This window comes from Suncus etruscus, chromosome 2, assembly GCF_024139225.1.
Source record: "Suncus etruscus isolate mSunEtr1 chromosome 2, mSunEtr1.pri.cur, whole genome shotgun sequence".
NCBI classification, from domain to species: domain Eukaryota; kingdom Metazoa; phylum Chordata; class Mammalia; order Eulipotyphla; family Soricidae; genus Suncus; species Suncus etruscus.
This window is the reverse complement of record NC_064849.1, coordinates 70389379-70461467: the sequence shown is the minus strand read 5'-3', so window position 1 is coordinate 70461467 and position 72089 is coordinate 70389379. Positions and strand designations below refer to the sequence as shown.

General features: G+C 34.2%; 5 protein-coding genes and 1 non-coding gene across 6 annotated transcripts; 1 reads left to right on the top strand and 5 right to left on the bottom strand.

The window, feature by feature from the left end:
* Positions 1-7302: 7302 nt before the first annotated feature.
* LOC126001779 (olfactory receptor 4F4) lies at positions 7303-12637 on the bottom strand. The gene is made up of 2 exons (XM_049769011.1): positions 12629-12637; positions 7303-8274 (listed from the first exon to the last, which is right to left on the bottom strand). The coding sequence occupies exons 1-2, from the start codon at positions 12635-12637 to the stop codon at positions 7303-7305; spliced, it is 981 nt and encodes a 326-aa protein (XP_049624968.1).
* A 2028-nt stretch (positions 12638-14665) lies between these two features.
* Positions 14666-15604, bottom strand: LOC126001399 (olfactory receptor 4F6-like). The gene has a single exon (XM_049768659.1). The coding sequence runs from the start codon at positions 15602-15604 to the stop codon at positions 14666-14668; it is 939 nt and encodes a 312-aa protein (XP_049624616.1).
* Positions 15605-24406: 8802 nt separating this feature from the next.
* On the bottom strand, positions 24407-25345 carry LOC126001398 (olfactory receptor 4F15-like). The gene has a single exon (XM_049768658.1). It carries the CDS (start codon positions 25343-25345, stop codon positions 24407-24409), a length of 939 nt encoding a protein of 312 aa, XP_049624615.1.
* Positions 25346-36095: 10750 nt separating this feature from the next.
* LOC126002719 (small nucleolar RNA SNORA51) lies at positions 36096-36222 on the bottom strand. Its single transcript, XR_007493385.1, has one exon. It is a non-coding gene; the product is annotated as a small nucleolar RNA SNORA51 (small nucleolar RNA).
* Positions 36223-55584: 19362 nt separating this feature from the next.
* On the top strand, positions 55585-56523 carry LOC126001392 (olfactory receptor 4F6-like). Its single transcript, XM_049768652.1, has one exon. The coding sequence runs from the start codon at positions 55585-55587 to the stop codon at positions 56521-56523; it is 939 nt and encodes a 312-aa protein (XP_049624609.1).
* A 14480-nt stretch (positions 56524-71003) lies between these two features.
* LOC126001410 (olfactory receptor 4K3-like) lies at positions 71004-71924 on the bottom strand. Its single transcript, XM_049768671.1, has one exon. The coding sequence runs from the start codon at positions 71922-71924 to the stop codon at positions 71004-71006; it is 921 nt and encodes a 306-aa protein (XP_049624628.1).
* Positions 71925-72089: the final 165 nt, after the last annotated feature.

Genomic DNA, 72089 nt, shown 5'->3' with positions numbered 1-72089 from the left:
TTTTCTTCTGGTTGTGTTTGGGTTTCTTTGTTGTTGTTTGTCCAGATCCTTAAGGTGTCTTTGTAAACTGTTGATTTTGTCATTTTCTTCTCTCCTGACATAGGCCTGTATTACTATGAGTTTCCCCTAATTAATGCTTTTGCTGTGTCCCACAGGTTTTGACAGTTTGTCTCTTCATTATCATTTACCTCAAAGAATTCTTTTATTTATTCCTTGATTTCCTCTTTGATCCAGCTATTGTTGAGTAGCATGTTATTTAATCTCTAGGTGTTCGGTTTTCTCCACATTTTCTTTTTACAATCTAGCTTGATCTTTGTTTCATAATGGTCTGATGGGAACTTCTAATAATCCTTATGTTTGTGACTTTGTGCAAGTTAATTTTATATTCTAAGACATGATCTATTCTAGAGAAGGTTCCATGAGCACTTGAGAAGAATGTATATTCTACTTTCTTGGGGTAGAGAGCCCTATATATGTCTGTTAGTCCTATTTCTAATTTCTCATTAAGGACTCTTATGTCTTTGCTAATTTTCTGCCTGGTGTATCTGTCTAGTGGTGATAGTGGAGAGTTGAAATTCCCTACTCCTATCACATTTCCTTCTATATGTTTCTCTAGGTTTGTGAGCAAATGCTTCACATATTTTTCTGGCTCTATAGTTGGCACATAAATATTGATCAGAGTTAGTAATTCTTGGTCTAATGTTTCCCTGATCATCAGATAGTGACCCTCTTGGTCTCTGAACACTTTCTTGAGGTTGAATGCAATTTGGTATGATATAAGAATGGCTGTCCCAGCTTTTTTCCCCCATTGGCTTGAATAATTTATTTCCATTCTTTAATTCTAAGCTGTGCCTGTCCTGTTCTTTTAGGTGTGTTTCTTGGAGGCAGCAGATATCTGGTTTTTGTTTTCTGATCCATCCCTCTACTCTGTGTCTTTTAATGGGGGAATTTAGCCCGTTGACATTTAAGGAGACTATTGCCAGAGAGGGTTGTTGTGCTAGTGTATTGAGTAGAGTGATTGTTGTTACAATCGGGGATTTGGATTGTGTAGGACATCTTTGAGGAGTTCATTTAGAGATGGTTTGGTTAGCGCAAATAATATGAGTTTTTTTTTTTTTGTCTAAGAATGTTTTTAGTTCTCCTTCCCATAAAAATGAAAGTTTTGCTGGGTAGTGTACTCTAGGTTGGAAGTTTCTTTTATTCAGCAGTTTAACTATATCACTCCACTGTCTTCTTGCTTGAATTGTTTTAAGTGAGAGGTCTGATTTTATTCTTATGTCCCTTCCCTTGTATTTGAGGGGTTTTCTTTCCCTTATTGCTTTAAATAATTCATCTTTTTTTTTTTTGCCAGTTGGATTATTATATGTCTTGGTGTTGATCTGTTTGGGTCTATTTATTAGGGACTCTTTTTGCCTCCTGGACTTGTACTGGTGTCTCTTTCCAGAGGGTGGGAAAATTCTCTGCTATTAATTCCATCACTACTTGTTCTTCTCCTTTCCCCTTTTCCTCCCCTTCTGGTATTTCTAGAATTTGTAGGTTATTTCTTTTACCTTTGTTCATTAGGTATCTAACTTTTTCTTCCAATGTTTTTGTCTCTTGCTTTCTTATTGACTTCTTTGTCATTGTTATTTTGTAGTTTTTCCTCAAGTTTCTCTATGTGTTCTTCTAACTGTGTAATTATGTGTTCTTCTAACTGTGTAATTGTTATTATGGCTTGTTGACATGTTTTTTATTTCTCCTAGTTTCAATTGTATGGATTCTTTTATCTGTTGTAAAAGTTCTTCTGTGAGTTGGTTGAATTGTTTACCTATGGATTTCTTAATCACGCAGGTTAGTGATTTGTGGATTTCCATTGCTAGGGCATTCATTGTTGCTTTTAGATTCTCATCTATTGGGCTTGTGCATTTTGGTGGACTTGGAAACTTAATAGGGTTTCTCTCCATTTCCCCCACTGCTACTGTCTTCCTTAGTTTATCTATATTTCTTTGCATCTGTTGAGTTTTCTTATTGTTTAATAAGATTGTCTGCTGTACTAATTTTATTAGAGGTACTTGAGGGTATATTCAATTTAGAGTTTATTTTTACTTAGCCAAGTGGTTTGTCTAAGTGTAATAGGTATATTACAGGCTGCTTCAGTGTTTTGGTATCCTCTTTTATGAGCTGTGGATTATCTGGGGAAATTGAGTGTTAGAGTTAGGCTGACTGGGCCTATGTGGTGTAAGTTCGACTATCTGGTGCTTTTCCTCGTGTTGTGGTCTGGAGAAGGGGGATAAGCTTTCTCTAGGCTACCCAAAGGTCCCAGGTGAAGGGGCGCACACTTGTGGTTGGGATGAGGGTAGCAGTCCCATGCTCACCAGTGGTCCACAGGTCCCAGGCGGTGGTTGAGGGGGTAAAGGGGGAGTCCCATGCTCACCTCCAGTCTACAGGTCCCAGGGGTACAGGGCAGGGGAGGAGGTTTTTTTTTTTAACGTCTCTTTCTTCTATTTCATTATTTTTATATAAAAAATCTTGTATTTTTGAGCATTAATTTTATACCCTGCCACTTTACTATAAAACCTATTGTTTCTATAAATATTTTAGAGTCTTTAGAATTTTCTAAATATAGTATCATGTCATCTCTAGTGAGAGCTTCACTTCTTTTTTCCTATCTGTATGCCCTTGACATCTTTTTTGTTGCCTAATCACTATGTCAAGAACTTCCAGCATTATGCTCAATGAAAATAGTAAGAGTGGGCAGCTTTGCCTTGTACCAAATTTTAGAAGAAAGGCTTTTAGTTTTGTTCTCATTGAGTATAATACTTGCTTTTGTTCTGATAAATGGCCTTGATCATATTGAGAAAAGTTCCTTCATTTCTGATTTTATTGTGAGATTTTATTATTAATGGGTGCTGCTGGACCTTGTCAAAGGCTTTCTGTGCATCTATTTCAATGATTATCTATTTTTGTTTTTCATTTTATTGATATGGTGTTTTATACTCATTGACTTGTGCTGTCATATACTTGCAAAGTCACTTTTTCCTTTCACCTTCTCTGAGTTAATTAACAGAAGTATCCATAATAATGTCAACCCTGACTCTGAGGTGATTTATGCTAAACTCTGGCTAATGAAAATGTCAAGGAAAGCAGCAGACAGTGAGAAGATTGGCTGGCTAAGTAATACTTAAAGGCTGCTCAATACAGCCTGAAAATGCACTTTCTCCTGTTACTATCTCTTTTTGATGCTGACCCATCAAATCCAGGAACAGCATGAACATGGCAAATACTGTATACTACAAGTGGCTGAAACAAGCTGCAGATAGCAGCCATCAACTCCTGAGAAACCAGCCAACCAGCAAACTCCAGAATTACCCCCACAGTTTTTACAAGTATATGACAACAGATTTGAAATTGTTAAGCCATCCTTGCATCTTTGAAATGAATACTACTTTTCATGGTGAAGTTCTTGATGAGCTGTTGGATTCTGCTACCTAGTATTTTGTTGAGGATCTTCTCATCTGTAACACCCATTTTTTGTATGGGTTCAAGACATTATTTAGGTATAAAGTGTTGTCTCATCATTATAAAATTTCCACAATAATAATAGGTGATGAATGCATTTTAATCTTAATTTATTTTTATATTTTATGTTTTTGGTTTCTAGGCCACACCTGGCAGTACTCAGGAGTTACTCTTTTTTATTTTTTATTTTTGGTTTTGGGCCACATCCGCTGATGCTCAGGGGTTACTCCTGGCTATGCACTCAGAAATATCTCCTGGCTTGAGGGACCATATGGGACGACAAGGGACCTAACCATGGTCCGACCTAGGCTAGCGCTGGCAAGGCAGATTCCTTAACCATTCCATGCCACTGCTTTCCTCTGGCCCCAGGAGTTACTCTTAACTCTGTGCTTAGGAATAGATACTGGCAGTGCTTGGCGGACCATATGGGATGCCATGAATCCAGTGTGGGTTGGCTACATGAATATCATGTGCCCTATCCTCTGTGCTGTCACTCCAGCACAATGAAAATATTTTTAGTATACCAATTGCATAATGACACCTATATGTGTTATGAGGGAAACTCTCTAATCAGCTCATCTGTTCATTTTTTTTATTTTGGTTGATTTTTGTCTTTTTTTTTTATTTACTGTAGCTGTTAGTGCTCAGAACTTCTACCTGTGTTCAGAGATCAGTCTTGGAAGTGCTTGAGGACATATGTGCGCCAAGAGTAACTGGAAATGGTTGCAGTTTAAGATGCAAGTATTAACTTTTGTATTGTTTCTCCAACCACAGCTAATTATTTTTTTAATTATAAGCCCAATATTCAGAAATTTATGAGGATCATCATAAAGACATCTTCCTGTGTTCTGAGAGTCATCTGATACCATGGATTAAAAGTAAATACTAGTTCTGTTCAAAACTGTGCTACTTATGTTCAGTACTACTCTAGTCATTTCCTGGTTTTTATTTGATTTTTTTCTTTGTTTTTAGATCACTTGGTAATTCTCAACTACTACTCCTAACTATGGGTCACTTCCAGTGGTTCTTGGAAGATTATGCAGTGTTGAGAAGGATGAGAGGCAGTCATGAATCAGACCTGGATCTCCAGCTTGCAAAATATGCACACTAACCATTAGAGATATATTCTTGGTTCATATTTATAATCTTTACTTTTTATAAATTGTTTATATATTTTGGATAATAACCCTCTGTCAGATGTATGATGTGCAATTATATTTTCTCATGTATATTATACATTATTATATAATTTTATTTTGATGCTAGATTATTTTTGCTATAAATGTTTGAAAGTTTTATATAGCCCCATTTGTATACTTTTGCATTGATTTCTTTGCCATTAGAGACATGTTCTTAAACTCATCTATAATGTTGTTGACAAGGCAAGTTATATAGTATCTGAATTCTTTTCTGTATTATGTAATTTCAACTCTATTTTTTTGTTGTTGTTGTTTTTGGGCCACACCCGGCAGTGCTCACGGGTTACTCCTGGTTGTCTGCTCAGAAATAGTTTCTGGCAGGCACAGTGGACCATATGGGACACCGGGATTCGAACCAACCACCTTTGGTCCTGGATTGGCTGCTTGCAAGGCAAACACTGCTGTGCTATCTCTCCGAGCCCGTAATTTCAACTCTTAATCTTTGATTAATTTTGAATTATTTTTGTCCTTGGTGTTAGGTAGTGGTAGAATTTTATTATTTTGCATGTGGCTGTATAATTTTATTAACACTATTATTATTGCTTTATTGTAATTAATTAGTGTACATATAGGTATGGTTGTATTTTTGGGATTCCAGTTTTTTTTATTTATTTGCATATTGTTAATTAAAATATCATACTGTTTTAGATATTATCAATGAGAAATTTTATTTTATATATTATTTTTATATTTACTTAAAATTAGTATTTGCATTTTTGTATTAACAGGGCATGTTATCATATCTAACAAACTGATGACAACATTCTGGGTTTTTTTCCAACCTATATTTCCTTCTACTTTTATCTTGAGTTTCTGGCATGTTTCCTAAGATTATTGAATTTATATTACATTAGTGTTTGCATATAAATATCACTACCTGTTTATAACTATGTTCCCCAAATGTGTCTTTAAGATTGAACTGTACATATCCCTCAAGTTCATTGGTATAAAAATTGAGAAATTTTGGTTTATTAATAATTAGGATTTATATAACAATCATATATATATTTATTAAGTTGAAATATATAAAAATCTTATTTGCTTCTAATTTATATATTGTATATTTTTATAATAAACACATATTTTATTTATTGCCCTTGTATGCAAGTGAAATCTGAAGCTTAGAAAATTAATGTGTTCAATTCATGATTACTTCTAGTGGTGAATTAATTTCTTGACTTCAAAGATTCTTCACAATCAATCATTGTAATCAGGGAGATAGTTCAGAACTTGAGTGCATGCTTTGCATGTAAGAGGCCTTGCTTCCTCCCTAGCTTCTTTCCCTACCTGGTTCAAAGCACCACAGGAATAATCCCAAGTACAGAGCCATAAATAGCCTCTCAGTACCAGTAGGTGTGGTTCCCAAAACTTAAACAAGCCCTGACAATAACAAAAATGAAAGAAAAAACAACAAAGTTCATATAATGAAAAATGATATGGATGAATCTAAAGTATATGCTTTATCTTAACATATTCAGAACTTTTGATATTTTAAACATACTTAAAAAACTGCTTATGATATGTTGTTTTATCCCATAGGATGTCAAAGGTGTAAAGTAGATTCATATGTAGAATCATTTGTTGTGGCATTCTTGATAATTCACTAACAGATTATAGGTAATTAACATGACAGAAAGACTAAATATAAACATTGCATTGGGAGGGCACCTTTTCATATCTCTTTAAAGTTTATATAGAAATTCTGTCACTAAAGATATCTTTTTATTTAGAAATGTGGCAGTTGATTCAATGATTTAGGGCCCAAATGGGGGCACTGGTGATGAGAATGTTGCATTGGTGAAGAGGTTATTCTTTCTATGTCTGAAACCCAACTACAATGATGTTTGTAAACATGGTGTTTAAACAGATAGTATTTATTTAAAAATAAAATATAAAATTGTTATAAATTGGTTTATAATTTTTTTTGTTTTGGGACACATCTGATGATACTCAGGGGTTAGGTACTCTTGGTGCTTCATTTGGGAATCACTTATTTTAGGATTCAGTGGACATTATGGTATGCCAGGGATTAAACCAGCATCAGCTGAATGCAAGGTATGTGCCTTACCTGCTGTCCTATTTCTCTGGAAGACAGTCTAGAATTTTTTTAGTTCTTGATCATATCCAGTTATGCTCAGGACTTAGTTTTGCTTATATACTCAGTTATCACTTTTGCTGGTATTATTCATAGGACCATATGTGATTTCAAGAATTAGTAGTACCTGGGTTAGTTATGGCCAAGGCAAGACCATCAATACTTTGTACTATTTATATGATCCATAAGCCATGCCAGTATTTATGCTTCCTTCTATTAACCTGATGACCAGTCAAAAAGTCAGAGAAATGAACAAATTCTACCATATTCATGTTTTTATTGCTTTGAGAATTAGTGAGATATCTTCAAATTGTGATATTAACTTGCATATGTGTCATGATTATAATGTACAAGATTGTCAAAGAATAAGTTAAGACAGAATTTGGGAAAGTTCTTTGAAAATTACAAATAGTATGAATAAGGAAATTACAGTTTCATGAAATTTACTAAGTAATCCATGAATTTTATAATAACATGTTATTGAATCAGATTAATATCACAATTAGGCATCTAAGTTTTTACCCTAGAATTTGCTTCCCTTTTTATGAGTCGTCTCATTGCAGTTTTCATGTCCTTGTTCCTGAGGGTGTATATAATAGGGTTCAAGAGAGGAGTGACCACGGAATAGAACACAGCAAGAAATTTATCTAATGACTTGATAGGGAATGGCCAGGCATAAATAAAGATACATGGTCCAAAGAATAGAAGAACTACTGTGATGTGAGCTGTTAAAGTAGACAAAGCTTTAGATGATCTGTCTGAAGGGCGATGTAGAATGGTCATTAGGATAATAGTGTAGGAGATAATGAGGAGAGCAAAAGAACATACAGTGAGTATGCCACTGTTAGCAATGACCATAATATCCAGCCTGTAAGTGTCTGTACAGGCAAGCTTGATGACCCTAGGAAGGTCACAGTAAAAGCTGTCAACTTCATTGGGACCGCAAAAGGGTAAATTCACTGCAAAGGCCAACTGGCTTACCGAGTGGAGAAAACCAGTTCCCCAAGCAGCAGTCACAATGCCAATACATACATTGCCTCGCATAATTGTAGTATAATGAAGAGGTTTACAGATGGCTACATATCTGTCAAAAGCCATGGCTATGAGGATTACTAACTCACTTCCACCAAAGAAGTGAAGGAGAAATATCTGAGAAAGGCAGCCCTTGAAAGATATGACTTTACGTTTATGAAAAAAGTCAGCAATCATCTTGGGAGCTGTGACTGAAGACAGACACAAATCGATGAGTGAGAGGTTGGCCAGAAAGAAGTACATGGGGGAATGAAGATGAGAATCAAAAGTCACAGTTATGACAATAAGTAGGTTACCAAGCACAATTCCTATATAGAATATAAAAAAGAATATAAATAGAAAGATCTGGATTTCTTGAGAATTGGAGAGTCCTAGAAAAATGAACTCTGTCACTATGGAGTGATTTGTCTCACTTATTGATTCATTCCAGGATATAGCCTTTGTTGTTACCTTGAAGAAGAAAAGGAGAAGAAAATAAAAATCAATATGTTCACATTCAAAGCATTAGTTTATCATATTTTACTCAAATAATGAATTTTACGATTTATTAAATAAAATATTTCCATTTTAAGGGACCAGAAAAATAGCATAGTGGTAGGGCATTTGCCTTGCACTTGACCTATCCAGGACAGACCTGGGTTTGATCCCCGACATCTCATATGATCCCAAGTCTGCCAGGAGCGATTTATGAGCAGAGCCAGCAGTACTTCCTGAGCATCATCAACTGAAGTCCCAAAATCAAAAACAGAAACAAACAAAAAATACCCCACTTTCAATTTTAAGTCATTTTATTCTGATATTAACTAATTTATTCCAATCTTAACTCATTTTATTCTATATCTCCCACCTGGTTATACTTATAGTTCAATTATCTAAGTCTTTTAAGGCTTTCCACTCAAGGTATTTTTTGTAAGAGTAGGGGTTTTGCACTCACTTGGCTGTAGTCAGGACTTTACTCTTTTCTTTCTGTATAGGGATCACTACTGGTGGTGCTTGAGGAGACCATATATGGTGACAGGGATCCAACTATAGCCAGTAATATATATGGGAAGAGCCTAAACTACTGTGTTTTCTTTCCAGTTTCATGATAGTTTTGTTGCTGATAAAATGCCCCTTTTCTTCCCTTTTAAAACATATTAAGTCTATAACACCATTTTTCTAACTGGTTTTCCCCTTTGCTGATGATCTTCAAAACAATTTATGTTCTGCAGCCCATGTGATTACTATTATTTTTCTTTAACTTTTGAGTGGTGCTTCGGACTAAATTCTGGTTATGTATCATGTATTAATCACCTCTGGTGGTATTTAGGAAACCAATGAGCTGCAGAATCAAACCAAGATTGACTGCATGGAAGAGAAGCACCATACCTGTCATATTATCTCTCTGTCCTAACTAACTTTCAAATATACACTCATTTTCACATTTTCAGAGGATTTTATGGTATACTTTAAAAAACATTCTTTGTTGTCTAGCATTCCATTATAGTACTTTTGTGTATAGTCCTTAGAAATCTTATAGAAAAAATAATTTAAAAGTATGCTATATAAATATTATATTACATTGATTTTATACAGTTTGGATCTTATGGACCTCTGTGACTTTATATTTTCACTTTTTTAAATGTGCTTTCTGGTTATATTTAGTTATAAAATTTAAATTAAGTAGTAAAAGTAAAGTGTTTTACAAATATTTTGTAGTTAGTTGGTGCTCACAAGAATTGTATGCTTATTTTAGTTTATTATAATCAACTTCTGATTCAAAGACAACTCTGGTTCCCAAACTATTGAATATTTAAACTATTTTTGGTCTGATTGTTGCCACATCTGGCTGTTGTCAGGGCTTGCTCCTGGTTCTGAGCTCAGGCATCATGTCTAGTGGGGCTTAAAGGACCGTATATTACTTTACTGTGTTGTGCTGTCATATCTCTCTGGCCCATTCACTTGTATAATAGATGTAAATCATGGAAAGATGATTGAATCCCAAGTTTCTTCCATCTGAACACAATTTCATAATAAAGTTCATAGTGTCTTATCTTGGTTAGAAACTTGTAAACTAAGAAGATACAAAGATACTGCCTTAAGGGAAGTTTAACTTCCTAAAATGAATTTTGAAGTTGTAGAGGCTAGAATATATAGTTAAAATATATTGCTAGCAAAAGGTTTAGAAGAGATTCAACTAAAATAAAATATAAAAATAGAAGGCAAAATTCAACAGAAAAACAAGTTGAAAAGAAAGAAAAATGAGATTAAGTACAGAAATTCAGAGGTAGAAAAATTGAGGAAATGTAAAAAATTTGTATGACAGAAAATGTGAGTTTAATAGGAGATAAATTGAGATAGGATACTGCCTGTCTGTCAAGAAATTAGCATTTCAATATAAAGATAATGACCTAATGAGAACCATAAAATTGCTTAATATATTTCTAACAAATAGTATTAATTCATAATAAGTTATTAGTAATAACTGATCAATAAGACTTGAGAGGAAAATATGAGAGAGTTTTGGGGAGGTTTGAATTGATAGAGATTTTTTAATGAGTAATTATCTTAAATCTGATAATAAGCACTAATATAATATAGAAATATATATACATATGTATGTGCATATATAACCTAAATATATACATGCATATATGTTTATACTATCTATTGTAAAACATATAACTTGTTTTTAGGAGTAGAAATGAATTCTGAATGAAATAGAGGATAATGATAGTTGGTCAAACATATAGAAATGCTGTCAGTTCTTCCTTATAAGATATCTTCTTATGATATCTTCTAAGAATCTAAATTGCCTAAAATTTTAGATATAAACTTAGAAAGTCTTGTTTTGTACAGTTATTATTTTATAAAGTTTTTAGAAAGACTTCACTTGTGTTTTGTGGAGCAAAGTAACTACTATTTTATAAAGTTTTACTTAGTAAAATAGAAAATAGAATGATAGCCCAAAGAAGAAAGTCATCAGATACATATAGGATTATTTATATAAATTAATGGGTATATAAAATGTACAAGTGAAAATTAGAAGCTAATCAATTGTAGAGAGAAATTAAGAAAAAGTTACTCTCATCAAGCTTTAGGGAGCAGTAGTAGTTTTAGCTTTTGCTATTTCCATAATCACAGGTATTCCCTAGTTCTTGGAAATTATATTGATTATCTATATCCCTTAAAAATTTTAACTGAAACTCCGTGGTTTACAGTGAATCCCATTTTTATCCCTATTACTAAAGTTACACATTATTATTTTTAAAGTTATTAATAATTTAGCATTTTTATTTTCCCAAATACACAGACAAATTTAATAGAAAAAGTGATAAACATAATTTTTTGTTCCTTCCGATTTATATAATATCATACTGATTATTGACAAAAATGAGACAATTTCTCATATAATTCAATGATTAAAAGATTAATTTAAAATTTTGAAATTATTTAGAATTAACCTTAGAAATTTGCCAGTATTAATTTTTTTCATTATACCAGGAGTACAAACTTGGCAGTTTATATCTTTTATATATAGAAAAAAAATATACTAGGTATAATAGTTGACTAGCATGTTTTTATTTGCAACAAGAAATATTTTTACCATGATAGCAAGATTTATTTTATTTAGCTAAAGTAGCTTTTGTTTAGGGAGTAGTAACTAACAAGTTTCAATTGTTTGATCTTTGTTTTCTTCCTTCCTTCCTTCCTTCCTTCCTTCCTTCCTTCCTTCCTTCCTTCCTTCCTTCCTTCCTTCCTTCCCTGCTTCCCTTTTTCCTTCCTTCCTTCCTTCCTTCCTTCCTTCCTTCCTTCCTTCCTCTTCCTTCCTTCCTTCCTTCCTTCCTTCCTTCCTTCCTTCCTTCCTTCCTTCCTTCCTTCCTTTCTTCCTTTCTCTTTCTTTTCTTTCTTTCTTTCTTTCTTTCTTTCTTTCTTTCTTTCTTTCTTTCTTTCTTTCTTTCTTTCTTTCTTTCTTTCTTTCTTTCTTTCTTTCTTTCTTCTTTCTTTCTTTCTTTCTTTCTTTCTTTCTTTTTTCTTTCTTTCTTTCTTTCTTTTTCTTTCTTTCTTTCTTTCTTTCTTTCTTTCTTTCTTTCTTTCTTTCTCTCTCTGTCTCTTTCTTTCTCTCTTTCTTTCTCTCTTTCTTTCTTTCTCTCTTTCTTTCTTTCTTTCTGTTTCTTTCTTTCTTTCTTTCTTTCTTTCTCTCTCTCTCTCTCTCTTTCTTTCTTTCTTTCTTTCTTTCTTTCTTTCTTTCTTTCTTTCTTTCTTTCTTTCTTTCTTTCTTTCTTTCTTTCTTTCTTTCTTTCCTTCCTTTTCTTTCTCCATTCATTTCTTTCTTATTAATATCTTTCTTTCTAAAAAAAATATCTCCACATGTCTTAGAATGTGATTTGTATTTTTATATAAAGTAGTGTCCCAATTCAAGAAAAACTGGGCTGAAAGAAGGGATAAAAGTAAGAGAAACTGGATTTGGAGTAAATGGGATAAAAGACACTTAAATAAAGAAAAAAGTGATAATACCCTGGAAGATATTAGAAGAATTCAACAGTTGTTGTCAGTATAAGATAGTAGGCACTATACTTGATAATAGTATTCAAAAACATTCAAAATATTTTTTCTAAATAGTTAATCTAACTTAACGGAATGCTTTTGTTAATTTAAACATGAATTCTGCAAAATGGCTTATTTTAATAGAAGGGTTTTATTTATAAAATGTGACAGTTTATTGAGTTCTGTTAATATGTTTCACATTGTTGTACCACCTCATCATAATGAAGAGTCTCAGCAATTTAGTTCTGCTTATATATTTCCCATGTATTGTACCTACCTTATTCATAATGAAGAGTCTCAGGAATTTTGCAGAGTAAAGAAAAATGCAATTTTTTCATTAGCACTTTGTCTTGAAACATTTACTTTATAAGAAAAATATTTGTATCAATATTATCCTTTAATGCACCATTTGATTAATTAAGAGCCATTTATAAAAGTGTCCAGATGTAGCTGAAGAGGCCTAGAAATAATCAGCCTGAAGCTTGACTAACTTTTAAAGTCTCACAAGTTTTCTCTTGAGAGACAAATTCTTGTTGAAGGAAGGATGTAATTACAACTTCTTGGCTTAGGTATTTTTACTACTTCACTGAATAGAGAGGTTATTTATTTTAAAAAGGATCATAATAAGCCAAGTAAGATAATGTGAATTTAAAATATCAATGATCTAAAAAGATAAAAAATTATAGTGCTTTTGATTTTGCAAAGAAGGATTACTTAGAGTATTGATGACCAGTTTGTAGAAAAGTATAGGAAAAATATATGACTGATAATAAGAAAGTCTTTAAAAGAGACTAGTGCCAGGAGGACAAGTTCATGGTAGGAAGGTTTCCACAAATAGTCTGGCAGTGCATTTAGGGCACAAAAGGGACCACTATGACAATTATAGTTGAAAATGATCACTCTGGACACTAATTGATACTGAAAGGAGATAAATTGATAGGTATAGTACCTGCAAACCAGTGTCTAAAGAAAAAAAAGAGAAAGTGAGAGAGAAAACAAAAGAGATAGTGAGTGAGTGAAAGAGAGAAAGAGAGAAAAAATGCACCAGAGGCAGGAAGTGGGGTGGGCAGGAGGGAAACTGAGAGCATGGGGACATTGGTAAGGGAATGTGTACTGGTGAAAAGTATTGCATATTGGTTTAAATTTAATCATGAACAACTTTGTAGTTATAGTAAAAAACCACATTTTATTATTAACAACCTTGTCCACAGTGTTTAAACAAAGTAATTAAAATAAAAATATAAATGAAAAAAATGTGTTCAGAAAAAAGAAAGTCATTTTTATCATTACTTATTTTTTATTGAATTGGTTTAATTACTATGATGAAATTAAAACTGAACGGAGTCACTACAATGAATGTTCCTTAAATCCAGTTGCAGAAATACATCCAACTGGGCTCTCTTACCATCAGACTTAACAGGTCTTACCCAAAAGATCAATCATCTGTTTGTACTGAATATTCTTGTTTAGAAACAGCCACATTAAATAAACTGAGATTTGAGTGGGTTATTTCTTCAAGGGAGTATCCTTTTAAATACATTTAGGATGCTCTATATTTCTTTTGAGTGAGTTAAGAAATGCTTTGAAGAAAAAGAAATTTTGTACTTGAAAAATATGGACCAGACAATTTTGCATGATGCAAATGAAGACTTTCTAAAACAACGTTAAACAAAGTTCATTGAAAAAGACTAAAACCAATGAAGAAATATCACATAGTACTACCTTCCAATTAATTTAACTTAGGCTACTATTAGGATAAGGATTATTTTCCTCTAATATTTTAGTTGTTATTCTTTTAATTGTTCTTTCAGGGTTTAAATCTTGTGGTACCAGCAACACCAGTAATGTTCAGGGACCACAGGGTTTTATACATTTAAGGTAAGTTTTCTATCATTTGAGCTCTATCGCCAGGTCTCTTCTTGATTTTATTGGCCATTGGTTTGTGCAAACTTGTACTTATCCATTGGATACAAGTAATTTCCATAAGAAGTATTAACTGATTTCCAGTGATTCTTATTACCAGTATGGAGATCCTGATAATACTATATTATGTTTATGTACAGGTATATATTTAAGTGTAGATAGAAAATAACCACATGAAAATTAATATTTTAATTGATTCTGCAGTTAAGATTTAGGTTAGATATAAATATATGACACTTGATTTTCTTAAGAATTTAAAAACATTTTAAGTATCTGAAAATGAAATAATTTGATTTAATAGCTTTCTTTTAAATTTAAAAAATTTAGTGTTCACAGCAATTGAGATTCTTGTAGTTCATGAAACATCTGGTATTCTTTTCAATGAAGTTCATTATGACATATCTCTTGAACTTATCACCCGTTGACCCAGCCTTTTCATTGCCATCTTCATATCTCTGTTTCTTAAGGTATAGATCGCAGGATTTAGAACAGGAGTGACAACAAAATCCACAATAGCAAAAAATTGATCCAGTGATTTAGTAGGGAAAGGCCACACATAGAGAAACATGCATGGACCAAAAAACAAAACCACCACAGCAATATGAGCTGACAAAGTGAAGAATGCTTTGGATAAATCTTTTGAAGAATGTTGTCTGACAGTGACCAGAATAAAGATATATGATACAATTAAGAAAAAGAAAGTAGCCATAGATATGAAACCACTGTTGGCAGTAACCACAAATTGTAGTCTGTAAGTGTCCTTGCAAGCAAGTTTAATAACTCGAGGAAAATCACAATAAAAGCTACCAACATCATTAGAACCACAAAAAGGTAAATTTATGACAAAAACAAACTGAAACATAGCATGAATTAGCCCAGTGACCCAAGCAGCCACTATCAAAACTACACACATTTTGGGATTCATAATAGTTAGGTAATGAAGAGGTTTGCAAATTGCTGTATACCTATCATATGCCATAGCTATTAGCAATACCATTTCAACTCCTCCCATAACATGGATAAAGAACATTTGTATCATGCAGTTGTGGAAGGAAATAATTTTATGATCATGAAACAGATCTGATATCATCCTAGGAAGTGTGGTAGATGAAAGGCCCAAGTCAATGAGTGATAGGTTGGCCAATAGAATATACATAGGGGAATGTAAATGAGAATCAAAAATCACAGTGAAGACAATAAAGAGGTTTCCAAGGATAATACCTACATAGAACAAAGAGAAGAAAAGAAAAAGGAAAAGCTGCATTCCCAAGGAATGTGCAAGTCCCAGTAACACAAATTCAGTTACCACTGAATCATTTACTTGGTCCATTGAATTATGAGAGAAAGCACTAAAGTGACCTAGAAAAAAGTAAAGATTATATTATAGTCACTAAAATAATATTGCAATTGTTCTTTAAAATTGATAATTAACAAATCTTATTTAATTGGTAACATGAAATTCAGAAATTAATGAGAGCATCGAATTTAAATTAATGTATTATCACCAAAAGTGAACTCTAAAGCAATATATTGCTTTAAAAAAAATCTAATTTATTTAAATATATGAAACTAGAAAATAATATAAAATTAGTTCAAGAAATCTTGTGAGAAACTAAATAAAACTAAAAACTATATTGAAACTTTGAAAATTGTTTACTGTATATGAGTACAAACATTTTTTTCACAAAAAACTAAAATATAGAACCAAGTAAGTATAGAAATGCATGTTTAAGGGCTGGAGTGATAGCCCAGTGCTAGGGCATTTGCTTTGCATGCGGCCAACCCAGGACAGACCCCAGTTAGATTCCCAGCATCCCTTATGGTTCCCTGAGCCTCCCAGGAGTGATTTTTGAGTGCAGAGCAGGAGTAATCCCTGAGTGCTTCTGGGTATGACCCGAAAACCAAAAAGAAAGAAAGGAAGGAAGGAAGGAAGGAAGGAAGGAAGGAAGGAAGGAAGGAAGGAAGGAAGGAAGGAAGGAAGGAAGGAAGGAAGGAAGGTAGGAAGGAAGGAAGGAAGGAAAGAGAAAGGAAGGGAGGGAGGGAGGAAGGAAGGGAGGGAGGGAGGGAGGGAGGAAGTAAGGAAGGAAGGAGGAAGGAAGGGAGGGAGGGAGGGAGGGAGGAAAAAGGAATAGGAAAGAAAGAAGAAAGAAAGAGAAAAAGAAAGAAAAGAAAGAAGAAAGAAAAGAAAGAAAGAAAAGAAAGGAAGGAAGAAAGAACAAAGAAAGGAAGGAAGAGAAGGATGAAAGAGAAAGAATGAAAGAATGAAAAAGAAAGAAAGGAAAGAAAAAAGAAAAAGAAAAAAGAAAAAGAAAGAAAGAAAGAAGAAAGAAAGAAAGAAAGAAAGAAAGAAAGAAAGAAAGAAAGAAAGAAAGAAAGAAAGAAAGAAAGAAAGAAAGAAAGAAGAAGAAAGAAAGAAAAGAAAGAGAAATGCATCTTTACTAAGACATGTGAATTTTGTTTTCCACATATCCTAAAAAAAAGTCTGAGGGAATGGGGGAAAAACACAGGGGTTAAGTTAAAAGTCTTGCATGCGGCTTAGCCCAGTTTTATTCCAGGAACCATATAGTTTTTCCAACATTTATGGGTGCAGCACTGGAGGGCATTTGAGCATGCTGGGTGTCTAAGTAATATTGGCACCTCAGGCTCAATTAATAGTATATATTGGGGCCCTTGCATTGAACCACTGCCCAGGTTTGCTGACAATTTCTATAAGGACCTCAGTGCCATCTAAGCACTGCTTGGAGAAGCCCTTCTCCCCCAAATAAAACCAATCTACTCAATGCAAAATATTTATCTTGAAAGTATAAAGAATAAAAAATTAGTATCTTCATAACATATAACATGTAAAACTATAATAGTTAGTCACCAATTAAACTGTAGTTCCCAATAGTTAAATGAACAAATGATACAAAAGTGAATTCAGAAATAAAAATTATATATGTACAATTTGTATGCTTGTATACTTCTTTCTCGCCTTAAAATTACAATAGGTAAAATACAATGCTATTATTTTCTTATTAAATTAGTATTATTGCTACCAAAATTGACAAGGGTTCAGTGATGTACATATATCTGAACACATTTTTATGACAGATTATCTCATTTTGAAATATACAAAGACAGGGGCTGGAGAGATAGCATGGATGTAAGGTGTTTGCCTTTCATGCAAAAAGTCATTGGTTCGAATCCCGGCATCCCATACATCCCATATGGTCCCCTGAGCCTGCCAGGAGCGATATCTGAGCATGGAGCCAGGAGTAACCCCTGAGCGCTGCTGAATGTGACCCCCGCCCCCCCCAAAAAAAGAAATATACAAAGACAAAAGAGAATTGACAGTATTAGCAAGTTGAAAGATCAGAGAAAGGTAGAAAAGGGTCATGGGCATCTTGGTGGTGGTGTGGTGCAAATTTTTTTATTAATACCATTAATTTTAATCATATTGTAACTACCTTAACTTTAAGTCATGAGAGAGGGTGATTTTTTTTGGTGAGATTTTATAAGTCCGGGCCAGTGAGGTGGCGCTAGAGGTAAGGTGTCTGCCTTGCAAGCACTAGCAGAGGAAAGACCACTGTTCGATCCCCCGGCGTCCCATATGGTCCCCCCAAGCTAAGGGCAATTTCTGAGCGCTTAGCCAGGAGTAACCCCTGAGCATCAAATGGGTGTGGCCCAAAAAAAACAAACAAAAAAAAAAGATTTTATGAGTCAAGATGGTATTAAAAAAACCCACTCACCTGGAAATCTTGTACCAAGAATTTAAAACCCATACAATTTGGTGAGATAATAGTCCAATAGAGTTATATTTAAAATTGTAAAAGTTTTAAACCCCCAAATCATCTTGTTTTATAATACTAAAACTAAAAATTTAATTGAAATATGTAAAATATATTTTAACTTGTTAGATAAAATATGTAAGCTCAGTACTTCATCATCAGAGTGAGTGCATAACTTTATCAAAAAAGCAATTCTCTGAAGTGTTAGCTTTGAAGATTTCCATTGCAAGAATAGCACTGCTAAAATGGTTTGTATTCTACAGTTTGAATGGCAATTATTAGTAAGAAGAAAATTATATATTGGCTGAAGCTATTAGCCCAAAGACTAAAACTTTATGACATATAATTTAATCCTTTTATGCTCTTTATTATAAAATGGGACAGTGCAGTACTAAGTGTGGCAATCTGAGTGTAATCAATGTGGTAGAGTCAGATTCATTAATATGTCTAAGTAACAGACAGAATAGAAATCTAAAAGGAAACTAAAGATGTATTGGAAATATAGTAGGACAATAAAAATGAATAGATAATAAGAATATTTTAAAGGAGATAATTAAAATGTTCAGTAATGCTCAAAAGAGGCCTGGTAGAATATTATATTTAAAAAAAGTTTGCTTAATATGTTTTTTTCACAGTTATAAAATACCATAGAATATAAACTCGTATTTTCTTCACTGGTTTGAGTATTTTCCTGGAAGAACTGCAGTACTGAAGTTGTAGAGAAAATAGTTATTGTTAAGAAATTCACCACAAAGAGTGATGAGTGCGGTTAGAGTAATAACTACACTGAGAACTATCATAACAATGTAAATGAATGAGGGAGTAAAAAGCCTGTATATAGTACAGATGGTGGTGGGGGTAGCGAGATTTGGGACATTGGTGGTGGAAACGTTGTACTGGTGAAAGACGGGTACTCTTTACATGACTGAAATCCAACTACAGTCGTATTTGTAATCAAGGTGTTTAAATAAAAATATAGAATAAAAAAAGAACTGTTAAGATTTTTAAACAGATGTGTGGCAGTGAGGTTTGAGATCTGAAGTGGTAGTTGGACATTATGGTTTAACTGAGAAGTAGGTGAGTCATCTGAAAAATATTTGGTAGTAATTGATCAAAAATATGCGTAGCTTCCAAGCAGCATTTATTTATTTATTTATTTATTTATTTATTCTAGCTCTAATGTTTATTTTTCATAAAAGTTCATATTTTAGGATCTTTTAAATTAAAATGAATATTTTTAAAATAAGTACTAAATTGTTCAAATGATAAAATAATAGTTCAATTTGATAATACCTTCTCCACAAACCTATACTTCATCTTGATAATCCAGTTACAGAAATTGAGAAATATATGAATATATATATGTATATATAATGAGAATTTAGACAATTAAAGATGTCCCCACGTTTTTGCTACAAGCATCTGAAATTAGTATCATTGTTGAAAAAATCATAATAGCTGATACAGCTTATCTAGAGAAAAAGATCACATACTTTGTTTCTCTATCTTAGGAAATACTGGTGATTTTGTGAGGTTCCCAGGAGTTCTTCAGGTACTAATTCCTCATAGAGTTTGCCATCTCTTCTATTGGGAAATTGAAATTTGTCATTCAGGGCTTAGGAAGCTGCATCTTGAAACAGTGCATGTAGATTTATAGTAAAATCAGAATCACAGGTTTGCACATATATAGGAAAAAACTTTGTGATTACCCTCTTTCATCATTTTCATATACAGGTGGAGAAATAAGCCAGGAGAAATGGCTAGCATTTACTTATAACCATACAGTAATAGAATAGAAGCTCCATCTCAACCTACACTCAGTTCAAAGTTCTTTCTATAATGCTCTATCTATGCTTAACATAAAATCCAGGGGCTGGCGAGGTGGCGCTAGAGGTAAGGTGTCTGCCTTGCAAGCACTAGCCAAGGAAAGATCGTGACTGCGATTCGATCCCCCGGTGTCCCGTATGGTCCCCCAAGCCAGGGGCAATTTCTGAGCGCTTAGCCAGAAGTAACCACTGAGCATTAAACAGGCGTGGCCTGAAAAAACAAACAAAAAACCAAAAAAAAAAGAAACATAAAATCCATAAAAATTATAAATTTAGCTATATTTTATAATTAGTTATAAGTATTATTTTATGTTATGTTATTTTATAATTAGGTTATGTTTTAAGATTATTTTAAGTTAGTTGGAAGAATTTAAAAGGCTTAAAAATCTTGTATCTAAGTCCTTATTTAAAATTAATTGGTCTTCTATTTATAAAAGAATACTTACCTTTTCATTGATTATTGATTGCTAATTCACTTTCATGATTTTTTCCATTTATTCAAAGAGCCTAAGTCATCGATGCCAATGTACCAGCATTCAAATATAGGATTAAATATTTTTTTAAAAAAGAAGAAAGGAAAGAAAGAAGAGAGGAAAGAAGAAAGAAAGAAAGAAAGAAGAAAGAAGAAAGAAAGAAAGAAAGAAAGAAAGAAAGAAGAAAGAAAGAAAGAAAGAAAGAAAGAAAGAGAAAGAAAGAAAGAAAAAAAAAAAGAGAAAAGAAAGAAAGAAAGAAAAGAAAGAAAGAAAGAAAGAAAGAAAAAGAAAGAAGAAAGAAAAAAAGAAGAAAGAGAGAGAGAGAAAGAAGAAGAAGAAAAAGAAAGAAAGAAAAAAGAAAGAAAATCGCTTTGGGCTAGACTTCTTTGGTGCCTTCAACAGTGTAGGAGAGAAAATCCTGAGCAAAAATGACTGAGAACTGAGATTCCTTTTCCTTTTGTTTATAATAGAATTTGATTCTCAGATAGCACAGAAATAACTTATGCCAGAAACTGGCTTCCACAATAGGAAGTAAAGTTTAAAATCTGTTGAATAACACAGTCAGAAACATGAATCTTCAAAAACTAGCTTCATATTTAGGAGATCATTAAAAATACCAATATTTAATTTTAGAAGACAAAATAATTCAATGATTAATATCCCATAATAGAAATAAAATATGGAATAAAAAGACAAATTTTCATGAAAGGAGAAAATTTCTCACATACATTTTATACAAGCACAGAATATGAAGGTTTTATAAGAGAGTTAAAAGTAAAAATTTTAAACAGGAGCTGTTTTGTAATTTTAAAGCATCTAGATTACCTGTCTTTTCAGTCATAGGGTGTGCATGTTTAGAAGAAAAGTACAGAAACCCTAGTCTTCAATTTTGTTAATAATAACTTCTTGAACAAATCCATATATAATATTCTTTAAAATAGGAAAGAAACTAATTAGCTGATTGGAAGAGTGACCCACAGATGCTATGGAGACAGCCAATACCCCACCCATTATTAATTTCTCTTGAGGACTAAATATTTATCTCATGTTGGTATTCCTGAGAGAAATAGTGAAAGAATTATGTGATGATAAAACAGGGGAAAAGGTTTTCAGATATTAAATTGGTTAGATTAAAATAATTTTTATTCTGAATAATCTTGGGACATAAATTGCTTGGAATCATCATGGAGATGAAGGCTCAAAAATATATCTTCAGTGACTATATATATGTATATTTGTATTCATGCAATGGAATGAAAAAAGTGAAATTTAAAACTTGATATGAAAAGATAATTTTAATAATTGGTGAAATGATAAGAGTAAACAGACCATTTTTTATTATCAATTATAGTGAATATTCATTTGTGAATGAAAAGGATCAGGAACTGATAAATAGAATTCAAGAAACCTAAGTAGAACTAGAGGAGAGTTAGATAGTTTTGAGGCTGAGATTGACTGAAAATTTGAAATGGCCTAAACCCACAAAAGAAAACGGTTAGATTTCATTGCAAAATCTGAGGGGAGAGAAGCAGAAGAAACTAAGAAAAAAGAAAGAGAATAAGTCATTTATTTCTATTATCTTTATATAAAATAAAAAAAGTTGGAAAGGTGAGGTGAAGGCAGAAAACTGATTCTGGGAAGATACTCCCAAAGGATAGGGAAAAAAACTTATGAGTTTGATAGTTTTGAAACTCAGTAGACTATTTGTTTTCTACAATGTCCTAGTTATGGTTTAGGTAATAGAGTATCAATAGTGTTCAAGTTTCTGTATTGATATACAAATTTGCTGCATAACTCCACTACCAAAGTGCCCATGACTCTAGCCTCTCATTTCTGTTACATTTAGTCCAACATTCCTTTCCTCCTTATCATTCCCCCCCCCCATTTTTTACAGGATGACTGTTGTGGTTTGAGTGCATATCATTACCTCTATAAGTACCACCCATCTGCTCCAGACCCTTCACTTATGGGACCATATTACTTCTGGACACCTATTTGTTTCTCTTTCTTCTGCCTCTCAACTAGCACTCCTAGGTCTTTATTCTAATATCGAAGCTTATTATCAGTTGATATTATCCATTCTCTTAATTTGTTTCCAAAGATGAGTGAGATTATCCTGTATTTGTTCTGCCTTTTGGCTTATTTATCTCAGCATGATGATCTCCAATTGCATTCAATTGCAACAACTAGCAGAATTACTTGAACAAGACTTGTAAGCAATGCTTAAATAAAGAAGAAATTCCCATCTAATAAATTAAAAGGCATTAAATTATTTGTGTAAGTATTTTTATACACAAAATAATCAAACACTTTCTTGATAAGTTTTTAGGAGACCACCGGACAAAAATCACACAAGCTTTATTTTCTTTTAATTTAGATTTTATTTACAAAGCAGTAGTAATACATGAAAAAATTATATGTAGCTGCAAAATATTTTTATTCCAATTCTATAAATTCTCAAATTAAATTTGCTTCATTATTATGGACTTTATAGTCAGCTAAGATTTTACATTAGAGTATATATTAAATTACAGAGAATTCTCGTTTAAAAGGAACCAGAATAAAATTCGTGGTTATCAGTTTACTGTGAAAATCTGTTACATATTTTTGAGAGTAAATTGTAATTATTTAATATTTGAAGATCTTCGTTTTTAGAATAATAAAGAGGCAGAAAAAAAGTGCAAAAGCTCTCATATATATCTATTAAAATATAAGATTTTCAAGAAATTCATATTTCAGGGAGATAGTTTGAGTGATAGAGCACATGCTGAGTTTAATTTCCAGCACTATATATTCTACACTCTAACCCTCAGTATCACTGGGTTTGGTTCTGATGGCTCCCAAACACCACTGGTCCAAGAATTGTTGTGAGTGACCACACAAAAATTAAAAGAAAAAGTTATTCTCTACACAAAAAATTAATTCAACTGTTCACATAAAAACTAAAACAGCATTCTAAACTGACAAAGCTAAACTAATGCCAAATGTATAATAATAGGGTCAAACATAAATTGATTTTCTTCTTATTCTAAGTTAAACTAAAATTAAAATATAAATTAGAGGGACCAGAGAGATAGCACAGTGGCGTTTGCCTTGCAAGCAACTGTCCCAAGACCAAAGGTGGTTGGTTCGAATCCCGAGAACCCATACGCCCCCCCCCCCCCCCCCGTGCCTGCCAGGAGCTATTTCTGAGCAGACAGCCAGGAGTAACCCCTGAGCACCACCGGGTGTGGCCCAAACACCAATATATATATATAATCAGTTTATAAAAATTATATGCCTATAAAGTATATTTTTCTAATTTATATATATATATTGTTTTTTGTTTTTTCTTTTGGGCCACACCCGGCGGCGCTCAAGGGTTACTCCTAGCTATCTGCTCAGAAATAGCTTCTGGCAGGCATGGGGGACCATATGGGACACCGGATTCGAACCAACCACCTTTGGTCCTGGATTGGCTGCTTGCAAGGCAAACACCACTGTGCTATCTCTCCGGGCCCATAAACTGATATTTTTAAAGCATCAAAAATGTAAAAAAAAATTAAATACCTAAATTATATATTAATATACATGAAAAAATTATGCCATTTAATTTATTGAATGAGAATTTCTACTTTATTTAGTCATTGCTTATAAGTCCTATTCAAATAATCCTACTAGTTCTGAATCTTTAATGGAATAGTAGATAATCATGCCAAAATTAAATACATAGTTTTACCAAATATTATATGTTTATAAATTTTTACTTATTTACTATTGAGAGTAATTACAGTTAGGAAGTTACATTAAATGTCAGTCAGAAAATATTATTTGAAGATTAAGCTGACTCTTTGGAGGAAGCTGCTTTCTTATATCTCTTTTAAATGGAAGCAGAAGAAACAACTTTATTGTCTGTAGTTGGCAAAATAAAGTCATTTCAGAATTGATAATAAATTTCTGAAATTACACCTTTATTGAACATTTTCTCAAATTGTTCTTGCCATAGTAAGAATGATAGTTATATGGCATTTGGTTTTCTTAGTATGACTGTAACATTTACTTAACTTAGTATTTTCTCTATTTATTATGAAATTCCCCTGGAACTCACAATCCGTTTTCCAAGTCTTCTCATGGCCATTCTCATGTCTTTGTTTCTGAATGTATAGATGGCTGGATTCAAAACAGGGGTAATAGCAAAGTCAACAATGAACAAATACTTATCCAGTGATGTTGTAGGGAAAGGCCACACATAAAGAAACATGCACGGCATAAAGAACAAGATCACCACAGTAATGTGAGCTGATAATGTTACAAATGCTTTGGATAAGTCCCTTGAAGAACGCTTCCATACAGTGACCAAAATGAAGATATAGGATATAATTAAAAAGAAGAAGGTAGCCATGGATATCAGTCCACTATTAGCAATGATAACAAATTCTAACTTGTAAGTATCTACACAAGCAAGTTTCATGACCCGAGGAAAATCACAATAAAAGCTATCTACTTTATTTGGACCACAAAAAGGCAAGTTTATGACAAAAACAAACTGAGAAATAGCATGTATTATGCCCACTATCCATGCAGCCACTACAAAGGACACACACATTTTGGGGTTCATGATGGTTAGGTAGTGGAGAGGCTTACAGATTGCAGTGTACCTGTCATATGCCATGGCTATGAGTAGCACCATTTCAACTCCACCCATAACATGAATAAAAAAGATCTGTATCATGCAGTTTGGAAAAGAAATGATGTTGCAGTCAGTGAAAAGATCAGAGACTAATTTGGGCACTGTAGTAGAGGAAAGTCCTAGGTCAAGAAGAGAGAGGTTGGCCAATAGGAAATACATTGGGGAGTGTAAGTGAGAGTCAATTATGACTGTGAAGACAATGAAGAGGTTTCCCAGGATGATTCCTATGTAGAACACAGCGAAGAACCAAAAGAGAAAAATGTGCATCTCCCGTGAACTTGAAAGTCCAATCAAGACGAAGTCAGATATCACAGAGTTATTTATTCCATCCATCAACTCAAGTGAAGAATCAACTGAAGTATTCTGGAGGCAAAAGTAAAATAGCAGTTAAGATATTCTGGAGACAAAAATAAAAATAATTGAGAAATATAGGTGCTAAATATTAATTAGGTTCTTACTAAGTATTAGTTTGCCTACCAGTGACTTCATGGAAACATGTCACAAGTACCAAAATGTTAAGTTACTAAAAATACAGACAAATTATAACGTTATATATAAATTATTATTTTATATTCAACTATGGTGAGAATTGTCCTTTTTAAGGAGTATTTCATCTTTTATTTTAGACTTATTAGGAAACTGGTTGTAAAGTATATGAAATATGAAATATACAGTTCTTTGTTTTTTGGAATTGCCAAAGAATCAAAATTTACCCAGAAGCTGAATTCTTTAATATTTGATTGCTGTACCTGATGGATATTTTTACATTAGCATTCAGAATGGAAAAATTCTCTTTAAGTAGTAATGCAGAAACTTAAAACTTTTAATTTAGGACTAAGTTAAAAGACTTTTGTCTCTAAGAGGTCAAGAAGAATTAAAACTGCAAGAAGATGGAAATATAAAGTATCAAAACTTTTCAGTTTCTGAATTTTTAAATTCCTTTAGGTAATCTTAGTTCTGGTCCTAGTGTCACAGTAAATTGGGGGAGGGGGGGCTGGAGCAATAGTACAGTGGTAGGGCGTTTGCCTTGCACATGGCCAACTGGGACGAACCTGGTTTCAAATCCTGGCATTCCATATGGTCCTCAAGCTTGCAAGGAGCGATTTTTGAGTGCAGAGCCAGGAATAACTTTTGAGTACAGCTGAGTGTGGCAAAAACAAAAAGAAAATAAACAAGCAAACAAACAAAATTGAGCATTGTCTATTGAGTTGTGCTTTGTTTCATATAATTACCTATGAGTGAGGTGATTCAGTATTTGTCTCTTTTTGACTTGTTTCACTTAGCATGGAACACTCCAGTTAAATCCATACAGTAAGCCAAAACCAGATTTTCCTTTTTTCCCCCCTTATAGAAAAGTAATGTTCCATTGTGTATATACCATAACTTCTTTATCCATTCATTTTCTTCATTAGACATAGATTGTTTCTAGATTTTATCTTTAATAAGTAGTGCTTAGTGAAAGTAGACAATCATTTATATATTTTGTTAATCTCTAGTATTTTGCACTTTACTGCATTTGTGACCTAGATCTAAGGAATGCCAGTTCTATTAAATCATATTAGTTTTATCCTTTTACTTTTAATTATTTACCATAATTAACACTTTATCAACTTATTTATCAACTATGCCATGAAAATGGAATTATTTACTCTAGTATTACTTATATAAAAATAGAAAAATAATTTTCAGACATATGTTACAGATATGAGTGGATATGCAATTGATAAGAATGATATATATGACCCCAAAATAAAAATATAAAATGCTACAGAAGATAATGAAGAAAGTGATTCAAGATAGAAGACTTTGGGCCCGGAGAGATAGCACAGCGGCATTTGCCTTGCAAGCAGCCGATCCAGGACTTAAGGTAGTTGGTTCAAATCCTGGTGCCCCATATGGTCCCCCGTGCCTGCCAGGAGCTATTTCTGAGCAGACAGCCAGGAGTAACCCCTGAGCACTGCTGGGTGTGGCCCAAAAACCAAAAAAATAAATAAATAAAAAAGATAGAAGACTTTGAGAAACCAAAACATCAAATAGATTTAATACTTTAAAAAAATCTCCTCCTTCTGGACTGGAGTGATAGTGCAGTGGTAGGGTGTTTGCCTTGCACACAGCTGACCCAGGATGAATCTAGATTTTGTCCCTGGTGTCCCATATTGTCCTCCAAGTCAGGAGCGATTTCTGAGTACATAACCCCTGAGCATCACTAGGTGCAGACAAAAACCAAATAATTAAATGAATCTTCTTCAGACAAAATAGTGATTAAAGTAATTAAAATAATGCCAAGAAAATGAAATTATGAGATAGAAATAAAGTGAACACACTAAAAAGTTAGACATAAAATAGAAGAAAATATAGAAATGGAGAAATTATGGTGTCACTCATAATAAGAGCATATATTTTTCACTTACTTGTCCTGATCTAGTCCGGATAGCATTGTTTGGAGAAGCTCAATTATGATGTTAGCTTTGTAGTGTAATCACTTCCATGGACAAAAATATGTTTGCTTCTGCTCAGTGAGAATGTAGTTAATTAGTAGCACTAGGTATAGGTGACCCATTGAAGCATCTAAGATACTTAATAATCACCCTTTAATAATTTCTCTTGAGAAACAGATCTATGAGTCATGATAATTTTCCTAAGAGACAAAAATAACAGGAGTGTTATTTAGCATTGAGAGATATAGATGGAAGTTGTAAGAATACCTTATATATTGGAATAAATAATATATTGGTTAAATGAGAAATAAAAATTCCACTTAAGATAGGAAATGTTGAACCATAAGCCTACTTAGATTTACTGAATTAGGAAGAGAGGAAAGTAATTCACAATTGTTGCAGATGTTTCCATTTATGTAATAGAGATAGTAAAAAGAAATTACTACTATTTTACCTCCTTCCCAGAAACTGGTAAGAGATTTTATGTAAGAGGTAGATACATATTCTCTTTATTCTTGAGTAATCCTTGATTCCTCAAATATTCAAGGACATAACTACATATATATATATATATATGTATGTATATGAAAAGTTAAAATTGGTCAAAGACTGAGAATATGAAATGGCGTAAAGATAGTCTTCTTAACAAATTTATCTAAAAAAACTGGATAAGTATGTATAAGAAATTAAAGTTTGATCCATATCACACCTTAAACAAAAGTCAATTCAAACTGGATCAAAGATGTTGACATTTTACTGGAAATTATATAGTACATTGAGGAAATATAGGTAGAACATTTCAAGATTTGGACCTCAAGAGCATCATCAATGAGTTGATACCATTGGCAAAAATAACAAAATAAAAAATAATGAAATGGGGCTGGAGCAATAGCACAGCATGTAGGGAGATTGCCTTGCATGGTAACACATCCCATTCCTCTGAGCAACACCAGGAGCAATTCCTGAGTGCTGAGACAAGAATAATCCTTGAGCACTGCCAGCTGTGATCCCAAATAAAACAAATCAAAACTAAAAACAAAACTAAAGAAACGGGTCTGTATGAAACTACATGCTTTCTTCATGGCAAAAGAAACATGGGCTATAACAAAAATACAGCTAATTGAATGGGGAAGCATATTTGCATTTTACACAACAGATAAAGGCTTTATATACAAAATATATAAAGTACTTTCAAAGATCAACAAAAGTAAATTCAAAACAACTATCAAAATATGAGGAAAGGAGGCCAGACCAATAGCACAGCGGTAGGGCATTTACCTATTACTTGGCCAACACAGGATAGACTCCAGTTGGATACCCAGAATCTCATATGGTCACCTGAGCCTGCCAGGAGAGATTTCTGAGTGCAGAGCCAGGAATAATCCCTGAGCACTCCTGCCAGGCGTGACACTAAAACCAAAATAAAAAAAATGAGAAAAGAAAATGAACAGGCACTTCACAGAAAAAGACAAAAGATCACCAGTAGGCACAAGCAAAAGTGTTCAGCATCACTTATCATTAGGGAAATAAATATTCAGACAACAGTGTGATATCATCTCACACTAGTGAGAATGGCACATATCATAAATCTGTGCTTGTGGAAAGATGATACTAAAGGAACTCTCATCCACTATTGATAGGAATATTTTTGATTCAAACATTGTGAAAATGATATGAAATATCCTCAATAAACATAGAATTGTGCTGCCATATGATTTAATAATTTCACATTGGGTATCTACCCCTTTCGGATTTAAAACCATTTGTTCTAAAGGATGTATGCACACCAATATTCACTGCTGCACTTAATAAAATAGCTAAAATATGGAATCAATCTAGGGTCCAGCCATAGATGAATGGATTATGAAGATGTGATTTATATATAGAATGGACTACAACAAACTACAAGGAATGAGGAAGTCATGCAGTATACTGCAACTTAATTGGAACTTAAAATGTTTTATTGGTTATTGGTAATGAAGAAGATTGTTATAGATATAAACCTATATAATAATGTAATTTAATACACTTATAAATATAGCAATAAAGACAAAGGAATCTATAGGATTTTTTGCTAAAAAGTTATTAAGATTTTTAGGGCCCCTGCTGTTAGATTAGCAACTGGGAGAGACTGCAGGGACCTGTCGGCTTTGGTGTTTCTCTTCTCTTCTGACTCCTGAAAATCTCCTGAGAAGGCCAAGAAGGGACAAGAAAGGACTGTCTCCTGGAGGCACCCAGGAAGAAAGGCTGAGGAAAAACTGGCTACCACCAGTGCCCCAGCAACAAGGAAGCACACACCTTTGTCTGTGAAGGCAGGTGGGAAAATTCTGCCCTGGCTGTGAGATTAGCAACTGGGAGAGACTAAGGTAACCTGTCACTTTTGCATGTTTCTCTACTATTCTGTCTCCTGAAAATCTCCTGAGAAGGCTAAGAAAGGCCCAGAAAAACTATCTTCTAGGGGCTCCAGAAGAGAGCAACCACTCTGCTCTGCTCCATGGCCTCATGCTCCTTCTAACTAATGAACCCCACCATAACACGCAGAAAAAATTACACTATACATGTGACAATGCAGAATTCTCCCAGGCAAACATAATGCACAGAGAATGAAGATGATAACTCTGATAACCCAAAAAATACCAAACATCTGATTAATCTCTCAAATAAGGAGTTTAGAATTGAAATATGGAGGATCCTCATGGAAATAAAAGAAAACATAGTTCTAACAGAACAGAATACAAATATAGAGATTAGAAAACTCCAAGCTGAAATAACAGATCTGAAAAACAGAGTAGCTGAACTGAAAACCTCAATGGAAAGCCTCTCCAACAGGGTAACAGCAGTCGAAGACAGAATCAGTGAACTGGAAGATGAAATGCAGAACAGTGCCATACAGAAGAAGAGATTGGAAAAGAAACTTAAGGCAAATGCCTGGACCCAGCAGCGGGGCCCAGGACTCCATGAAACTAAAGTCATGTAGTGAGTGTCTGGACAATTTGATGATGGGTTAAATAGGAGAGTCCACAGAGTTTTCATGTCTGGACAATTTGGTGACGGCAAAAATGGGGAAGTCCACAGCGTATTAACGTTTGGACAATTTGGTGGTGGTATAAAAATTAAAAAAAAAAAAGGGAGAAAGCAGTGAAGCCCAATTGATTTAAAAGTGCCTGCATCTAACTTGTTTCAGGTGTATCTCTTTATCTAAGTTATTTTCTTGTTGATTTAAATGTGCTTTATAGTTTTCATAGTTGATGTTCCCAATTGCATAATTTTTTACTGTGTATTTTAATGCAGTAGCCTGTTTTGAAAATGTATGTTCTGTATAAATGTTCTTGTACGTGTGTTTAGGGAAAAGTTAATAGGAACAAAGTTCCAGAAAAAAATGCTTGGTTAAATAGCATTAAGAAGTATAGGAGCAAGAAAGTTCCAGGAAAAAACGCTTGGTTAAACAGCATTTAAAAAAATAGGAACAAGGAAGTTCCAGGATAATACTTGGTTAAATAAGCATTAAGAAAATTTTAAGTTACAGGTGTATTTTGCAGAAAAGTTATGTTTGTGGAAAAAGGCTGATATGTTAATTTTACACTTTAAACATTGTTGCTATGAGAATATTAAGGTTTTTGCCCTTAGATAAAGGCAGAGCCATTAATAAAAAAGCTTACTACCCTTCATTTATATTCGGATAGGGGGAGATGTTGTATTACTGATCCTACCCTAATGAATAATTGTGCCCCACCCTAGGTTGTGACCTGGTGATAGTATATTGGCTTATTGCTTACTTGGTTTTCTGCTTCATACTAGGGTGGTACCTGATTCTTGTGTATAAAAGCAAGGGTCAGAAGAAGGGGTGGGTCATTCTGGGACTGATTTTTCATCCTTATGCACTGAATAAAGCTCATATCTCCTGAAGCCTGACTGCCAGTGAATTTTCTACCCACCGCTATCTTGAACCCTCAGACCCACCGGCTGAACAGAGTGACAGATGAGTGGTCTGAGCTGGAGGAGAAAGATCTCATCCTCCTTCCCATCACCTTCTAGCTCCATCAATGGCTGCATTGCACCATACAATGGAAAAAGTACTCAAAGAATGTGAACAAATAAAAAAATAAGTCTATGATAAACTCAACAGAAACAATATAAGAATCATTGGGGTCCCAGATGGCCAAGAAGAACATACCCAGGAAGAATCAACAGTCAAAGACATCATCACAGAGAAACTTCCAGAGCTAAAGACTGCATGCAATCAAATCCTGCATGTCCGAAGAGTACCAGCTAAAAGAGACTCGAAGAAAAGTACCCAAGACACATCCTAGTCACAATGATGAATCCACAGATATAATACTGAAAGCAGCAAGATCAAAAAGGGAAATTACATTCAAAGGAGCATCAATAAGATTTATAGCAGACATGTCACAAGAAACTCTCAAGGCCAGAAAACAGTGGTGGGATATTCTGACAAGACTGAATGAAATGTATGCTTCACCTAGAATACTGCATCCAGCCCGACACACGTTCAGATTAGAAGAAAAGATACATAACTTCATGGATAAGCAACAGCTCAGGAACCTTACAGATGCAAAACCAGCCTTAAAGGAAAACGGAAATGTCTACTTTAAGATTACACAGACCAACAGACATGCCAAACTTATACACAAAGATGATATTATATCTCATGACAATCATCTACCTGAATGTCAATGGACTAAATGCACCAATTAAGAGATACGGAGTGGCTAAATGGATAAAAATAATGAACCAAACTTTCTGCTGCCTACAAGAAACACACCTGAATAGTCAGAACAAATAGACTCAAAATCAAAAAGCTGGAGGAGAAACATCCAAATAAACAACACTCTTAAAAAAGCTGGAGTGGCTATATTAATATAAGATGACACCAACTTTAGACTCAGAAAAGTTGTAAGGGACAAAGATGGACAAGTCATTCTAATCAAGGGATATGTGCAACAGGAAGAAATCGAAGTACTAAACATATATGCACCTATTGAGAGTCCAGCAAAATATTTAATATAATTATTGACAAATTTGAAAGAGGATATCAATTGTAACACATTAATTGTGGGAGAACTCAAAACAGCATTGTCAACACTTGATAGGTCAATCAGTCTACACTCAACCAAAATATAGTAGCCCTGACAAGAGAAATAGAAGAAAGAGGCTTGTAGATATATATAGGACAATCCATCCTCAGAAACCTAGATACACATTCTTCTCCAATGTAAATGGGTCATTCTCCAGTATAGACCACATGCTGGCACATAAAACATACCTCCATAAAATCAAGAGGATAGAAATTTTGCAGGCTATCTTTGCTAACCACAAGGCTCTGAAATTAGATGTGAACTACAAAGGGACACAGAAGAAAAACTTTAACACCTGGAAATTAAACACCCTACTAATTAGCAAACAGTGGGTCAGGGATGAAATTAAAGAGGAAAGCAAAACTTTCCTGGAAACAAATGACAATGAAGACACAAATTATCAGAATTTATGGGACACACCAAAAGCGGTACTGATAAGGAAAATTTATAGCTTTGCAAGCACACATAAGGAAGGAAGAAGGGGCATAACTGAATAGCTTAATGATGCAGCTTATAAAATTAGAAAATAATCAACAACAACAAAAAAAGGAGACAAAAGAAAAAAAAGCTTAGAGCAGAAATCAATGAAGTGGAAACCCTAAAAACAATCTGAAATATCAACAAACACATAAATTGGTTCTTTGAAAAAATAAACAATGATAGACCATTGGCTAAACCCATAAAGAAAGAGAGAGAAACTTGATAAACCATAATAGTTATGAAAAGGGGGAGATCATACAGATATTGCAGAGATTCAAAGTGTAATCGGAGAGTACTTTCAGAAACTCTCTACCACTAAACATGCGAACCTGAAAGAAATGGATGAATTCTTGGACTGATAACCTTCCACTGATGATGTAGCATGTCAAAACACCATAGCACTATTGAGGAAATTAAAACGTTTATCAAATGTCTGCCCAAAAACAGAAGTCCAGGCTCAGATGGATTCACTAATGAATTATTTCAAACTTTTCAAAGAAACTACTACCAATCCTGGGCAGGCTCATTCATAAAATTAAAAAAGTAGGAACAGTTCAATATAGCTTTTATGAAGCCAACATCACATTGATACCAAAACCAGATATGGTTTCAAAAAAGAAAATTATAGACCAATATCCCCGATGAACACAGATGCAAAGATCCTCAAAAAAATCCTGGCAAATAGAGATCAATGCCTCATCAAAAAGATCATTCACTATGATCAAGTAGGTTTCATCCCAGAAATGCAAGGATGGTTTAACATCCATAAATCTATCAAAATAATACACAACATCAACATCAACAACAAAAAAAATCATATGATCATATCAATAGATGCAGAAAAAACATTTGATAAGGCCCATCACCCATTCTTGATAAAAACTCTCAGCAAGATGGAATGAAATGAACCTTCCTCAATATAGTTAAGACCATCTACCACAAGCCACTGGCAAATATTATTCTCAATGGAGAAAAACTAAAATCCTCTCCTCTAAATTCTGGTACAAGATTAGGCTGTCCTCTCTCAGCACCCCTATTCAACATATTACTTGAAGTAATTGCTATAACGATTAAACGAGAAAAATATATCGGGCCAGAGAGATAACATGGAGGTAAGAATTTGTCTTGCATGCAGAAGGATGGTGGTTTGAATGTCAGCATCCCATATAGTTCTCTGAGCCTGCCAGGAGTGATTTCTGAGCATAGAGCCATGAGTAACCCCTGAGCGCTGCTGGGTGTGACCCAAAAACCAATATATATATATACAAGGATATGTGTGTGTGTGTATATATATATATATATATATATATATATATATATATATATATAAAGGACTCCAGATAGGAAAGGAAGAATTCAAGCTCTCACAGTTTGCAGATGACATGATATTGTACTTAGAAAACTTAGACTCTACCAAAAGCTTCTAGAAACCATAGATTCATATAGAAATGTGACAGGCTACAAAATTAACACACAAAAATTAATGGATATTTTATATACTAATAACAATATGGAAGAAGTGGACATTAAGAAAACAACTTCATTCATATTAGTTTTACACAAACTCAAACTCAAATATCTTGGAGTCAACTTTACCAAAGACATGAAGGATCTATAAAAAAAGTATAAAACCCTGCTCCAAGAAATGAGACAACACATGAAAATAGAAACATATACCCAGCTTATGGATTGGCAGAATTAACATCATTAAAATGGCAATACTCCCAAAAGCATTGTTCAGATTTAATGTGATCCCTCTAAAGATACCCATGAATTTCTTTAAAGAAATGGATCAAACACTCCTGAAATTCATTTGGAACAATAAACACCATGAATAGCTAAAGCAATCCTTGGGAAAAGGAATATGGGATGAATTACTTTCCTCAATAACAAACTATTACAAAGCAATAGTTATTAAAACAGCATGGTATTGAAATAAAGACAGACCCTCAGATCAGTGGAATAGGCTTGAATACTCAGAGAATGCTCCCCAGACATACAATCACCTAATTTTTGATAAAGGGGCAAGAAACCCTAAATGGAGCAGAGAAAGCCTCTTCAACAAGTAGTGTTGACACAACTGGTTATCCACTTACAAAAAAGCTAACTGAGACCCCCAGCTAACACCATAACACCATGTATGAAGGTAAAATCCAAATGGATAAAAGACTTTGATATCAGACCAGAAACCATAAGATATATAGAGCAACACATAGGTAAAACACTCCATGACATTGAGACCAAATGCATCTTTAAGGAGGAAACAACACTCTCTAAACAAGTGGAAGCAGAGATAAACAGATGGGACTATATTAAGCTGAGAAGCTTCTGCATTTCAAAGTAAATAGTGCCTAGGATACAAGAGCCACCCACTGACTGGGAGAAACTATTCACCCAATACCCATCAAATAAGGGGCTAATATCCAAAATATACAATGTATTGACAGATCTTAACAAGAAAAAACTTCTAACTTTATCAAAAATGGGGAGAAGAAATGAACAATTTCTTAAAGAAGAAATACAAATGGCCTAAAGTCACATGAAAAATGATCCGCATCACTCATCATCAGGGAGATGCAAATCCAAACAACTATGAAGTGCCATCTCACACCATAGAGATTGGCACACATCACAAAGAATGAGAACAAGCATTGCTGGCGGGGATATGGAGAGAAAGGAACCCTTATCCACTGCTGGTGGGAATGCCGTCTAGTCCAACCTCTATGGAAAGTGATATGGAGATTCCTCCAAAAACTGGAAATTGAGCTTCCATTTGACCCAGCTATTCCACTCCTAGGGATATACCCTAGGAACACAGAATACAATACAAAAATCCCTTCCTCACACCTATAATCATTGCAGCACTATTTAAAAGAGCCAGACTCTGGAAACAAACAAGATGCCCTTGAACAGCTGAATGGCTAAAGAAACTGTGGTACATATACACAATGGAATATTATGCAGCCATCAGGAGAAATTAAGTCATGAAATTTTCCTATTCATAGATGTACATGGAATCTATTATGCTGAATGAAATAGTCTCACTCATATATGGTTTTTTTTTCTTTTTTTTGTCCCCCAATTTGTCCCCCAGCAAGGGGCCTGTGTTGAGGTGTATATGGGGTGCCTTTACTGTACCTCCTCTTTCTATACAGCCAGTGTAAAGAACACAGCCTGTGGTAAGATTTGGGAGGCCTTATCTTATCTTTTATTTATTTTATTTTTTTTTTCTTCAGAGCAAACTAAAGTTGTTTTTTTTTTAAAGTAAGAATTCATTTAAAGGACAAAATTGATTAACATAATGAGGTAAACTAATATAACATAATATAGTGACATAACATAACATATAATTGATATAATAATAATACATGTAAGTCAAAGAAAATTTCTGATTAAAAACACAATTTTTTTTTTCATAATGGCTTACATATCTTTCACTGTAGTATTTTGGGTACATATTCACATTGAATCAGGGGAATACCCATCACCTAATATGTCCTCTTCTCAATCAAAAATCAAATATGCTGAAAATAGGCAGAGTCCTGTCTAGAGGCTTCCAACCTCAGTTTGAGAGAGGATGTGAAAAAGTAATTAAAATACCACAACAATACACACACAAAAAAAATATCGAATTAAATAACCGATAAGCACCAAAGCAATAAAGACAGGCACCACACAATAATCTCGGTTCTGAAATCAAATCATACTCAAGTGCAAAAAAGAAAGAGAAAGACAAAACAAAATAAAATAAAATAATATTGGAGACATCAACCGTAATCTCCACACCAAAATAAAGACGTCAAAAAAATAGATCATTTATTCTCCTCTTGCTGCTTTCGTGGTATATGGAAGACTTCTACTTTATCTTGGATGATAAAATCAGACCTGTTTCTAAAGATCTTGGTGGCTGTGCAGATCAGGGATCAGGGAATGGAGTTTATGAAGTCTTTCTTTGTGGTTCTAGCAGTTATGCTTCTTCAATGTCATTTTTTTTGTTTTTTATGTGTTCTAGGTGTTTCAGAATAGTGCTACCATTCTGTGTTTTTCTTTTGTTTTTCATATATGGTTTTTAAGAAAAATAAAAGACATTTTTGCAATAATTCTCAGAGACTAAAGAGAGGAGGGCTGGAAGGCCCAGCTTACCACAAAGGGTGATGAGTGCAGTTTGAGAAATAACTACATTGAGAACCATCTTGGCCATCTTAATGTGAATGAACGTGGAAAGCAGAAAGCCTTTCTGGTGTACAGGCGAGGGTGGAGTGGGGAGGAAGAAGATTTGGGTCATTGGTGATAGGATGTTGGACTGGTGAATGGGGTGTTCTTTACACTACAACCCATCTACATCATATTTGTAATCAAGATATTTAAATAAAGTTATTAATAAAATAAAATGAAAAAAGAATTTCAGGATGAAATTGGAATAGACTTTCAGACCAATGAAATGTAATTTGGAGGTTAAAAATTGACTCTCAGATCTATAGAGAACTAATCAATGACAAAGGAGATGGTTGCATAAAATAGTGCATCTTAAGAGTCTTCAACAGAGGGTTCTGGGAAAATAAGATAGACACATTAAAAGAATAAACAGAAAGAAATTGGAACTAGATCTCATACTATTTGCAAAAGTTAATTAAAAATGAACTAAAGACCTCAAGCTAAGACCAGAATATAAAGAAGTACATTAAGGAAAAAATAGACTGAAGTCTCTAGGATATGGATTTATAATGTATCTTCAATTTTATTTTTTAAATGATACAAAATAAAATAGACAAATAAGATTATATCAAATAAATTCTTCATTGAGTCATAAAAATAATAAAAGGGTTACTTGCTAACCTTGCACTTGTTATTAGTTCTATCCCTGGCACTACATATCCCTGAGCACTGCCCAGAATGATCCTTAAGCACAAAGGCAGGAGTAGTTTTTTATAAAAAATTCTAGCTGAAATAAAATCATATTACTGAGTGGTAGAAATTATTCACATACAATTTATCAGATAAAAAGCCTATATCTAAAATATATAATTCACTCACAAAGCTTAGTAACAAAAAACTAATAATCCCAATAAAAATGGGGAGAGGAGATGAAGATTTATTTTCTTGAGCGGATGTATAGACTGTCAATAGGCATATGAAGATGTCATCATCACTTATTATAGAAATGCAAATCAAAATGAGATGAGGTAGGGAGAGATATAATAAAAAAATATGAGACAAAAACATTGTTCTTGGGGCCTGAGTGATAGCACAGTGGTAAGGTGTTGCCTTGCATGCGGCCAACACAGGAAAATGCCAGTTCGAATCCTGGCATCCCATATGGTTCCCCAAGCCTGCCAGGGAGTGACTTCTGAGTGCAGAGCCAGGTGTAACTCTTGAGCGCTGTGGGGTGTGACCCAAAAACCAAAACCCCAAAACCAAGCAAAACATGTTTTTAGCAAAATGTCATTTGGTTCAGTTTCTATGAAAAACTATAAATTATCCCAAAATTTAGAGAATAGATCTTTATATGACTCTGCAGTTCCACTTTATGACCTCTACTCCCCCAATACAAAAATATCATTTCTAAAAAAAATATATGCACACTTATGCTTTATTATACTGGGTAGTGTACTTACTTTGCAAGTGTCCAGTTTGAGTTTGATTCCCAGACCACCAGGTGTTCCCCTAAGTCCTGACAGGAGAAATTGCTCAGTGCAGAGCCAAGAGTAAGCCTAAATACAGATTGTATGGTCCAATCTCCTCTCCCAGCAAAAGAAAATACGACAGAATTTAGGAATAGGAGGCAACTCAAATGTTGAACAGACAGATAAAAAAAATAGATGGTATCCATATACAATGGACTATGATACATGTGTCAGAAATTATGGAATTACACATTTAATTGAAACATGGAAAAACTGGGGTATCTTGTTAAGTGAAATAAATCAGAGAGAGAAGGACAAATAATAGAGCACATTCATCTGTGAACTATAGATAATAAAAAATAAAAATGAATTAAACCCTTAATAAATCCTTGGCCTTGGATTACAAAATTTGTTACTAAGCAGTGGACTGGTGTGTGTGTGTGTGTGTGTGTGTGTGTGTGTGTGTGTGCGTGGTTTGCTATGTGTGGGAAAAACAAAGAAGTGAAACAGAAGGCACATTAAGAACATCGATGAGGAGAGGGTATTGGGTACTTTATTGTTGGTGGTGTGCAATAACTTTGCATATCAATAGCATAATTATTAACACTTTTATGTTATCTAAAATATAATACAATTAGTTAAAATAATATTGCATAAAACTAGAAATTTAGAGTATTTCTACCCATCTCTAAAATGCCATCTTTTCTTTTGCAGTCACTAGCATACTCCCTAACTGTGTTACTCATTTGTTTTCCTTAAAACCAAGAGTTACCATACTAGATCCTATGAGCAACATTTTTGTGAGATTCTTCAAATTTACTATGTGTACCAGTTAATTATTTTTATTTTTGTAATACTGAAAAATCCAATGTGTTTATTCTTACATATGTCATATTTTAAATAGTTTCATGTTTTCGATCTGAAGATGTTAAAACAAAAGATAATATAAATAAGAACAAAACCAATAAAATATCAAGATTTTAAAACAGCAGAATATTAAAATAAATACTTCGCAGTTGTTTCCTCAAGCTCATGTTCTTCATTGAACACACATCTCTTTTGGCTGTCTCTTGTCTATTAGTTTGTTCTCTTCAGCCCATTTTTTCTTTTGAACATGTATTATGCATGTAGTTAATTATCTGTTTGGGCTTTCTCTTCAAACACATGTTTTCCCTTGAATGAGTTTCAAAATTTTCTATTTCCAAAATAAATAAATAAATAAATAAATAATAAAACATCTTTATCATAATTCTGTAATTTACCAAGTTATTCATAATACAGTCATGTCAGGAATTAAATGTTCAGAAACCAATCTTACCACTAGTGTGGCCTGTCCTTTACTAGTGACCCAAATTTTTCACCCACCACCATAATCTACTCCCTAAAAGGCACAAAAAAATGTACTGCATATTGTTAGAACACAAAGGCAAATGAAATGTTCAAAATTTAGATCAACAATGGTCAATTGCAAAATCACCCCACACACCATATCTCCAAACCCAGGGGAACCGATTCTGAATTAGGGTCGCACAAGAAATAATTCAAACTAGACAGAGGGTGAAACACGTGTAGTCTGGCAAGTATTTTTGTTTTTTTACCTAGTATGGAGAGCCAAAGCTGTATGCCAGAAATGCCCTTTTATTGAATACAGGACCACCGCTGGGTGGGGCAGTAAACCCACCCAGTTTTACAAATTAGCAAATCTTTGTTTGGGGGTAAATCCAAGTTGTAACCAAAATACAAAGAAACCAGAGATGATTTTTGTTTTGGGTAAAATAAGGTGTAATCTAACACCTGCTTCTTTTTGTTAAAAAAATTGAGAGGTACATAAGCCGTGTTCTATTGTTCTCTGCTAGAGGCAGGAACCCCAGATCAGAATTTACATAAGTGGTTATTTTGCATAAGCAGAGTAAAATTTGGCTGTAGCATCAAAGTTTAAACTATATACATCATTCTCAAAACAATGAGCTTTTTCCAATATTTTGTCTTATACAACGCACAACACTTTTTTTATAGACTTCCCTGAACATAAACATTAGAGCCTTTCTGCAGATACACTTAATTTGAAAATTCTCAAACATTCTTATACTGTATCAGAGGGCCTTCAGTGTCCAGGTAAGGGTGGTGCCTGTGTGCACCCTCATTGCATTTCCCAGGGACACTCACTTCTTGAGTACCAGGCCACACACTTTTGAAATGGGAACCACGCCCTAACTCCATGCTCAGTATTTCAAGTGGCCAGGCACCTCAGTAGCAGCTCTAAGCCAGATAGGAGAGCAGAATTGGCCTGTCTGAATGACACAAGATCAGAAGATGTTACACAGGAATAGAAAGATCAGTAAGGGTTGGGGTCTGAGGAGAGGAGGGATCCATGTTCTCATGGAGGGTCCCCCTGGCCTAATCAGTCTTGACTCAGTCCTCCCGGGCCCTAAGACTTGGCTCAAGGACTTTTGTGGGACCCACTGCCCGGATAGTAATTGGGCTCTTACTGTTCTCTGTCTACTCCCCTGCAAAGGCCAGTTTGAGTAGGGGCTGCAGACTTTACTCCCTTAAGGTCTTGCAACAATTTTCATCACTCTCTGGACCCTTCACTCAGTCCCATCTTTGTGAGATTCCTTTTCTGCTCCATGAGGAGCCCTTTTTATTTTGGAGTCAACTTGACCACTAGGCCCAGTGGTCAAGACCACTAGCCCCACATGGAGCCTTGATCACTTCACATATCACTGTACTCTATCCCTAAACACTATCAGAAGTGGTCCCCTGCGGTGTAACTCAACCCTCTTAAATTAGTTTAAGCACACAGAGCAGAGCTGTTTTACAGAAGAGGCTGAGGGGCCCTAGGACAAGCACCCACAGAGGCCGCAAGCCATGTGGACTCATCTCTGCTCTTCCTCTGCCTGATTGTATTTCACTTGCTCGCTGACTACTTTCTCTCCCTCCAGGACTCCTGTTTGTCAAGGCAAAGATGATGCTCCTCAGAGTCTTATCACAGTGACCTCAGGGCTCAAAGGAAGACAGATATACCAGTGACCCTCCTCTTAGTGTTCAACTTACAAATCTCAGGGAAGGAGTGTGATTGGTCCTGCATGTCACATGATCATCCTAAAGGCCAATCACTGAGGAATGTGAAAAATAGGGTCCCTAATTGGCCAGAGACAGATCCTGGAGCCAATTCTGTATATGTGCTGCTGAAGCGAGCACATCCTGGAGCCAATACTGACTCCAGATTCCTATACTAGAGCAACATCACAGCTATCTGTCTGGAGGCTGGAATGATGGTACAATGAGTAGAATGCTTGCCTTGCTCATGGCTGACCTGAGTTTGATCCCCCATTTCCTATATGATTTGATCCCTGGCATCCAATGTGGTTCAATCCTTGGCATACCGAGTTCACCAGGAGTGATGATCCCTGAGTGCACAGTCAGGAGTCAGCCTGATCACCACTACTGTCCCCATCAGAAAAAAGGTATTGTCTAATTTTACTTTACCTAAGTAAACAAACTAAATCAACAACAAAAGGAAAATTATTGAATAAAAGGTAGAAAGTAATTGAATAGTGTGTAAATCAAATGATGAGAATCATTTGTATGGAGATGAATAAAAAATAGACTTGGTAATTATCATGATATGCTATGTACAGAATTTGAATTTTAGTTAATGCTTGAAAGATACATAATAAAAAATAAATGTTAGCTAAGCTTTTAATTTTTAAAATGGAATTACATATATTAGATTTGTATTGGTATGTTTATTTTAATATTTCTGAAATAGTATCTAATTTTAACCTTACTCCAGTAAAGAGAGGCATAATTTGTGATGTGTGATATTATTGTATAAGATTTTGTTTATACCAGATGTGTTTATCTTACTCCTTCCTTTGTAGCTGGAGTATTCATGACAAAGACTTTCTTTGCTGCCCATTTATTTTTCTCTTTTTTCTGAGAGCCCATTATCATTACTTATATGGGTCCTACAGGTACTATTCTATGAAATATGAAATAAAAATTTTAGGAAAGTCATTGAATATGTTTCTCACAAGTATATCAAGAGCTAAGTCTAGTGAACCCTTCTGAGTGTTAAAAGGAACCCCAAAACAGATTTATTCAATGTCAAACTCCTCATACTCCTCATATGTTTACAAGGCAATATATGAATGAGTTTTTTTTATTATTTCTTTACCCTGTTTCTACTGCTCTGTTTTTTCTATTGTATTCTGTTTGCTATGATTTACTTGCTGTTTCTAGAACATGCTAATAATGAAGTAGTTTTCATACTACTGTAAACTTAGTTCTTCTTAGTTGTATTTTTTGAGTATTTATAGTTCCTTTTCTTCAACTTTTTGTGTAAATATTACTTTTTTCAAATTATCCTGTCTATACCATTTATTACTGCATCTAGCGTAGTCAAAATAATTCAAGTGCTGAGGATCCTGGTGGTCCTACTGGTGATTCTTAATTCATTGAGCATGGGTCCAGTGTAAGAACTCAAGTTGCATTACTAACTTGGGCCCTGCAGTGCTGGGGGTTCTCTGGGGCCTCAAGTAACCTCTATCAGATGGTGCTGGAAATCAAACTAAGTTACACCCTAACCACTGTTCTATTGACTCCAGCATCACTATGATTATACTTATTCTTCTCTGCTATCCCTGCTGCCCACTGGACAGTGTTTATATATTTTATTAGTTATTGTAAATGAATGAATTATTCTTTTTTATTGTAAGAATTTATTCAAGAGACAAAATTGATTAACATATTGAGATAAACTAACATAATATAATATAGTAACATAACAACATAACATATAATATAATTAATAAAATATAATAATACATGTAAGTCAAAGAACATTTCTGATTAAAACACATTTTTTATCATAATGGCTTATATATCTTTCACAGTAGTATTTTAGGTACATATTAACATCGAATAAGAGTAATACCATCACCAAATATGTCCTCCCCTCATCCCAGTTTTCTTTTTTTTTTTCTTGCCCCTTGCCTTACACAGACCCTTGTTTTTATCCCCCAGATTCAGGTACCACCCAATGGTGGGATCAGATACCACCCAATGGTGGAAGCAGAATCAGGTACCACTAGGGTAGGGGCAGAATGCCAGGTCACACCCTAGGGTAGGGCACAATCACCAATCAGGGTAGGGTCAGTAACATAATAATCCCATAAAATGTTTACATACACAACAGAAAACAGTACATTAGATTTGCTTTTGCATTTCTACTTGATCTGAAAAACTTGATTTTTTATTTATTTTTTATATATTTTATTTAAACACCTTGATTACATACATGATTGTGTTTGGGTTTCACTCATGTAAAGAACACCACCCATCACCAGTGCAATATTCCCATCACCAATGTCCCAAATCTCCCTCCACCCCATCCGATCCCCGCCTGTACTCTAGACAGGTTTTCCATTTCCCTCATACATTCTCATTATTAGGACAGTTCAAAATGTAGTTATTTTCATCCCAGTTTTCTTTCTGCAACCCATATTCTCCACCATCAGCCCCCGGGCTGCTAGAGTAGGTGGTCTCCTCTTTGTCTAGCTTACTATTAGTGATCATATATCTGTTTGGTCCTGGAACCCTCCCTTGTTTCCCCCTCTATTTAAGAGGCAGAGCTAGATAAATTGAGTTATGTGGTTTTGTTTGAAGGAAAGAAAAGCGATAGATTGGGGTACAAAAAAAGAAGTCAAATATGCTGAAAATGGGCAGAGTCCTTCTAGAGGTTTTCAACCTCAATTTGAGAGAGGATGAGAAAAAGGTAATAGAAACACCACAACAATACAGAAAAAAAAATCAAATTAAATATCCAGTGAGCACTACAGCAATAAAGACAAGCACCACACAATAGTCTCGGTTCTGAAATCAAATCATGCTGGAGTGCAAAAAGGAAAAAGAAAGATAAGATAAAATAAAGTAAAATAAAATATTGGAGACATCAACTTCAATCTCTACACCAAAATGAAGACATCAAAAAAATCAATCGATAAATAAATATGTGGAAAAATGATTGTTTTGTGCTTTTTTTCCGTTTTGTCCCCCCTGCATAGACACAGTAACTATTGGGGATATTGTAGAGGTAATTCCCTTGGTCTAGGAGATACAGGGTTTCTTCACCCCTGAAGTATATTGTCATGGGTTTAACTATAGACTCCTTGCATGATCATTTACTCTCCCCTTGGTGCTTTCGTGGTGTATGGAAGACTTCTGCTTCGTCTTGGATAGTAACATCAGACCTCTGTATCTAGAGATCTTGGTGACTGTGCAGCTCAAAGAATGGAGCTTATGATGAAGTCTATCTTTGTGGTTCTAGGTAGTTATGCTTCTTCAGTGTCGTTTTATTCCATCTTCTGTAGTTGGTGGTCTTGGTCATTATGTTGCTCCTAGGATGGAGCCTGGGATAAGATCTTTAGTTATGTTTCCAGAAGACCCGTTCAGTTGCGGTTGTCTGAGTCAGACCTCTGGAATTGGAGATCTTGTTTGTTGAACAGATCGTAGACCAAAAGCTAGGCTAGAGCTTTTTGTTGCTGTTATTGTTGTTGTTGGTCCCTGGATGCGTACTGTCCAGTCCTGGTTGTAACAGGTTTTGCACAGAAAAAGGGTGACATGTTTTCTGATGTCTTATCGTTGGCTGATGAGGAAGGACAACTTGCTCTTAGATCAAGTTGTTCTCATTTCCTCGTTGTCAGGTTATCAATTTAGAACTGGTGCATGTTGGAGTCAGAGCAGCATTATGAATGTCCTGGAGGGGTTTTGGCTCCTGGAGTTGCTGTGGAGAGCTCTGTCGTTTCTATGTCTGGGATCCAGGAGTTAAGGCTGGATGGTCGGTGTCTAGTTCCCTGGAGCCTAAGTTGTTTCTACATGACATACGTTCAGGGTGGGAGATGTCCTTGTTTTGTAAATAAGTATGAGTTCTTATCCCTAGTAGATAAGAGCTTGTTTTTACACATACAATTTCCCCTTTGTTTAATATGTCTTTGCAGGAGGAAGTGGTGCTACATTATATTACTGGTGGATTTGGGGGTGGAGAGAAAAGAAACCAGACTCCCTACAAAAACATATATAAAGGAAAAAAAAGATTAAATAAAAGTGAGGCTGGGAGAGATTGCACGGAGACAAGGTGTCTATCCTTCCTGTAGAAGGACGGTGGCTCAGATTCCGGCATCCCCAATGTCCCCCCATGCCCACCAGGGGCGTTCTCCAAGCATAGAGCCAGGAGCACCCTTTGAGTGCTGCCAGAAGTGACCCAAAAGAAGCAAAAAAAAAAAAAAATCAAATCAAATAACAAAAACTAAAACAAAACAAAACAAACAAAAGAAACTAACAAGAATAAAAAAGAAAAGATAAAATAAAAACAAAACAAAGAAAAAGGGAGAAAGTGATACAGGAGATCACTTTATATTTGGGGAGAAACCGGATAAAAGGTTGTGTTATATAGGTCTATACTTATGATGAAAGTATAGGCTTCCCCATTGTCTTCTGAGATTTCCTTGTGAGGTGTGGGGTCCAGGCAGGGAGGTCTTGGGTAGAGTTCTTGCAGTGGGGGTCCTTTGGAGCTAGTTCCGATATCAAGTCACAGTCCACATTAGGGAGAGGTGATTAGCAGGGCCACATTGCATGGGTCAGTCGGGGTGTTGGTTGTATTTTCTTGCCGGGAACGACATGAGAGTTTGAGTGGGTGTCTCTTCACTTGGGTAGTGGGTACTGGCTCGTTGGGGTAGGAAGTCGGTCTTGATGCCTACTGGATTAAAAATTTAGGGTGAAGAGTTATAGTGTGGTGGGGATATCGGGGATGGGATTGAGGGGTGAAGGAATAGTCAGATTTCTGGTGGGGGGAGAGGGAATATTATATGGGAGGGGTTATATAGGGTATAGGTATGGGTTGATTGTGGATTGTCCCTTAAGGAGGATTCCTATCATATAGAAGTTAACTTAGGTGTACATTAATATAGAGAGGTGTGGAGAGCAAGAGGTGTGATGAGTACTAAGTATAGTACTTGTAAGGAAAGGAAACTAATAGATCAACTTTTGGGTATGTATAGGTTTCGTTTCTCGAGTACTGACCATTGTGTTAGTGAGGTCTATCTATATAGGTGTTTACTCTTTGCAGTTTTGTCCACAGCGCCCTATATGTCAACATTCCTTTCCTATAGAGGAGGAAACCATGTGGTTTTTATTTGACATAGATTGAATTGATGGTAGTGAGAAGGAGAAGGTGGAAGAAGAGAGAGGCAAGAAGAGAGACTAGGAAAAACAAAACAAACCAACAATCAAACACCACCAACAACAAAAATACGGAGTAATGAGAAGAGAGGATATAAGAGTAAGGGCATGTTAGTTTGCTTGAACGTGTTCGATGCTTTGGCCCTGTGGTAAAAATCTGTAGGTCTGGGGCCGGGTAGGTGGCGCTGGAGGTAAGGTGTCTGCCTTGCAAGCGCTAGCCAAGGAAGGACCGCGGTTCGATCCCCCGGCGTCCCATATGGTCCCCCCAAGCCAGGGGTGATTTCTGAGCACATAGCCAGGAGTAACCCCTGAGCGTCAAACGGGTGTGGCCCAAAAACCAAAAAAAAAAAAAAATCTGTAGTTCTCGGTTGTTGCTTTGGTGATCTGGCTGGTCATGTGCTTCAGGTCCTAAAAGAAGGCATAATCTAGAGATAAAGGGTATGGTAAAGAGTTTTATCCGGCCATTTTCATGATTCAAGCAGAGTATGCTGCCTCGTGTGACTGAGCACCGAGGTACCACCATAGGATGTTCACACTTTGTATCCAGGAACCCGTATGGACAGAAAAACTGAGCGGTTATTTTAAATGTGGTAAAGTTAAGGCATTCGAATATATTGTTTTGAAGTGTTTCTTTTGGACTCAGTAATTTCCCGTCATAATCTTTACCTGTACTCCTATATAAGATCCTTAGTAAATTATTATGGTCCTTTGTAGTAAAAATATAATTACATACCTGTTCTCTATACGCTGCTGTTTCTGTTGTTGCTGGTTTCTTTATAATATAATGTGTAGTCAGGCTTTGTGTTGTTTCTCTCCCCTTTGTTTTGGGCTCTACTCCCCAGTATATGGTGATTATTAAAGTGTTTGAGGTTTCTATCCTGTTTTACCCTGTTATTTAATCGTGGGGTATTGGTTGTTTATCTGGTGTATATTCTAGATACTTCAGAATAGTGCTATCATTCTGTGTTTATATTTTGTCTTCTGTCTTGCTTCGTTTAACATAATATGTTCTAGGTCCATTCATGTTGCTGCAAAGTCTGTGACTGTATCATTCAATGAATGAATTATTCTTTCCCTTATTGAACCCAAAGGCATGAGTATATATTTTTGCTTTAGAATTTATTTCTAGGGCTATAAGTGGGAAGAGTTACTATGTAAAGTAAATCTGTTTTTAACAATAATATGAAAAAGGTGGTGGAGAGATTATATCCAAGGACTCAGTTAATAAAACATTTGATAGTTGATTTTATCTCTAGATGAGTAAGATGTCCAACATATTTAGCTACTGGCATTTATTATTAGTATATCTAAAATGGAATGGTAATTAGATAATGGATAAAAAGGGAGAAACAGGTAGTATAACCAAAGATAGCACATGAATATTCTAAATTTTACATTAAATTGCTGAGTTTGTTCATAATTCCTTTGACTTTTTTTGGTCTCAATGACATTTAATTCCATATTTAGCATTAACATGTTAGAAGATACTTATTTTTCCTGAAGGTATTTTTTGTCATGCTTTATCTAACTTGGTTTACTGTGTTTTTCATTTGCTTTGTAAATCGAACATAGAAAACTCTTAATGTCATGGGAATTAAAAGTAGAGCTCTCATGATGAATGACCTGGGGACTCAGGCCACTGAATCATCAAATGGTCACCAGAAGCTATTGAAAGAGCTAAAAGGGGAGGAAGGGGAAAAAAAAGGATTAAGAAGGAAATATTTAAAAATTCAATAATAGTGAATAGATTCATTTTGGAGGTGTGTGCTTTTGGTCAGGTAAGTTGAGATAGTACGTTATCAATATACTAATATTATCACTTATTTTTATTATATTGTAGTAAATGCTACAATTTTACATTACAAAACTCTTTTATTCTCCCTTAATCCCTTCTTTATTTTCTACCCATTTAAGCCTCAACTTTAGTTTTTTAATTTTATAAGCTTTAAATACTTATTGATTACAGGGTTGCCAAAGCTAAACTGGAACTTTTATTTCTGATTTTCTAGGTTGTATACATTGTTTTATATATCCTTATTGTGTCTTTAACTTACAGAGGAAATTCTGAATCTAGCTTATACTTCACTTTCACCTTAGAAATTGCTTCTAATATTAATTTCTTAAAACTTCTGTGAGTAGTCATTGTTTTAAAGTTCTCTTGTCATTAATTTTAATTAAATATGTAAAGTAAATGTGAGAAAGCGTTGTCATAAATAATTCACACACTTATTAATATGCATTTATTAATATTGTTAACAAGTGTTTATTAATATTATTATACAATCATTAATATTAAATATTAATATGCATTCATTAATATACATGCCCACAACCTTTCAAATATTTGCTTTTGCACCAACACTAAAATGACTGTCAGGGGGCAGCTTTTAAGAATGAGCTAAACTATGCTTTGGAGAATTTCATAGGAGGTAAGTCAAATGTAATTAAAAAAAGTATTATTAGAGGCTTTCGAGTAGCATAATATGCTGGTAAAAAAGAGGAACTTCTAGTACATACTAGAAGAGAGAGGCAGTTTCATGGATGGATAGGTTAGAACAAAAATAATAACAAAATCAAAATCGCCAGAAGTATCTTTAATGCAGATTCTAGGTTAGAGTACCTATATACTTGAAAGAACAAGAATTGACTTTGCAGGTCACTTCACTTTGATGTTTATGAAATGAAGCAAGAGGTTGGGAGATGAGCTGCCATCTATTTGATGGCAAGAGCTTTTTATTCCATTCTCAGATGTTGGGAAGATAGAAATTACTGAGGAATTTTAATCAGTGGGCACGTAATGGAATATCTAGGTTCAACTTGGTCATGCTGAGGTACGTGCTTTTCTTTGAATATTAATAGAATCACTCTTTTTGTTTATTTTTTTGTTTTTGTTTTTTATTGGGGGGCACAACCGGTGACGCTCAGGTGTTACTTTTGGCTATGTGCTCAGAAATCACTTCTGTTTTGGAGGATCATACGGGATGCCAGGGATTGAACTGTGGTCCATCCTAGGCTAGTGTCAGCAAGGCAGACACCTTACTACTCCACACCACTGCTCTGGCCCCAGAATCACTCTTTGCTTTTTTTATTTTTTCCCTTTTCACCACATGGCCGCTTCTCTCTCCCTTTTGCTGTTATCTCCTTTGCTTCACATTTTAACCTTTTCTTCACTAGATTACCATTGAAGTAGTTGCTTATAAAGTAAACACTACACATGCTTAAGAATCTAATGAAAGTTTTCTCACAAATATAATATTTCATTATGGTGATGATTCTCTGGGAATATTTTGAATATTCGGACCATTATAATGCTTTACAGTTAAATAGTTGTATCACACTTGTCAAACCAATTTTTATTAAAAAAAATACTTAACTTGTTTATCTACTTGAAATCTGAGCTTAGAGTTCTATTACTCTTCAACCTCTCATTCATTTTCTATTTAAGAATATACACCTTTATGTCAAAAGCAACAAAAGGTAAATTTTTATATTATTTATTTCATCACTTATTTTTGTTAACACATGGGTTATTCCTGGCTGTTTTTTTCAGGTCATTCCCTGTGATTCTAGGGAGACAGTGTGGTTTTGGAATCAAATCCAGCCTTCTAAATGACAAACCAGGTATTCAGACCGTTGAAACATCTTTCCAACCTGTTTTAGACTATCATACAAAATCATAGATATTAGCACAACAAACATAAATATGCAGTCATACTACACAATTATTTTTGTATAGCAGAAGTAAATTACACATACGATCCCATTTTTGTAGACCCACTACTGGTGATATTTAATGTGAATTTGGAGAATTGTTTAAATTAAAAGTTACTGTTAACGACATTGTTTCTAAACTTAAAATCAGACTATTTTTTATTAAAATAGGTTATTTTTAGAGATATTTATTTTTAATAGTTTTTATATAAATGCACTACCATTTGCTTAGTATTTTTTCTGATTAAAATGTGTTAGAATTTGAGGTATAAGTGTTTATGCATATGTAAACATATATGATAAATATATGCTACATAAACATATTTACTCTTACTTTAGTATCATAAAGCTATATTTGTACATTTGATTTGCTCATTTATTTTGGGGGAAGTCTCCTGAGCTATATTTGATTATGTTTAAATTCTTATTGTATATGTTTTAATTATTATCATTATTATATTATGTTTAAATGTTAAATGGGAATTGAACATGCCTAGCATATGCCATTTTTAACTACTTCCCAACACTCTTTGTACTGTGCAAGTTATAGCTTAAACGCTTGAAGAATGTGTAAGAAGAATGCTTTTTTTGTAAGTGAAACTGTGTAAATACTTGAAGTGCTTGTTTTCTAGTCTGTCTTTTTCTCATTGTCTGTTGATCAATAAAATAAAAAATAATGTATCTGATCCCTGTTTATGATGACAAAACATCAAAAAATTTTAAGTGGTTTTTGTACATTTGTTATTCCTGTTGTTACTCATGCATCAATATTCACTATTAAAAAATTAGATACTTTCTTTGAGCAATCTTTAACTTCATACCAAATACAGTACAAATATAGTACCAAATACAATAGTTTGATGAATTTTCTTCTCTTTTATTGATTTCTCAAGTGGACTGAATCTATACAGAAAATAGGAAAGAGAAAAACAAAAGTAGTTACTAGATCTTCTATATGTTTTTAATATAGACAATAGAAAAATAAGAAAAATAGGCTATAAGAAATAATTTTCTATTAATTTAAATTTTATCAGTAATCTTCTATTGGTACTTTAAATATTTTTACATTTTAAACTCCAGAATAAATATCTAAATTATAAAAGTAATACATTGTGTGATCAAAATCTTTTGATAAATTATAGGTTATTTGGAACTGGAGCAGTAGTGCAGTGGTAGGACACTTGCCTTGTAACGCAGCTGACTCAGGACAGAACTGAGTTTGAGCCCTGGCATCACATATGGTCACCCAAGCCAGGAGTGATTTCTGAGTGCATAGCCAAGAGTAACCCCTGACATCACCAGGTGTGGCCCAAAAAATAAAAAAATATACACACACATATATGTATATATATATATGTTTTTTAAAATTCCACTCTGTTTATAGTTGCTCCATTTTTCTTTGGTCCCTCCTGTTTTTATTTCCTCAATTTTTCCCTATTAAATCTACTATTCTGTACTCTTACAAAGAATTTCTTTTTTTTTTTGTTTGTTTGTTTGTTTGTTTGTTTTTTGGGCCACACCCGGTGACGCTCAGGGGTTACTTTTGGCTATGCACTCAGAAGTCGCTCCTGGCTTGGGGGACCATATGGGACACCGGGGGATCGAACCGCGGTCCGTCCTAGGCTAGCGCTAGCAAGGCAGACACCTTACCTCTAGCGCCACCGCCCGGCCCTACAAAGAATTTCTTAACATTATTCCTGTAATATTTCCTTTATATTAACTTCATGATATTCATTCTTGACTGACCTATATGACTTCCAAGTTAACTTTTGGCTACAGAGTGTCTGGAACTCCAATTCACTTATGTTGCTTTCCTGTTGAGGTAGTGCAAAGTTTTGCCCATGTATTAATCTAGACATTATGTGAAATGGTATACAGAGAAGTGAACATTTAAGAAAATAAGACTAGAGGTAGAATTTGTGGTATCAGTATAATTAGAAAACACGGTATTATTCAAATGTGGAACTAGAATCTAAATTTAGTTTGTTTCAACATATTTTAGAAAATTAAGTGAAAAAAGTTAGGCTAAAATCTATAACAGAAATTATCATTTGTGTCTATGAAATACTTTTATATCACATATATTAAAATCAACTATTGATGATTCATGCAATATATAAATATAAAATAATAATCTTACTTTTTCTGGAAATGTCAGTTAAATACTTATTCATAAATTTGATCTCATAACTATCTTTTATTATTCAATTATACTTCCTTTATATATTTCCAGTCTTATATTTTTTGATATGTGACTCCTCAGTTTCATAATGAATACTTTAATTCTGTATTGTAAACATTAGGTGACTTATCAGGTATAATGATATATAGTAACAGCAAATTTTTAGTTTATTTACTATTATTAAAAGAAGCAATTCTTTTTGAATTGAGTTTTTAGTTGTAATTTATGGGTATATTTTTTCTTTTTAGTGAAACAAATAGTTTTTATTGAGCTAAATTTATTTATAAAAGTGGGGGAAGATGAAAGAAACACTTGTTTAAAGAAGAACATTAGCTTGAAAGCAAGCAAACAAAAAGACAGGGAAGCAAGCCAGAAAGATATATGTTCAAAGAAAACGTGGTTTTGAGAAAGCAAGCCAATTTATTGTGAATTTCTTTAAGGGAGGAAGGAATAAATAAAGGATAGCTGAAGGAAATAAGAAAGGAGAGTAGGAAGGAAGAAAATGAAGAAAGAAGGTAAAAGAAGGAAGGAGAGAGGGAAGAAGGAAGGAGAGAGGGAAGAAGGAAGTAATGAGAAAGAAAAAGAGAAGAGGAAAGAGTTGGTTTCTTATTTTGAATGTACTTTCTTGAGATTTATTAATTTATATAATCTCTACCAGTGAAAGTGATTTATCTGTCTCATCCTTATTAATTATAATATTTTATTTTAAATTTTATTATTTGGGGGGGCACAATGCTTAGGGGTTACTCTTGATTCTGTGCTCAGAAACTACTCCTGGCAGACTTGGGGTCCACATGAGATGCTGGGGATTGAATCCCAGTCATTCATGTGCAAGGCAAACACTACCAGCTGTATTCTTGCTTTGACCTCCAATTCTTAAAAAAAAAAAAAAAAGATTTCTCTTCTTTCAATAGGTTCTTTATTATTGTTGCTGCTATTGTTGAACTTAATTTGTCATTGATAGCACCTGGTATTGGCCTCACACATGGAAGGCATGTGCTCTACCACTGAGCCAAATCTCTGGCTCATCAATAGTCATTTTATGTTTTGGTTTAAAATTGATATGTTGGGGCCAGAGCGATAGCACAGTAGTAAGGCCTTTACCTTGCACAGTGCCAACACAGGATGGACCGGTTTCAAATTCCAGCATCCCATATGGTCCCCCGAGCCTGCCAGGAGTTACTTCTGAAAGAAAAGCCAGGAGTAACTCCTGAGCACCGCCGGGTGTGACCCAACTGCCCCAAAATAATAATATTAAAAATAAGAAAATTGATATATCACATATTATTTTCTTCATTTAGAACTGATTTTAAATTAAAAGTGGTTAATCCTTGCTCTTGTAGAACTATTTCCCAAAATATTGTATATACTATTACTTTTAAACTGATTATATTAACTCCATATATATAACTCCATATTAAACTATATATATTATTTATCTATCTCTCCAGATATCATATAAGTATGCACATATAAAATATATAATTTTTATTTTAATATGTTTTCTGTTATTCCTCTCATTTGTTAGCGAAGGGTATGATTAAATTGTTTTTTCCTTTAATATTTCAAAAATATTCCTGTAATTTTAATATTTAAGTACTCAGCTGAATTGAAAGACAAAGATCAATATTATTTCAAGTTTTATCTGTTTTCCAGCACCGTTGAATAATTCACCAATCTACACTGATATAATATGGTTCTTTAATATTCTCTTGGTAGAGCACACTAAATTTATTTTACTGCTTTCATCAAATTCTTTACTTGGAAGATTATAGTCTGAATGTAGAAGTATGGTCAAGTTTCTCCTTAAATTGCTAGTATCTTTCTATTTTTTCTTATAATGGATGCAAGATTAAATTTGCTATACCTGATCTGAATTACCATGTGCTTGTTTCAATGGGCTTTTTGTAAGAGGATCTTTGTACATGGCTTTTACAAATTATGGACTATTACATTTATTCTTTGGTAGAAATATTATATTTGGCATAATCTGAATACTTATCACTGCTTATTTAGTCATATTTTCTTATCATAATGTTTTGTTCCTTTAAACCAGTGCTTCTCAATTATTTTCTGTCGTGCCCCCCAGGAAGAAGAAAACATTTTTCACGCTGTCCCCCCTGTGACTGTAAATAGTATCTTTATTAAAAAAAACTTTAACCTGCAAAAACAAAATTATTTAAAATAATTTGAGCTGATTTTTTTAATCAGAGGTGATGTCTGGATTAATAGCTACAATGAGCATGTTTTGCAATGCATAGCTTTTCGAAGCGGGGTTTGAAGCAGGACACAGCAACTCTCAGCTCCAGAGACATACAGAGACATAAACACGGGGCTTAGCTTGTTATGACAGTGTTTGCAGAGGTCAAACGCGCCCCCTTATACGGAGTCTTGTGCCCCTCAACCCCCGGTGCATGCCCCACTATTTGAGAACCACTGCTTTAAACCAAGTATGAGGATTCTATCAGTAATTATAAGTTATTTAATCTTTATAACCACCTTTATCATGCAGTTTCCATATCCAAATTAACATTTTAAGTCAAATTGACTTAGTGCCTGCCATATGACAGATGCTAAAGAGGTATTATTTATTCCAAACTGTGCACACACATTAAACTCATTAGTGATATTACTTGAATGAACAAATAACTACATGCATTTGAACACCTTTTGACTTTTAGTGTGACTTAATTTGTGTAAATACCTAATTCAATAAGAACTTGTGTTTGAAATTTTTTTTAAAAAAACACTTTGTTTTTATTTTGTTTTTGGTCTTTTAGGTATCATCAGCCAAAATCTAATGTATGAAACAAATTACTCTGAAGTGTCTGAATTTATATTCTTGGGACTTTCTAATTCTAGACCAATGCAACATTTTCTTCTTGTCTTTGCTACAGTGTTTTACACAACAATAGTCTTGGGAAATCTCCTTGTTATGCTTACAGTGACTTCTGATCTTCATTTACATTCCCCAATGTACTTCCTTCTAGCCAATCTCTCTTTCATTGATTTGTGCCTTTCTACATTAACAGTTCCTAAGATGATTTCTGACCTGTCCTCTGGACATAAAACCATATCTTTCCATGGGTGTGTTATACAGATATTTATTCTTCATGTTCTGGGTGGATCTGAAATGGTATTGCTCATTGCCATGGCCTTAGATAGATATGTAGCAATTTGTAAGCCCCTCCATTACTTGACAGTTATGAGTACACGGATGTGCATTTTGCTTGTCTCTGGTGCTTGGAGTATAGGCCTCGTTCACTCAGTGGTCCAGTTAGTTTTTGTTATCCATTTGCCATTTTGTGGTCCCAATGAGATAGATAGCTTTTACTGTGACCTACCTTGGTTTATCAAACTTTCCTGCATAGACACTTATAATTTGGAATTCATGGTTACTGCCAACAGTGGGTTCATTTCTATGGGAACTTTCTTCTTATTGATTATCTCTTATATTTTTATCCTGGTCACAGTATGGAAACAATCTTCATCTGGTTTGTCCAAGGCCCTATCTACTCTCTCAGCTCACATCACTGTGGTGGTATTGTTCTTTGGACCATGCATCTTTGTTTATGTGTGGCCTTTCCCCACAGTGCCAGTGGATAAGTTTCTTGCAATTCTTGACTTCCTGATAACACCCATTCTAAATCCTGCAATTTACACATTGAGGAACAAGGACATGATGAGTGCAATGAGGAGACTGAGTAACCAACTACTGAAGTTGAGGAAGAGCCTCTAAATTCTTAAAGCAGATGTGATTCTTTCTGTTACACTATTTTATGCACAAGTGTTTAAAAGATTATGCTATGATTACAATTTGTCAATTTAATTAAGTACTCTATAAAACTTGACTTATTTTATTTTATGATCAATAGAAATTTACATTTATTTTAAAGTTGTTTTGTATGTAATATTGTGACTTTATAAATACAGAAAGTATATCTCATTTTGCTTAATTTTGACAATTTCACAGAACATTGAGAATTATTATATAGCCATAATTATTGATTTTCAGAGCAATTTATGAAAGCTTGTAATTTTTGGTTTATTCATAAAAGTGGTCTCTGGTAATAGAAATAAATGATTGGCTCTTGTAACTGGTGTTTTTAGCAAGGAAGGCATACATATTTTGAAAGTTGTTTTGTTGTAGTTTCCTTTACTTTCCCGAGTCCTTATATTACTGATGTACTTAGTTACATGTAATTTTTGAACAGGGTTTAATGCATACTATATTATGTTCTAATATTATATACCAGAAACCTAATGCAAATGAATAATGATGCAGCCATAACACTTTGAATGATTTTTTAGTAAATAATAATCAAAACATCAAAATTCTATTTTTCTTTCACTTTTGCAAATACCTATTTTTTTTGAATGTATAATGACAATAAAAAGTATAGGAATTTAAAAGTCTTGTACAGTCAAAGACAGAACAAATTTGTGGGTAAAAATGTAAAAATGTACATAAAGGTACTTATGGACAATTTATTTGGAAGTAAACACTGTCCTTAATATTTATGCACCAACACAGGTGCGTTTAAATATATAAAATGTTTATTGATAGATATGAACATAAGACATAATAACTAGAAATCTTAACATACTTTTTCACCAATGGATAGTCTTTTAAAAATTTATTGAATTAGTGCAAGATAGAGTTAAAATTTTGTTGATAATTGAGGTTCAGTCATAAAATATTCCAATACCAATCCCTTCACCAGTGTTCATTTCCTGTCACCAATTTCCTTCTCACTTCATTCTCCATCCTGATTTCATGTCAGATGCTTATCTTCTCTTTCTCTCTGTTTCTTCCACCTCCCCATTCCGTGTTTTTTTTCTCTTGGGCTCTATGGTTTTCAATACAGTTATTGAAAGTATATTATGGATATCAGAACCTAGTTTTTGTCCAGGGTTATAATTTTCTTATTTTGGGGTGCACACTCAACAGTGCTCAGCAGTCACTCCTGGCTCTGTGCTCAGAAATCACTCCTGTCAGGCTTGGGGAACCATATGGGATGCTGGGAATTGAACCCAGATTTGTCCTGGGTCAGCCATGTGCAAGGCAAACACACTACCATTGTGCTATCTCTCTGGCCCCCAGAATTATCAATTCCAACTATTATTGTTATAGTGGTCAATTTACATGTCAATTTACATGTCCCACCAAAATAATAATCACTTGGTAGAGAAATAATTATGGACCATTTGCTGAGATACTGAACAAGCCTCAAATTTATTGGTATATTTAAAACATGTCAAACATCTTTTCTGACCAGAATGGTATATAGCTTGAAATCAACAAAGAAAAAATACTGTAAGCAAGACACTAAAACTGTGGTATCATGGGGTACTGGAGAAATATTTCAGTGAGAAAGGTGTTTGCCTTGTATGTGGCTGACTGGGGTTTGATTACCAGCCCAGCAATGCCCTCTAAAAGTGAACCCTGAGCTCAAAACCAATAGTAAGCTGAGCACAGCTAGATATAGTCTTAAAACCAAGAGGAAAAAGAAAGAAAGGAGACTAATTGACATGCTTCTGAAAAATACTCAGGTAAAAAGGAGATAAAGTAGACAAATTCAAATGAAGATAACAAGCATTTCTTATAGGACATAGGAAAAGCAATATAGATGGGGGAGTCCTATCAATTCAGGTCTACATCAACATTAAAAAGAAAAGCATCAAATTAGACAATCTACATTGAAATATATGGCAAAGAACTAAAAATTTATAAGTGAAACAAAAAACAATCAGAATAAGAAGAGTAAGAAAATAGCATATATATTTAAAGTAAAAACCAAAAATGCATACAAAGATCAACAAAATGATGAGCCGTTTTAAGGAAAGAATTAAAAAAAATGGTAATACCTTAGTATAACTCACTAAGGCAAAAATAGAAAGCCCTAATTAAAATAACCAGAAGTCAAAAATATCATTTATTGACAATACTGAGGGGGAAAAGATTATAAAATTAGTCTGAACAAATGTATGCAAAGAAACTGGGAAGAAATCTCTAAGAGAGAGAGAGTTGCAGGATGGATTAGAAATTGAGCCCAACATATGATATCTGCAAGAAATACATTTGAAAATCAGAGCAAACAGACTTAAAGTCTAAAACAGACTTAAAGACAATTTTTCAAACAAAGTGCACAGTAGCTGGGGGGGCCATATTTGCATCAAATGATAGACCTCAGGATGAAAAAGGTTGTAAGAGACAGTCATTTCTTAATGATTAATGAATTTGTATATAAGGAAGAACTCACAGTCTTAAACATTAATCTAATTAAGGGCCAGCAAAATACTAAAAAGATGTTAATAGGCCTGAAGAAAAACATTTATAGCAAAACAATAGAAGTTAGAAACTTCGATACCACTCTGTCACTTCTTGATAGATCAACAGACTTAAGGTTCATAAGAAAATACTTTGAAGTTAGACATGGAAGACAGAAGTTCAGTAGCTATATATTATACTTGTCATACTCAAAAGGATAAAAACACATTTATCTCCAATTCACATGGGGGCATTCTCCAAGATATAACACATGCTATGACACAAAACATAGCTTCACAAAGTCAAGAAGATAGAAATCATATCAACTATTGTCTCAGTCCATTTTTTAATGAAAATACATTAATCACAAACAAAAGTGGAGAAACAATTTAAACACCTAGAAATTAAATAGTTTGTTACTGAACAACTAGTGGGTTAGAGAAGAAATGAAAAGCTTCCTGGGAACATGATCCAACAATATCACTCCCTAGCATACCCTAGGAACCCAAAACACCATGCAGAAAAGCACTCTGCACTCCTATGTTAATTGCAGCAATATTCACAATAGCCAGAAACTGGAAATAACCCAAGTGCCCCAGAACAGATGAGAGAATAAAAAACAAACACCATAAATCTATACATGTACCAAAAAAAGTCATGAAATTTGCTTATAATGAATGGATATGAAGAGTATTATGCTGAGTAAAGAGAGTCAGAGGGAGAGGGATAGAATAAGCTCACTCATTTGTGGCATATAAGAAAAATAAAGGTAGTATGGTAATAGTATCCAAAGACAATAGAAATGAGGGCCAGGAGAACCAGTCAACGGAAGGAAGATTTTCACAGACAGTGGAGCAGTGCAGTTAGTGTAGGAAAGACCCCACTGTAGGAATGTGGCTGTTCTGAATGGAAGGTGAATGGCTCTGTGGGACAAAGCTCATACAGTGGAATGGAGATAGAGGAGATCTTCTATGAAGCAGTTTAATCTGACAGCTCAGTTTTATTGCAGAAAGCATGTTCACTGATATGGTTCTGTACCCAAAAGTTCTCTTGTGTGAAAGAGCAAGGAAGGGAGTGGGCTTGGGCCTCAAGACAGCTTGATGCTTTTTTTCTAATTTGGTAGTAGAATGTGCTGGCACAAGCTCCCATAAGGGATAAGGATGTGGTAAAGGTGTTATTTTGCTAGGAAGGACATGACAAGGAGTCTTGTAAGGTCGGTTCCTCATTCCATGGGTTGGTGTCTGTTCAAAAAAATCTTTCTTATTGTGGGGCTTGCTGCAGCCAGTTTGGAGCCCTCTCAAGGTGGCTTTTGATTAGACCTATCAAGAGAACTGGGGCCAACCATCTAGATTTAGACACAGACCACTATAATAATAATAGTTGGAACTAATCACTCTGGACAGAAGCTGGATGATGAAAGAAGATACAGGGATGTGCATGGTACCCTGTCATTAAAAATAGTGCAAACCAGTGTCTAAAAGGAAAAAATGAGGAGAGAGACAGAGAGAATCAGATAAAGGAAATAGAGAGAAGTAACATGTCTGCCTTAGAGGCAGGCAGAAGGAAGGGTTGGAGGAAAACTGAGGACACTGGTGATATGTGACCTAGTAAAGGGGAGTGTACATTGTATGACTGAAACTTGATCATTAACAATTTTGTAACAACTGTTTTTAAATACAATACTTAAATATTAAAATATAGATTCTTGGAAACAAATGAGAATTAGGATATAGATACAAGATCTTGTAGGATATAGCAAAGGTGGTTTTAGATGAAAGTTCATAGTTAATGCAAACATTAATCAGGAAGGATTAGAGCATCTACATAAATAACTGCACAACTTAGCTCAAAAATGACCAAATAAAGAGCATAAAGCAGGTAGGAGCAAGAAAATAATAAAAATTATGGCAGAAATTAATGAGTTAAAATACAAAAAAAACAAACTAAAAGATCAATAAAACCAAGACCTGGTTCTTTGAAAAAATAAACAAGATCATAAACCACTAGGAAGATTGACAAATAAAGAAAATCCTAATAAATTGAAATAGAAATAGAAATCCAAAGAATCATAAGAGATTGCTTTGTGCCATGAAACAAGAGAACTTAAGAGAAATGAATAAGTTCTTGGACTTCTTTAACATCCAAGGCTGAACCAAGAAGATATGGACACCTAAACAAACATCATTTCAAAGATATCAAGTGGTAATCAAGAATTCTCTCTAAAGACCAATGCCCAGCCCAGATGATTTCACCAGTAAGCACTTTAAAACTTTACAGACGACTTACTGCCAATCCTCTCAGGCTCTTCCTATAAATTGAAAAAAAAAATAGAAATACTCTCAAACAGTTTCTATGAAGGAAATATGTTTCTGATGCCAAAAGCAGAAGCATAACACATATACAAATGAAAGAATCATAGGTAATATCTCCGACAAACACAGATTCAATGATTTTAGTAAGTTGCAGATTAAAGCATTAATGAGATATCTCACACCACAGAGAGACTGGTAAAAATCCAAAAGAACAAGTATAACCAGTATTGATATGGATGGAGGGTAGAAAGGGATTCTCATTCACAGTTGATGGGAATATCAATTGGTTCAGCTTTTCTGAAAACCTATAGAAACATTCCTAAAGAAAACTTAGGAATTGAGCTTTCATATGACCCAGCAACTTCATTTCTTGTATATGGAGTCACAAAATAAAATGAAGAAAATAATTTTGCATCCCTATGTTCATTGCAGCTCAATAGCAAAATTCTGAAAAGAAGTCAAATATCCATGAATAGGCGATTGATAAAATTATGGTTCATTTATTTACAATGGAATATTTCATGGACATAAGAAAAGATAATGTCATGAAATTTGCTGGAGAAACCTGGAGTGTATTATGCTGAGTGAAGTAAGAGGGAGAGAGACTAATAGAATAATTTCTCTCACATGAAGGATTTGAAGAAACATACTGGTAGAATAATGAATACCCACTGTCAATGGAAATAAATAATCAGAGACCAGTATTTAGTAGAAAATATGTCACTTGGTAGGGGTTGGGGATAGGACAGGATGGAATCATCATCTATGGTAATGAAAAGTATTCAACTGGAAGGAAGACTTGGTGCTGAAAAGTGATAACATGGCAAGTATAAAACTATCAACAATAGCACTGTAAATCATAGTGCAAAATATTTATCTTTATATTATCTTCCAAGTGTCTCTTTTTAAAAAATGTAATTTGTTTTATTTAAAAAAGATATATCACATAAATGACATGATTGTTCATTTGTGGGAGTGGCGTGATTAAAAAAGAAAGAAAAAACACAAGGAATAAAAACAGACAAGAGTACAATAAGAAAAGTTGTGAAAATATTGTATCTTGCAATGAGATCACTAAGTCATTGTCAGAAGGTCTAATAATCTCTTGTTACTAGTTGACCATTCTGTTACTTCATTTGTTTCTGAACATTAAGTAGCTACAGATACACATTGTGGTTAAATTGGTGTGTTCATGTAGAAATGACAGTATTAAACAAAAATGAAGTTGTCTTAGTGGCACAATCCAGAAATTTTAAGATTTTTCCTGATACTGTGGCTTTGGTAAGGTGTGTTTTTTGCTACCAGTTCTGGAAGTTTGAGATGGCAAGGGGAAGAAGGTGCCTTTACTCATTTAAAAAAAAGTCCTGGTGATATGGGACCTGTAACTCCACCCTGGATTTAGGTGTATCTACCTGAGACCCGCCCATTTCTGGGAGGGTTCTTGGGAACCGGATATTATGTGGAACTTTACCTGCAAGACCCCTCCCATTCCAGGGAGTGGTTTTGGAAGGTTATATAAGGCCTTTGACCCAGGGGATTGGGGTTCTTTTGGTCTTTGGCCAGCATGGAGGTCAAAGGGAAGATGGCTGAAAGGAGTTAAGATGCAGGGCTAGCTAAGAATGGCTGAATGCTTAAAAGGTTATGATATAGGCCACACATGTGGTGGATAGGGCATGAATAAAGTTGATGCTTCCTGATGCCTGTCTCTGGATGAGTCTGATTCCACTGTTCACCTAAACCTGGGACCCGCCAGCTGAATGGGGATTGCGGAGCCATGTGGCCTGGGATAGCAGAGAAAAATCCCTCCATCCATCCACCTCTATCCAGCACCATCATTAATAATTTAATTCTACAGGTCCAAATACCAGCATACCTGGAGTTTTAGTCAGATTGGTGTCTCTTTAGGGAGCTTTAGAGGAGTGGTGAAGTAGGGCCATTGGCATAGCAGCAATTGTGGGTGATGGGTGCAGCAGCAAACATGGCTTTGGCAAGGTGGGAACTTGTCTTCTGAGATTGTTAGTTTTTAGATGTGTGGCCAGTGTACCCAAAATTTTTATGGCTTTTTTTACATCTCTTTTTGAGAAAAAAGTGAGTCTACGGGGCTGTCCAACTGCAGGCATGGTGACTGTATTTTGGTGCCTAATATTAAGCACCCCCTAAAGAAGCAGATTGCTAAGTGGAGGATAGTGGTGGTGAGAGGCATTGGAAGATACTTGACACTGGTGAAGGGATTAGTGCTGAAAAATTGTATGCCTGAAACCCAATCATAAAGAGTTTAATAATTTCACAGTGACTTAAAATAACCCAACCAGGCTAAATGTCTGTGATGTAAGGATTATTGTACTTAATTATCACAATGTTATACAAATATTACTTAGTAGTGACCATCTTTACAAAAACCCATAATAGATTCACATTAACCTTAGAAGTAAAGATAAAGAATAACTTTTGTACAGAAGTATAAATTTGTGTAGTGAGGTAGATATATTCATAAATGGTCATGTTAAGTATCAATTTTCTATAAATAAGAAGATATCCAAAATAATGTTGGATGTTTTATTTTAGAAATTCAAACTTGGACTTGCAACAAAGTCAATATGCCCCAATTTTCTGAATCTTTTTATGGCTACCACAGTTACCCAGCCTGCAATGAGAAATGAAATATTTTAGGACCTTTAATATTCACATAGTGGATAGGCTTACATGTTGCTGTGAATCTGTCAAATGCCATGACTGGAAGTCTCACCATATTGACTGTTTCCATGATGTAGAAAAAGCAAATTATGTCATACAACTTTGGGAATAAATTACTTTATTCATTTAAAAATGTCTGTAATCATCTTGGGGACTATCGTGGAGGAAAGACCATATCAATAATGGATAGGTTGATCAGCAGGAAGTGAACAGAGTAATCTAAGTGAGAATCAAAAATTACCAGAAACAAACCCAAAGTCAAAGATAACATAATTGATACCCAATCTACAATAAGCTATACGCAGAGGGGAGCAGTTACACTAGAAATCAAGGAGCAAATGAGGGAGATATGGGATGCATGCTGGGAGCAGGGGTGGAGGGAGGACAACACTGGTGGTGGTAATGGCCCTGATTCATTGTCACTATGAACCTTAAATATTACTGTGAAAGATTCGTAATTCACTTTGGTCACAATAATAATATTTTTAAAATTACCAAAAACACAATGAAGAGATTTCCCAGGATAATCCCTATCTAGACCAATGAGAATATCAAAGTGAGAAAAATTTTAGTTTTCCTTGAAGTAGAAAATACTATCAGCATAAATTCAGATACCACAGAAGCTTTTAGTCCATTCATTGATTTAGAAGAGTTGTTTTCAAATCCCCTGAGAACAGAAAAAGTAAAAAAATTTAGTTAGTGATTTGAAAACATTTATATCTAGAGCTAGTTTTTTCTGAGCTATGATGTAATAAGAATTGAGTTAAATAAAATAAAAGAAATAAAGGAAAAGAAATAAGGGAAATAGATCTGTTTCATATAAAAGGAAAATTATGAATTTTTTTTGGTTTTTGGGCCACACCCAGTGATGCTCAGGGGTGACTCTTGGCTATGCGCTCAGATGCTGGGAAATCGAACCACAGTCCATCATAGGCTAGTTCTGACAAGGAAGATGCCTTAACACTTGTGCCATCACTCTGGCCCTGAGAAGAGATATTCTATGTTATTCTCATAAGATAATAATCACAACTTCTCATAAGAATTATTTAGTAATTATTCTGTTTGGAAAATTAACCTTTTTCATTGTAGATTCACCTTTGCCAAAGGAGTAAAATAAGTAAATATTCTATAGAAGTAGATATCTGTTGAATGAGGTAGACATATCCAGGTTTGGCCTCATTTTATGTTAACATACAATATAAAAATACCCAGTAGATTGATGTAGTGTTTTAAAATTTAAGTTCAATTATTTTCTGAATATTTGACATAATGCCCTTTACCTTTAGGGTTTTATCATGACCTTAATGTGTAGGTAACAGGATTGAAGGCAGGGATTATCTTCAAAATTATAGCAAGTCAACAACGAGCAAGTATTTATCAATTGATGATTTGGGGAATGTCCAGATGTATAAAATACATGCACAGAGTAAAAACAATAAACACTACACTGATATGATTTATTTGAGCTATGAGATGGCAAATGCCTTGGATAAATCTGAAGAAAGTTTCCAAAGAGTACCAAAGTAAAGTCATAGGAAAGGATCAGCAAGAAGAAGGACCTGTGAAAATCACAGCAAAAGCTGTCTACTTTATGAGCTGGAATTCTAGCACAGCAGGAAGAGCGTTTGACTTGCATGTAGAAGACCCAGATTTGATCCCTAGAATCCCAGTATGATCTCTCAATAGACTTAGGAGAATTACTGTGTGAGAAAAACTTTAGTTTTCCTAGAACCAGAAATCCAGTCCACAAATTCAAGCACCACAGAGTTATTTAGTTCATCTATTAACTTAAACAGGTGAACTTATCTCAGATCAGCTGAGGATAGACGAAGTTAAAGTTTAAATCGGTGTTTTGAAAAGTTGTAGTCTTGTTCAGAGATAATATTTTAGAAGTATAGATTATTTAATTAGATAAAAATAATATAGAATTATGTGATCACATACATGAAAAATTATAATTATTTCTAAATATTATAATATTTACATATATTAATTATATATTTAGATCTAAGTATTATAAGTATTTCATATTTCTATTTTTAAATAAAAAATGTTTTGGTTGGTCAAGTATATCTAGATGTGTTCTTTTATCTCAAGTTGTTGTTGTTTTTTGGGGGGGCATACCCAGTGACGCTCAGGGGTTACTTCTGGCTATATGCTCAAAAATCACTCTAGGTTTTGGGGATCATATGGGACACCAGGGATCAAACCCAAGTCTATCCTGAATCAACCGCTTGCAAGGCAAACCCCCTACTGCTGCTCTATCACTCCGGCCCCAAGTTTCTATTTTTCTTTTTTATTGGGGGAACACATCCAACTGTGCTCGGGACTTACTCAGGGCTCTGCACTTTGGAATCACTTTGGGCAGGGCTCAAAATACCAAATAAGTTTCTGGGATTAAACCCCAGGTCTGCAACAATACAAGGCAATCTCTCTACCCACTGTGGCCCTGGAGTGGTCAAAGATGTTACATGTGGGTCAGAATTCTTTAGAATGATATAAATTAATCTCATTTATGTTGGTGTATATTTTAAAAACAAATGATAAATATTTATGTGGATGTAAATTTTTCTAAAGCTTTCATTTCCCTAAAGATTACACTAACTTTATGCCTAAAAGTGAAGGATACATAGAATTCTAAAGTCCAGATACAAGAAGAAATGGTGAACTATTAGAAAAGAATTATTACCCAAAATTAATGTTGAATAATAGCAAAACTTAAGAACATTTTCCATCTTGTTCTATATACTACTCCAAAAACAAAAACTATTCTGATTTCATTATAATATTTTTAATTTTTTAATTTTTTAATTTTATTTTTGGTTTTTGGGCCACACCCGGTAACGCTCAGGGGTTACTCCTGGCTATGTGCTCAGAAGTCGCTCCTGGCTTGGGGGACCATATGGGACACTGGGGGATTGAATCGTGGTCTGTCCTAGGCTAGCGCTAGCAAGGCAGACACCTTACCTCTAGTGCCACCGTGCTGGCCCTCCATTATAATATTTTTCCTTTTTGTATTTGTTGTGAAATTAGGAAGCAATGTTTCTCAATCGTAGTTAATTGTAAAGATGTAAGATCTTTTGACTGTAACTCAGCATTCCCATCAGAGTATTTTTCATATCTCTTGGTTGGAATTATTTGGAAGGAAATAACTAAATAGAAATGTATTTATAACATACCTTTCATTTACTTATGACATTTTGAATAATAAGACTAAATGGAAGCATATAAGGTATTTAATAATAAGGGACTAATTGTGTAAGGGTATATAGACATATACTATGGGTTTAAAACTCACAAAATTCCATTAAATGACATGAATATATATAAGGAAGTGAAGGAAATATGTATATAGGAAAAAGTCTCTTGGAGGTTGCACAATACATGAGGCAAAGTTTAGGGTTTGCCCAAAATTTGCACAGGTGGCAAAATTTTCAGATGTAAGCTTGTTTGTTTTTTCTTTTATATAAGTTATATCTTCCAATGCAATATCATTAATGTTATTTCTCACATGCAATATCTATAGCACAATTTAAAAACAAATATTAATTCTGTATTTATTTTCAATACACAATAAAATACATTTAAAAGGACAGACATTCTGCTTTCTTCAGATCTTCCTTTTTTACTGATATATATTCTTTTTGAGTTACTGAACTATATATTATTTAAGCTCTTTATTTTCAACTGCAAATACTAGAATTAAAGAGTAGAAACATGGAAGCATAAGAAAATGCAGTGGTTGATTGTGGGAATGCTGCCTAATCCAGAACCTATGGAAAAGACTGTGGAGGGTTCTTGGTAAATTCATAATAGAACTGTCAAATTATCCAACAATCCCACTTTTGGTTACTATCTCTAGAATAAAAAACCACTCATTCAAAGGATGTTAGCACACCATTATTTATCGCAGCACTCAGTACAATAGCTAATATGTATAATCAACCTAAATGTCGAACAACAGATGAATGGATCATGAAGATGTGGTACATAAACACAGTGGAATACTACATAGCTGTACAGAATGATTACATTATGCAATTTTCTGCAACATAAATTTAACTGGAAGATATTATGTGAAATGAAGCAAGCCAGAACAAGAAAATGGTACAAGAAAAAAGTGACACAAGACGTATCACTTATATGTGGTATTTAGAATCACTGCATGAAGAAATACAATGGATTAATGGGAATTGTTGAAAACACTGAGGAGTAGAAAGACACAAATAATATAAAATGACAGAGACATGGGCTAAAGGTATCTGAGGTGTATTGGTGGTGTTAAGAAAGGACAAAACTAAATATTCAAACCATAGTTGACAACAATAAAATGAGACCCAAACTTTAACAACCAGACTTAAAAAGGTGCCTGTTATGATGTCAGGCTGGGGTGGGGAGTGGTAGCATGGAATGGACTCTAGGAATATTGGTGGAGGGACGTTGATACTGGCAGTAGTATTGGTCCTGAAATATTGTATGTCTAATACCCAGCTATGAATAACTTTGTAAATTGCAATGATTTAAATAAAAAATTAAAAATAAAATGCAGTGGTATATATTAATGCTAAATAAAAATTGTCATATTCAAATGACCTTTCAGAAAAGAGAGTGAAAGATATTTTAAAATGATAAAATTTAAATTGATAAAAGTAGTTGAATAAATTTGGCAAAAAGGAAGCTAAATAACAGGAGATATTGCTTTTAATTTTTATGCTACTAATGTTCAAAGAAATAGAAGATAAATTGTACTAATGTATCAATTTAACTGATATTAGAGCATTGGAAAATGTTTTGTTTATTCTGTGATACAATTTTTGGGGAATAAAACTGAAAGGATTCAATCCAATATTATTTAAATAATTCAAATTAATAAAGCAAAGTTTGACAAGAATTACATTTCTTGGGCTGGAGAGATAGCATGGAGGTAGGGCATTTGCCTTGCATGCAGGAGGACTGTGGTTCGAACCCCAGCATGACATATGGTCCCCCCGAGCCTGCCAGCAGTGATTTCTGAGCATAGAGCCAGGAGTAACCCCTGAGCGCTGTAGGTGTGACCCAAAAACCAAAAATAAATTAAATTTCTTGAACTTATAAATGGAATAAGAATCATGAATTTAGATGTCAGGGAAGCAAAGTTTATTTCACCTATCTGAAGAGATCAGGTTTCACCCTCAGCAGTTTCACAAGGGTTTAGGACAAAGATATTATACCTCTAATCATTGTTAAGACTTATTAAACAGTTCTTATCATCAAGGATGAAATAAATTAGTAGGACTGAGCATTGGTAATAATATCTACTTATTACTGGCTTTTTATGAAAATTGAGTCTTTATTAACATTGGCTTTCTCCAAGGGTCAGTATTATGAATATATAGCAATGACAGAGAAATGAACAATTCAGTGCAATACAATAATGATATAATGTGGACCATATTATTTTTAAAGTTGAAGTTATAAATGTTCTTTATTTGATTCCTAGGTACCAAAATCATTGATTTCATCTGTTTGCCATCAATATAATGTATGGACTAAATATCATTAAATGCTAATGTTGATTAAAAATTGAAAAAATTTACATCTTTATTTTTAAATTTATGGGAATACTAAAATAGAGAAAAATTTTTCTTTGGTTTTTGGGTCACACCTGGTGATGTTCATGGGTTACACTTGGCCATACACTCAGAAATCATTCCCATCTTGGGAGACCATATGGGACACCTGGGGATTGAACCAAGGTTTATCCTGGTTTAGCCACAGGCAAGGCAAATGTGTTACAGCTGTGCTATCACTCTGGCCCCAGAGCAAAACATTTTGATTGGAATGTTAACACTTAAAATTATCTTTGCAATTCTAGAGATAAAGGAATTCTTATTTTATTAGGGGGCAGTATATATTAATTAAACTTGGACAATGATGGTTTTCAGACTTCACAAACTATTTAATAAATATTATTTTTAAGAATTATTGAAGGCTTACTTTAATTTAATTTTCCATCTGTATAGTGTTGGCTGGAGTCCTTTCTGTAAACATCCCATTGCTAGGTATAAAACATTAGTTATCTCCTCTCTATTCTGTAATATCACCTGTCTTTGAGTTTTTACTAATTTCATACTTTCTGGCCCTATGTTTCTTAATATTAAATATTATTTTTAGAGATTTTATTATTGTTATTATTATTATTTATTGTTATTATTTTTACTATTAGTACTCAAGTCTGTTCTTTTTTCAATAATTATATTATTACTTTTCCTTTGTAAGCTTTAAAATTATTACATACAAATATTGTGCTTTTTAATTTCTTTCTCTTTGGTATTCTTATCACTCTATAGTTTCTTTTGCTTCGAAGGCAGCACATTCTTGTCTTTACCTCTATTTATTACTCCCTTTCTGCATTTCTCTAATGTCTGGTAAAACTATAAGCACAAAGATAATATATTATCATCAGAAAAGTTAAGTTAAAGGTGATTATAAACACTTCTTGTGTATGAAGACATAAATGTGTAGATGTTTCTGTAAAATATAAGGGAGGATAATAGGGCTTGGCTTAATTACTTGTTTATAAAGTTATACAGATAGCTCAAATATCTCTAATGCTTGACCAGCTAAGTAAGATTTTTGGTGGATAAATTAAAAGGATGGTAGCTAATTTAAAGTGATTTTGCTAGTGGTACCTAAGTTGGGTAAAATGTTTAGTATTATGCTGGGAACAAAGGTTGTGTTTAATAGATGGTAGCTATCACCTTTATAGTGAGTATTATCATTAGTGCTGTCATATGGTAATTTTTGAACATATGAAAATAAATATTTGTTCAGTTATTATGAATGATAATTTGTTAGATTTCAAACATCTTTTCATGATTGAGTAGTCACATTAATACCTCTGGGATACTTACAAATATGAGCTGGAAATCTTTCAGTTCTGTTTTCAGGTCCAAATGCGGTCTACATGTGCTGAGTCATTAGTCTCTTTATTGCATTCTTAATCTCTTTATTTCTTAATGTATAAATGGCTGGATTTAGGAGAGGTGTGATTACTGTGTAAAACACAGCCAGGAACTTGTCAACCCAAGTAATGTTAAGTGGCCACAGATAAATGAAGATGCAGGGTCCAAAGAACAGCACCACCACTGTGATGTGGGAAGTACAAGTGGAAAGTGCTTTTGAGGCCCCATCTCTGGAGCGAAGGTGGACAGTGACTAGGATGTAGGTGTAAGAGAGCATCAGGAGGATGAAACAGGTTGTTGCCAAGACTCCACTATCAGCATTTATTAGCGTTCCCATGGTCTGAGTATTCATGCATGCTAGTTTGATCACCAAAGGGATATCACAGAAAAAGCTGTCCACAATTCTGGGTCCACAGAAGGGCAGATCTAAAATTATTAGTAGTTGACTCATGGCATGCACAAAGCCAATGGCCCATGATATCAAAACTAGCCAGATGCACTTTTGTCTGTCCATGATGCTAGAATAATGAAGTGGCTTGCAGATTGCCACATACCTATCATAAGCCATTGTTACAAGCAGGACCATTTCACCACCTCCAAAGAAATGCACACAGAGTATCTGGGTCATACATCCTCCAAATGAGATGGTTTTGTTATCTTTTATGAAGTCTGTGGTCAATTTAGGGGTGGTTACTGAGGAAAGGCAACAGTCAACAAATGAGAGGTTGGCCAGTAGGAAGTACATTGGAGAATGGAGGTGTGGATCAATGATGATTAAGAGCACAACTAGGAGATTTCCCACAACTGTCATCAGGTAAAGTACAGAAAATGGAAATAATAAGAAGGTCTGGATTTCTTTTGAATTACAAAGTCCACGAAAAATAAATTCAGTCACTGTAGACTGGTTTGTTTCTTCCATTTGGTACAGTAGGGTCCAATGTGACCTACAGAAGGATATGAATCAGGAGCCTCTGGAATGATAAAAAAAAAACACTTAAGGTTTTGGTTTTAGAGATCCTAGAGTAGAAAAATCCTTCATATGTATTCTCATTTATCTTTACTATTATATGTCCTCATATAGAGT

What these genes read in the sequence shown, in the direction of transcription:
- LOC126001398 (XM_049768658.1), bottom strand. Translation starts at nt 25,345, where the DNA reads ATGGATGGAATAAATAACTCTGTGATATCTGACTTCGTCTTGATTGGA.
- LOC126001392 (XM_049768652.1), top strand. Translation starts at nt 55,585, where the DNA reads ATGTATGAAACAAATTACTCTGAAGTGTCTGAATTTATATTCTTGGGA.
- LOC126001399 (XM_049768659.1), bottom strand. Translation starts at nt 15,604, where the DNA reads ATGGACCAAGTAAATGATTCAGTGGTAACTGAATTTGTGTTACTGGGA.
- LOC126001410 (XM_049768671.1), bottom strand. Translation starts at nt 71,924, where the DNA reads ATGGAAGAAACAAACCAGTCTACAGTGACTGAATTTATTTTTCGTGGA.